General features: G+C 49.4%; 6 protein-coding genes across 6 annotated transcripts; all 6 read left to right on the top strand.

Moving 5' to 3' along the window:
- The first annotated feature begins 14963 nt into the window (after positions 1-14963).
- On the top strand, positions 14964-15938 carry LOC126159926 (uncharacterized). Its single transcript, XM_049916733.1, has one exon. The coding sequence runs from the start codon at positions 14964-14966 to the stop codon at positions 15936-15938; it is 975 nt and encodes a 324-aa protein (XP_049772690.1).
- LOC126159927 (ice-structuring glycoprotein-like) lies at positions 15935-18949 on the top strand. The gene is made up of 2 exons (XM_049916734.1): positions 15935-18080; positions 18423-18949. Exons 1-2 carry the CDS (start codon positions 15935-15937, stop codon positions 18947-18949), a joined length of 2673 nt encoding a protein of 890 aa, XP_049772691.1.
- A 1215-nt stretch (positions 18950-20164) lies between these two features.
- LOC126159928 (uncharacterized) lies at positions 20165-20833 on the top strand. The gene has a single exon (XM_049916735.1). It carries the CDS (start codon positions 20165-20167, stop codon positions 20831-20833), a length of 669 nt encoding a protein of 222 aa, XP_049772692.1.
- Positions 20830-22423, top strand: LOC126159929 (uncharacterized). The gene is made up of 2 exons (XM_049916736.1): positions 20830-21988; positions 22077-22423. Exons 1-2 carry the CDS (start codon positions 20830-20832, stop codon positions 22421-22423), a joined length of 1506 nt encoding a protein of 501 aa, XP_049772693.1.
- A 619-nt stretch (positions 22424-23042) lies between these two features.
- Positions 23043-23924, top strand: LOC126159930 (uncharacterized). The gene has a single exon (XM_049916737.1). It carries the CDS (start codon positions 23043-23045, stop codon positions 23922-23924), a length of 882 nt encoding a protein of 293 aa, XP_049772694.1.
- A 482-nt stretch (positions 23925-24406) lies between these two features.
- Positions 24407-26425, top strand: LOC126159932 (trophinin-like). Its single transcript, XM_049916738.1, has 2 exons — positions 24407-25490; positions 26349-26425. The coding sequence occupies exons 1-2, from the start codon at positions 24407-24409 to the stop codon at positions 26423-26425; spliced, it is 1161 nt and encodes a 386-aa protein (XP_049772695.1).
- The last annotated feature ends 42715 nt before the right edge of the window (positions 26426-69140 follow it).

Consider the following 69140-nt stretch of genomic DNA (forward strand, 5'->3'; position numbering starts at 1 on the left):
ATGCACGGAGTGCTGCCTTTGACAGAGTGCTGCCTTCGCAAGGAGTGCTGCCTTCGCAAGAAGTGCTGCCTTCGCAGGGAGTGCTGCCTTCGCATGGGGTGGCGCCTTCGCAAGGAGTGCTGCCTTCGCAGGGAGTGCTGCCTTTGCAAGGAGTGTTGCCTTCGCAAGGAGTGCTGCGTTCACAAGGAGTGCTGATTTCGCAAAGAGTGCTGCCTTCGCAAGGAGTGTTGCCTTCACAAGTAGTACTGCCTTCGCAAGGAGTGTTGCCTTCACAAGTAGTACTGCCTTCGCAAGGAGTGCTGCCTTGGCAAGGAGTGCTGCCTTTCAAGGAGTGCTGCCTTCGCTAGAAGTGCTGCCTTCGCACGGAGGGTTGCCTTCGCAAGGAATAATGCCTTCGCAAGTACTGCTGCCTTCGCAGGGAGTACTGCCTTTGCAACGAGTGCAGCCTTCCAATGAGTGCTGCCTTTGCAAGGAGTGCTGCCTTCGCAAGGAGTGCTGCCTTTGCAGATAGTGCTGCCTTCGCACAGAGAGCTGCCTTCGCACGGAGTGCTGCCTTCGCAGGGAGTGCTGCCCTTGCTCAGAGTGCAGCCTTCCAATGAGTGCTGCCTTTGCAAGGAGTCCTGCCTTCGCAAGGAGTGCTGCCTTCGCTAGGAGTGCTGCCTTCACACAGAGTGCTGCCTTTGCACGGAGTGCTGCCTTTGCACGGAGTGCTGCCTTTGCACGGAGTGCTGCCTTTGCACGGAGTGCTGCCTTTGCACGGAGTGCTGCCTTTGCACGGAGTGCTGCCTTTGCACGGAGTGCTGCCTTTGCACGGAGTGCTGCCTTTGCACGGAGTGCTGCCTTTGCACGGAGTGCTGCCTTTGCACGGAGTGCTGCCTTTGCACGGAGTGCTGCCTTCGCACGGGATCTGCCTTTACACAGAGTGCTGCCTTCACAAGGAATGCTGCTTTCGCATGGAGTGCTGCCTTTGGACAGAGTGCTGCCTTCGCGAGGAGTGCTGCCTTCACTAGGAGTGCTGCCTTCGCAGGGAGTTCTGCATCCTTAAGGGGTGGTGCCTACGCAAGTAGTGCTGCCTTCGATGGAGTGCTGTCTTCGCACGGAGTTCGGCTTTCGCACGTAGTGCGTCCTTCATACGGAGTGTTGCTTTTCACAGAGTGCTGCCTTCGCAAGGAGTGCAGTCTTCGCAAGGGGTGCTGCCTAAGCACGTAGTGCTGCCTTCGCGCTGAGTGCTTCCTTCAAACGGAGTGCAGCCGTCGCACGCAGTGCTGCCTTCGCAAGGAGTGCTGCCTTCGCACAGAATGCTGCCTTCGCACAGAGTGCTGGTTCGCACAGAATGCACCCTTTGCACGTAGTGCTGCCTTCGCAGGGAGAGCTGACTTCGCATGGAGTGCTGCCTTCGCGAGGAGTGGTGCCTTCGCAAGGAGTGGTGCCTTCGCAAGGAGTGGTGCCTTCGCAAGGAGTGGTGCCTTCGCAAGGAGGGCTGCCTTCCCAAGGAATGCTGCCTTCCCAAGGAATGCTGCCTTCGCAAGGAGTGCTGCCTTCGCAAGGAGTGCTGCCTTCGCAAGGAGTGCTGCCTTCGCATGGAGTGCTGGTTCATACGGAATGCAGCCTTTGCACGTAGTGCTGCCTTCACAGGGAGAGCTGTCTTCGCAAGGAGTGGTGCCTTCTCAAGGAGTGCTGCCATCGCACAGAGTGCTGCCTTCGCACGGAGTGCTGCCTTTGCATGGAGTGCTGCCTTCGCCCGGAGTGCTGCCTTCGCGCGGAGTGCAGGCTCCGCACAGAGTGCTGCCTTTGCAGGGACTGCTGCCTTCGAAAGGAGGGAGTGCTGCCTTCGCAAGGAGTGCTGCCTTCGCCAGGAGTACTGCCTTCGCTAGGAGTGCTGCCTTCGCAAGGAGTGCTGCCTTCACAAGGAGTGCTGCCTTCGCAAAGAGGGCTGCCTTCGCAGGGAGTGCTGCCTTCGCAAGGGGTAATGCCTTCGCAAGTAGTTCTGCTTTCGCAGGGAGTACTGCCTTTGCAAGGAGTGCTGCCTTCCAAGGAGGGCTGCCTTCGCAAGGAGTGCTCCCTTCGCAAAGAGTGCTGCCTTCGCAAGGAGTGCTGCCTTCACAAGGAGTGCTGCCTTCGCACGGAGTGCAGCCTTCACACATAGTGCTGCCTTCACATGGAGTGCTTCCTTTGACAGAGTGCTGCCTCCGCAAGGAGTGCTGCCTTCGCAAGGAGTGCTGCCTTCGCAAGGAGTGCTGCCTTCGCAAGGAGTGCAGCCTTCGCAAGGAGTGCTGCCTTCGCAAGGAGTGCTGCCTTCCCAAGGAGTGCTGCCTTCGCAAGGAGTGCAGCCTTCGCAAGGAGTGCAGCCTTCGCAAGGAGTGCTGCCTTTGCAAGGAGTGCTGCCTTTGCACAGATTGCTGCCGCCGCACGGAGTGCAGCATACGCACAGAGTGCTGCCTTCGAAAGAGGTGCTGCCTTCGCAGGGAGTGTGCCTTCGCATGGGGTGGCGCCTTCGCAAGGAGTGCTGCCTTCGCAGGGAGTGCTGCCTTTGCAAGGAGTGTTGCCTTCGCAAGGAGTGCTGCTTTCACAACGAGTGCTACCTTCGCAAGGAGTGCTTCCTACGCAAGGAGTGTTGCCTTCGCAAGTAGTACTGCCTTCGCAAGGAGTGCTGCCTTCGCAAGGAGTGCTGCCTTCCAAGGAGTGCTGCCTTCGCTAGAAGTGCTGCCATCGCACGGAGGGCTAAATTCGCAAGGAGGGTTCCCTTCGCAGGGAGTGCTGCTTCGCAAGGGGTAATGCCTTCGCAAGTGCTGCTGCCTTCGCAGGGAGTACTGTCTTTGCAACGAGTGCTGCCTTCCAATGAGTGCTGCCTTTGCAAGGAGTGCTGCCTTCGCAAGGAGTGCTGCCTTCGCGAGGAGTGCTGCCTTCGCAACGAGGGCTGCCTTTGTAGGGAGTGCTGTCTTCGCAAGGGGTTTTGTTTTCGCCAGGAGTGCTGCCTTTGCAAGGAGTGCTGCCTTCGCAAGGAGAAATGCCATCGCAAGGAGTGCTGCCTTCGCAAGGAGTGCTGCCTTTGCACAGAGTGCTGCCTTTGCAGGGAGTGCTGCCTTTGCACTGAGTGCTGCCTCCGCAAGGAGTGCTCCCTTTGCATGAACTGTTGCCTTCGCAAGGAGTGCTGCCTTTGCAAGGAGTGCTGCCTTCGCAAGGAGTGCTGCCTTCGCTAGGACTGCTGCCTTCGAAGTTAGTGCTGCCTTCGCAGGGAGTGCTGCCTACGCAGGGAGTGCTGCCTTCGCAAGGAGAGCTGCCTTCGCAAGGAGTGCTGCTCTCGCAAGGAGTGCTGCCTTCCAAGGAGTGCTGCCTTCGCTAGAAGTGCTGCCTTCGCACGGAGGGCTGCCTTCGCAAGGAGGGCTCCGTTCGCAGGGAGTGCTGCCTTCGCAAGGGGTACTGCCTTCGAAAGGAGTGCTGCCTTCGCAAGGAGTGCTGCCTTCACTAGGAGTGTTGTCTTTGCAAGGAGGGCTGCCTTCGCAATGAGGGCTGCCTTTGCTAGGAGTGCTGCCTTTGCTAGGAGTGCTGCCTTCGCAAGGAGTGCTGCCTTCGCAAGGAGTGCTGCCTTCGCAAGGAGTGCTGCCTTCGCAAGGAGTGCTGCCTTCGCAAGGAGTGCTGCCTTCGCAAGGAGTGCTGCCTTCGCAAGGAGTGCTGCCTTCGCAAGGAGTGCTGCCTTCGCAAGGAGTGCTGCCTTCCCAAGAAGTGCTGCCTTGGGACAGAGTGCTGCCTTCCCTAGGAGTGCTGCCTTCGCAAGGAGTGCTGCCTTCGCAAGGAGTGCTGCCTTCGCAAGGAGTGCTGCCTTCGCAAGGAGTGCTGCCTTCGCAAGGAGTGCTGCCTTCGCAAGGAGTGCTGCCTTCGCAAGGAGTGCTGCCTTCGCAAAGAGTGCTGCCTTCGCAAAGAGTGCTGCCTTCGTTAGCAGTGTGCCTTCGCAAGGAGTGCTGCGTTCAGAAGGAGTGGTGCCTCCGCAAGGAGTACTGCCTTCGCAAGGAGTGCTGCCTTTGCAAGGAGTACTGCCTTCGCAAAGAGTGCTGCCTTCGCAAGAAGTTCTGCCTTCGCTAGGAGTGCTGCCCTCACAAGGAGGGCTGCCTCCGCAAGGAGGGCTGCCTTCGCAGGGAGTGCTGCCTTCGCAAGGAGTGCTGCCTTCGCAAGGAGTGCTGCCTTCGCAAGGAGTGCTGCCTTCGCAAGGAGTGCTGCCTTCGCACGGAGTGCAGCCTTCGCACAGATAGCTGCCTTCACACGGAGTGCAGCCTACGCACAGTGTGCTGCCTTCGCAATAAGTGCAGTCTTCGCAGGGAGTGCTGCCTTCGCATGGGGTGGTGCCTTCGCAAGGAGTGCTGCCTTTGCAGGGAGTACTGCCTTTGCAAGAGGTGTTGCCTTCGCAAGGAGTGCTGCGTTCACAAGGAGTGCTGCCTTCGCAAGGGGTGCTGCCTTCGCAAGTAGTGCTGCCTTCTCAGGGAGTACTGCCTTTGCAACCAGTGCTGCCTTCCAATCAGTGCTGCCTTCGCAAGGAGTGCTGCCTTAGCAAGGAGTGCTGCCTTCGCAAGGAGTGCTGCCTTCGCAATGAGGGCTGCCTTTGCAGCGTGTGCTGGCTTCGCAAGGGGTGGTGCCTTCGCAAGGAGTGCTGCCTCTGCAAGGAGAGCTGCCTTCGTAAGGAGATATGCCTTCGCAAGGAGTGCTTCCTTCGCTAGGAGTGCTGCCCTTCTAAGGAGAGCTGCCTTCGCAAGGAGTGCTGCCATCACTAGGAGTGCTGCTTCGCAAGGAGGGCTGCCTTCGCGCTGAGTGCTTCCTTCAAACGGAGTGCAGCCGTCGCACGCAGTGCTGCCTTCGCAAGGAGTGCTGCCTTCGCACAGAATGCTGCCTTCGCACAGAGTGCTGGTTCGCACAGAATGCACCCTTTGCACGTAGTGCTGCCTTCGCAGGGAGAGCTGACTTCGCATGGAGTGCTGCCTTCGCAAGGAGTGGTGCCTTCGCAAGGAGTGGTGCCTTCGCAAGGAGTGGTGCCTTCGCAAGGAGTGGTGCCTTCGCAAGGAGGGCTGCCTTCCCAAGGAATGCTGCCTTCCCAAGGAATGCTGCCCTCGCAAGGAGTGCTGCCTTCGCAAGGAGTGCTGCCTTCGCAAGGAGTGCTGCCTTCGCATGGAGTGCTGGTTCATACGGAATGCAGCCTTTGCACGTAGTGCTGCCTTCACAGGGAGAGCTGTCTTCGCAAGGAGTGGTGCCTTCTCAAGGAGTGCTGCCATCGCACAGAGTGCTGCCTTCGCACGGAGTGCTGCCTTTGCATGGAGTGCTGCCTTCGCCCGGAGTGCTGCCTTCGCGCGGAGTGCAGGCTCCGCACAGAGTGCTGCCTTTGCAGGGACTGCTGCCTTCGAAAGGAGGGAGTGCTGCCTTCGCAAGGAGTGCTGCCTTCGCCAGGAGTACTGCCTTCGCTAGGAGTGCTGCCTTCGCAAGGAGTGCTGCCTTCACAAGGAGTGCTGCCTTCGCAAAGAGGGCTGCCTTCGCAGGGAGTGCTGCCTTCGCAAGGGGTAATGCCTTCGCAAGTAGTTCTGCTTTCGCAGGGAGTACTGCCTTTGCAAGGAGTGCTGCCTTCCAAGGAGGGCTGCCTTCGCAAGGAGTGCTCCCTTCGCAAAGAGTGCTGCCTTCGCAAGGAGTGCTGCCTTCACAAGGAGTGCTGCCTTCGCACGGAGTGCAGCCTTCACACATAGTGCTGCCTTCACATGGAGTGCTTCCTTTGACAGAGTGCTGCCTTCGCAAGGAGTGCTGCCTTCGCAAGGAGTGCTGCCTTCGCAAGGAGTGCTGCCTTCGCAAGGAGTGCAGCCTTCGCAAGGAGTGCTGCCTTCGCAAGGAGTGCTGCCTTCCCAAGGAGTGCTGCCTTCGCAAGGAGTGCAGCCTTCGCAAGGAGTGCAGCCTTCGCAAGGAGTGCTGCCTTTGCAAGGAGTGCTGCCTTTGCACAGATTGCTGCCGCCGCACGGAGTGCAGCATACGCACAGAGTGCTGCCTTCGAAAGAGGTGCTGCCTTCGCAGGGAGTGTGCCTTCGCATGGGGTGGCGCCTTCGCAAGGAGTGCTGCCTTCGCAGGGAGTGCTGCCTTTGCAAGGAGTGTTGCCTTCGCAAGGAGTGCTGCTTTCACAACGAGTGCTACCTTCGCAAGGAGTGCTTCCTACGCAAGGAGTGTTGCCTTCGCAAGTAGTACTGCCTTCGCAAGGAGTGCTGCCTTCGCAAGGAGTGCTGCCTTCCAAGGAGTGCTGCCTTCGCTAGAAGTGCTGCCATCGCACGGAGGGCTAAATTCGCAAGGAGGGCTCCCTTCGCAGGGAGTGCTGCTTCGCAAGGGGTAATGCCTTCGCAAGTGCTGCTGCCTTCGCAGGGAGTACTGTCTTTGCAACGAGTGCTGCCTTCCAATGAGTGCTGCCTTTGCAAGGAGTGCTGCCTTCGCAAGGAGTGCTGCCTTCGCGAGGAGTGCTGCCTTCGCAACGAGGGCTGCCTTTGTAGGGAGTGCTGTCTTCGCAAGGGGTTTTGTTTTCGCCAGGAGTGCTGCCTTTGCAAGGAGTGCTGCCTTCGCAAGGAGAAATGCCATCGCAAGGAGTGCTGCCTTCGCAAGGAGTGCTGCCTTTGCACAGAGTGCTGCCTTTGCAGGGAGTGCTGCCTTTGCACTGAGTGCTGCCTCCGCAAGGAGTGCTCCCTTTGCATGAACTGTTGCCTTCGCAAGGAGTGCTGCCTTTGCAAGGAGTGCTGCCTTCGCAAGGAGTGCTGCCTTCGCTAGGACTGCTGCCTTCGAAGTTAGTGCTGCCTTCGCAGGGAGTGCTGCCTACGCAGGGAGTGCTGCCTTCGCAAGGAGAGCTGCCTTCGCAAGGAGTGCTGCTCTCGCAAGGAGTGCTGCCTTCCAAGGAGTGCTGCCTTCGCTAGAAGTGCTGCCTTCGCACGGAGGGCTGCCTTCGCAAGGAGGGCTCCGTTCGCAGGGAGTGCTGCCTTCGCAAGGGGTACTGCCTTCGAAAGGAGTGCTGCCTTCGCAAGGAGTGCTGCCTTCGCTAGGAGTGTTGTCTTTGCAAGGAGGGCTGCCTTCGCAGGGAGTGCTACCTACGCAGGGAGTGTTGCCTTTGCAAGGAGTGCTGCCTTTGCAAGGATTGCTGCCTTCGCAAGGAGTGCTACCTACGCAGGGAGTGTTGCCTTTGCAAGGAGTGCTGCCTTTGCAAGGATTGCTGCCTTTGCAAGGATTGCTGCCTTCGCAAGGAGTGCTGCCTTCGCAAGGAGTGCTGCCTTCGCACGGAGTGCAGCCTTCGCACATAGTGCTGCCTTCACAAGGAGTGCTTCCTTTGACAGAGTGCTGCCTTCGCAAGGAGGGCTGCCTTCGCAAAGAGTACTGCCTTCGCAAGGAGTGCTGCCTTTGCACAGAGTGCTGCCTTTGCAGGGAGTGCTGCCTTTGCACAGAGTGCTGCCTCCGGAAGGAGTGCTGCCTTTGCATGGACTGTTGCCTTTGCAAGGAGTGCTGCCTTTGCAAAGAGTGCTGCCTTCGCAAGGAGTGCTGCCTTCGCAAGGAGTGCTGCCTTCGCAAGGAGTGCTGCCTTCGCAAGGAGTGCTGCCTTCGCAAGGAGTGCTGCCTTCGCACGGAGTGCAGCCTTCGCACGTAGTGCTGCCTTCGCACGGAGTGCTGCCTTTGCACAGAGATCTGCATTCGCAGGGAGTGGTGCCTTCGTAAGAAGTGCTGCCTTTGCAAGGTGTGCTGCCTTTGCAAGGTGTGCTGCCTTCGCTAGGAGTGCTGCCTTCAAAAGGAGTGCTGCCTTCGCAAGGAGTACTGCCTTCGAAAGGAGTGCTGCCTTCGCAAGGAGTGCTGCCTTTGCAAGGAGTGCTGCCTTCGCTAGTTGTGTTGTCTTCGCAGGGAGGGCTGCCTTCGAGAGGAGGGCTACCTTTCGCAGGGAGTGCTGCCTTCGCAAGGGGTAATGCATACGCAAGTAGTGCAGGCTTCTCAGGGAGTACTACCTTTGCAACGAGTGCTGCCTCCCAATGAGTGCTGCCTTCGCAAGGAGTGCTGCCTTCGCAAGGAGTACTGCATTCGCAAGGAGTGCTGCCTTCGCAAGGGGTGGTGCCTTCGCAAGGAGTGCTGCCTTTGCAAGGAGTGCTACCTTCGCAAGGAGTGCTGCCTTTGCTAGGAGTGCTGCCCTTCTAAGGAGAGCTGGCTTCGCAAGGAGTGCTGCCATCGCTAAGAGTGCTGCTTTCGCAAGGAGGGCTGACTTCGCAGGGAGTGCTGCCTTTGCAAGGAGTGCTGCCTTCGCAAGGAGTGGTGCCTTCGCAAGGAGTGCTGCCTTCGCAGGGAGTGCTGCATCCGCAAGGAGTGCTGCCTTCGCAAGAAGTGCTGCCTTTGCAAGGAGCGCTGCCTTCGCAAAGAGGGCTGCCTTCGCAGGGAGTGCTGCCTTCGCAAGGGGTAATGCCTTCGCAAGTAGTTCTGCTTTCGCAGGGAGTACTGCCTTTGCAAGGAGTGCTGCCTTCCAAGGAGTGCTGCCTTCGCAAGAAGTGCTCCCTTCGCAAAGAGTGCTGCCTTCGCAAGGAGTGCTGCCTTCGCAATGAGGGCTGCCTTTGCTAGGAGTGCTGCCTTTGCTAGGAGTGCTGCCTTCGCAAGGAGTGCTGCCTTCGCAAGGAGTGCTGCCTTCGCAAGGAGTGCTGCCTTCGCAAGGAGTGCTGCCTTCGCAAGGAGTGCTGCCTTCGCAAGGAGTGCTGCCTTCGCAAGGAGTGCTGCCTTCGCAAGGAGTGCTGCCTTCGCAAGGAGTGCTGCCTTCGCAAGGAGTGCTGCCTTCCCAAGAAGTGCTGCCTTGGGACAGAGTGCTGCCTTCCCTAGGAGTGCTGCCTTCGCAAGGAGTGCTGCCTTCGCAAGGAGTGCTGCCTTCGCAAGGAGTGCTGCCTTCGCAAGGAGTGCTGCCTTCGCAAGGAGTGCTGCCTTCGCAAGGAGTGCTGCCTTCGCAAGGAGTGCTGCCTTCGCAAGGAGTGCTGCCTTCGCAAAGAGTGCTGCCTTCGTTAGCAGTGTGCCTTCGCAAGGAGTGCTGCGTTCAGAAGGAGTGGTGCCTCCGCAAGGAGTACTGCCTTCGCAAGGAGTGCTGCCTTTGCAAGGAGTACTGCCTTCGCAAAGAGTGCTGCCTTCGCAAGAAGTTCTGCCTTCGCTAGGAGTGCTGCCCTCACAAGGAGGGCTGCCTCCGCAAGGAGGGCTGCCTTCGCAGGGAGTGCTGCCTTCGCAAGGAGTGCTGCCTTCGCAAGGAGTGCTGCCTTCGCAAGGAGTGCTGCCTTCGCAAGGAGTGCTGCCTTCGCACGGAGTGCAGCCTTCGCACAGATAGCTGCCTTCACACGGAGTGCAGCCTACGCACAGTGTGCTGCCTTCGCAATAAGTGCAGTCTTCGCAGGGAGTGCTGCCTTCGCATGGGGTGGTGCCTTCGCAAGGAGTGCTGCCTTTGCAGGGAGTACTGCCTTTGCAAGAGGTGTTGCCTTCGCAAGGAGTGCTGCGTTCACAAGGAGTGCTGCCTTCGCAAGGGGTGCTGCCTTCGCAAGTAGTGCTGCCTTCTCAGGGAGTACTGCCTTTGCAACCAGTGCTGCCTTCCAATCAGTGCTGCCTTCGCAAGGAGTGCTGCCTTAGCAAGGAGTGCTGCCTTCGCAAGGAGTGCTGCCTTCGCAATGAGGGCTGCCTTTGCAGCGTGTGCTGGCTTCGCAAGGGGTGGTGCCTTCGCAAGGAGTGCTGCCTCTGCAAGGAGAGCTGCCTTCGTAAGGAGATATGCCTTCGCAAGGAGTGCTTCCTTCGCTAGGAGTGCTGCCCTTCTAAGGAGAGCTGCCTTCGCAAGGAGTGCTGCCATCACTAGGAGTGCTGCTTCGCAAGGAGGGCTGCCTTCACAGGGAGCGCTGCCTTTGCAGGGAGTGCTGCCTTCGCAATGAGTGCTGCCTTCGTGAGGAGTGCAGCCTTCGGACGTAGTGCTGCCTTTGCACGGAGTGCTGCCTTTGCACAAAGATCTGCATTCGCAGGGAGTGGTGCCTTCGCAAGAAGTGTTGCCTTCTTAAGGAGTGCTGCCTTCGCTAGGAGTGCTGCCTTCGCAAGGAGTGCTGCCTTCGCAAGGAGTGCAGCCTTCGCATGGAGTGCAGCATTCGCACGTAGTGCTGCCTTCCCACGGAGTGCTGCCTTTGCACAGAGATCTGCATTCGCAGGTTGTGGTGCCTTCGCAAGAAGTGCAGCCTTCGCAAGGTGTGCTGCCTTCGCTAGGTGTGCTGTCTTCAAAAGGAGTGCTGCCTTTGCAAGGAATACTGCCTTCGAAAGGAGTGCTGCCTTCGCAAGGATTGCTGCCTTCGCTAGGAGTGTTGCCTTCACAAGGAGGGCTGCATTCCAGAGGAGGGCTGCCTTCGCAGGGAGTGCTGCCTTCGCAAGGGGTAATGCATTCGCAAGTAGTGCTGCCTTCTCAGGGAGTACTGCCTTTGCAACGAGTGCTGCCTCCCAATGAGTGCTGCCTTCGCAAGGAGTGATGCCTTTGCAAGGAGTGCTGCCTTCGCAAGGAGTGCTGCCTTCGCAATGAGGGCTGCCTTTGCAGGGAGTGCTGCCTTCGCAAGGGGTGGTGCCTTCGCAAGGAGTGCTGCCTTTGCAAGGAGTGCTGCCTTCGCAAGGAGTGCTGCCTTCGCTAGGAGTGCTGCCCTTCTAAGGAGAGCTGGCTTCGCAAGGAGTGCTGCCATCGCTAGGAGTGCTGCTTTCGCAAGGAGTGCTGCCTTTGCAGGGAGTGCTGCTTTTGCAGGGAGTGCTGCCTTCGCAAGGAGTGGTGCCTTCGCAAGGAGTGCTGCCTTCGCAGGGAGTGCTGCATCCGCAAGGACTGCTGCCTTCGCAAGGAGTGCTGCCTTCGCAAGGAGTGCTGTCTTTGCAAGGAGCACTGCCATCGCAAGGAGTGCTTCCTTCGCTAGGAGTGCTGCCTTCGCAAGGTGGGCTGCCTTCGCAAAGAGGGCTGCCTTCTCAGGGAGTGCTGCCTTCGCAAGGGGTAATGCCTTCGCAAAGAGTGCTGCCTTCGCAAGGAGTGTTGCCTTCGCAAGGAGTGCTCCCTTCGCAAAGAGTGCTGCCTTCGAAAGGAGTGTTGCCTTCGCAATGAGGGCTGCTTCGCTAGGAGTGCTGCCTTCGCTAGGAGTGCTGCCTTCGCAAGGAGTGCTGCCTTCGCAAGGAGTGCTGCCTTCGCACAAGGTGCAGCCTTCGCACATAGTGCTGCCTGCACACGGAGTGCTTCCTTTGACAGAGTGCATCCTTCGCAAGGAGTGCTGCCTTCGCAAGTAGTGCAGCCATCGCAAGGAGTGCTGCCTTTGCAAGGAGTTCTGCCTTTGCACAGATTGCTGCCTTCGCACGGAGTGCAGCCTACGCACAGAGTGCTGCCTTTGCAAGAAGTGCTGCCTTCGCAGGGAGTGCTGCCTTCGCATGGGGTGGCGCCTTCGCAAGGAGTGCTGCCTTCGCAGGGAGTGCTACCTTTGCAAGGAGTGTTGCCTTCGCAAGGAGTGCTTCATTCACAAGGAGTGCTGCCTTCGCAAGGGGTGCTGCCTTTGCAAGTAGTGTTGCCTTCGCAGGTATTACTGCCTTCACATGGAGTGCTGCCCTCGCAATGAATGCTGCCTTCCAAGGAGTGCTGCCTTTGCTAGAAGTGCTGCCTTCGCACGGAGGGCTGCCTTCGCAAGGAGGGCTCCCTTCGCAGGGAGTGCTGCCTTCGCAAGGGCTAATGCCTTCGCAAGTACTACTGCCTTTGCAGGGAGTACTGCCTTTGCAACGAGTGCTGCCTTCCAATGAGTGCTGCCTTTGCAAGGAGTGCTGCCTTTGCAAGGAGTGCTGCCTTCGCAAGGAGTGCTGCCTTCGCAAGGAGTGCTGCCTTCGCAACGAGGGCTGCCTTTGTAGGGAGTGCTGTCTTCGCAAGGGGTTTTGCCTTCGCCAGGAGTGCTGCCTTTGCAAGGAGTACTGCCTTCGCAAGGAGAAATGCCTTCGCAAGGAGTGCTGCCTTCGCAAGGAGTGCTGCCTTTGCACAGAGTGCTGCCTTTGTGGGGAGTGCTGCCTTTGCACAGAGTGCTGCCTCCGCAAGCAATGCTGCCTTTGCATAGACTGTTGCCTTCGCAAGGAGTGCTGCCTTTGCAAGGAGTGCTGCCTTCACAAGGAGTTCTGCCTTCGCTAGGAGTGCTGCCTTCGCTAGGAGTGCTGCCATCGCAGGGAGTGCTGCCTACGCAGGGAGTGCTGCCTCCGCAAGGAGAGCTGCCTTCGCAAGGAGTGCTGCCTTCGCAAGGAGTGCTGCCTTCCAAGGAGTGCTGCCTTCGCTAGAAGTGCTGCCTTCGCACGGAGGGCTGCTTCGCAAGGAGGGCTCCCTTCGCAGGGAGTGCTGCCTTCGCAAGGGGTAATGCCTTCGCAAGTACTAATGCCTTACCAGGGGGTACTGCCTTTGCAACGAGTGCTGCCTTCCAATGAGTGCTGCCTTCGCAAGGAGTCCTGCCTTCAAAAGGAGTGCTGCCTTCGCAAGGAGTACTGCCTTCGAAAGGAGAGCTGCCTTCGCAAGGAGCGCTGCCTTCGCAAGGAGTGCTGCCTTTGCACAGAGTGCTGCCTTTGCAGGGAGTGCTGCCTTTGCACAGAGTGCTGCCTCCGCAAGGAGTGCTGTTTTTGCATGGACTGTTGCCTTCGCAAGGAGTGCTGCCTTTGCAAGGATTGCTGCTTTCGCAAGGAGTGCTGCCTTCGCTAGGAGTCCTGCCTTCGCTAGGATTGCTGCCTTCGCAGGGAGTGCTGCCTTCGCAAAGAGTACTGCCTTCGCAAGGAGTGCTGCCTTCGCAATGAGGGTTGCCTTTGCAGGGAGTGCTGCCTTCACAAGGGGTGGTGCCTTCGCAAGGAGTGCTGCATTCGCAATGAGGGTTGCCTTTGCAGGGAGTGCTGCCTTCACAAGGGGTGGTGCCTTCGCAAGGAGTGCTGCCTTTGCAAGGAGTGATGCCTTCGCAAGGAGTGCTGCCTTCGCTAGGAGTGCTGCCCTTCTAAGGAGAGCTGGCTTCGCAAGGAGTGCTGCCATCGCTAGGAGTGTTGCTGTCGCAAGGGGGACTGACTTCGCAGGGAGTGCTGCCTTTGCAGGGAGTGCTGCCTTCGCAAGGACTGGTGCCTTCGCAAGGAGTGCTGCCTTCGCAGGGAGTGCTGCATCCGCAAGGAGTGCTGCCTTCGCAAGGAGTGCTGCCTTCGCAAGGAGTGCTGCCTTTGCAAGGAGCGCTGCCATCGCAAGGAGTGCTGCCTTCGCTAGGAGTGCTGCCTTCGCAAGGAGGGCTGCCTTCGCAAAGAGGGCTGCCTTCGCAGGGAGTGCTGCCTTTGCAAGGGTTAATACCTTCGCAAGTAGTTCTGCTTTTGCAGGGAGTACTGCCTTTGCAAGGAGTGCTGCCTTCCAAGGAGTGCTGCCTTCGCAAGAAGTTCTCCCTTCGCAAAGAGTGCTGCCTTCGCAAGGAGTGCTGCCTTCGCAATGAGCGCTGCCTTCGCTAGGAGTGCTGCCTTCGCAAGGAGTGCTGCCTTCGCAAGGACTGCTGCCTTCGCAAGGAGTGCTGCCTTCGCAAGGAGTGCTGCCTTCGCAAGGAGTGCTGCCTTCCCAAGGAGTGCTGCCTTGGGACAGAGCGCTGCCTTCGCTAGGAGTGTTGCCTTCGTACAGAGTGGAGCCTTCGCAAGGAGTGCTGCCTTCGCAAGGTGTGCTGCCTTTGAAAGGAGTACTGCCTTTGCAAGGAGTGCTGCATTTGCAAGGAGTGCTGCCTTCGCTAGCAGTGTTGCCTTCGCAAGGAGTGCTGCGTTCAGAAGGAGTGGTGCCTCCGCAAGGAGTGCTGCCTTCGCAAGGAGTGCTGCCTTTGCAAGGAGTGCTGCCTTTGCAAGGAGTACTGCCTTTGCAAGGAGTGCTGCCTTCGCAAGGAGTGCTGCCTTCGCTAGGAGTGCTGCCCTCACAAGGAGGGCTGCCTTTGCAAGGAGGGCTGCCTTCGCAGGGAGTGCTGCCTTCGCTAGGAGTGCTGTCTTTGCAAGGAGTGCTGCCTTTGCACAGCGTGCTGCCTTTGCAGGGAATGCTGCCTTTGCACAAAGTGCTGCCTCCGCAAGGAGTGCTGCCTTTGCATGGACTGTTGCCTTCGCAAGGAGTGCTGCCTTTGCAACGATTGCTGCCTTCGCAAGGAGTGCTGCCTTTGCTAGGAGTGCTGCCTTTGCTAGGAGTGCTGCCTTCGCAGGGAGTGCTGCCTACGCAGGCAGTGCTGCCATCGCAAGGAGAGCTGCCTTCACAAGGAGTGCTGCCTTCGCAAGGAGTGCTGCCTTCGCAAGGAGTGCTGCTTTCGCTCGGAGTGCAGCCTTCGCACATAGTGCTGTCTTCACACGGAGTGCTTCCTTTGACAGTATGCTGCCTTCGCAAGGAGGGCTGCCTTCGCGGGGAGTGCTGCCTTCGCAGGGAGTGCTGGCTTCGCAAGGAGTGCTGCCTTCGCGAGGAGTGCTGCCTTCGCAAGGAGTGCCACCTTCACAAGGAGTGCTGCCTTCGCAAGGAGTGCTGCCTTCGCAATGAGGGCTGCCTTTGCAGGGAGTGCTGCCTTCGCAAGGAGTGGTGCCTTCGCAAGGAGTGGTGCCTTCGCAGGGAGTGCTGCATCCGCAAGGAATGCTGCCTTCGCAAGGTGTGCTGCCTTCGCAAGGAGTGCTGCCTTTGCAAGGAGCGCTGCCATCGCAAGGAGTGCTGCCTTCGCTAGGAGTGCTGCCTTCGCAAGGAGGGCTGCCTTCGCAGGGAGTGCTGCCTTCGCAAGGAGCGCTGCCTTCGCAAGGAGTGCTGCCTTCGCAAGGAGTGCTGCCTTCGCTAGAAGTGCTGCCTTCGCACGGAGGGCTGCCTTCGCAAGGAGGGCTCCCTTCGCAGGGAGTGCTGCCTTCGCAAGGGGTAATGCCTTTGCAAGTACTGCTGCCTTCGCAGGGAGTACTGCCTTTGCAACGAGTGCTGCTTTCCAATGAGTGCTGCCTTTGCAAGGAGTGCTGCCTTCGCACGGAGTGCAGCCTTCGCATGGAGTGCTGCTTTTGCTCAGAGTGCTGCCTTCGCAAGGAGTGCAGCCATCACAAGGAGTGCTGCCTTCGCAAGGAGTGCAGCCATCACAAGGAGTGCTGCCTTCGCAAGGAGTGCTGCCTTCGCAAGGAGCGCTGCCTTTGCACAGAGTGCTGCCTTTGCAGGGAGTGCTGCCTTTGCACAAAGTGCTGCCTGCGCAAGGAGTGCTGCCTTTGCATGGACTGTTGCCTTCGCAAGGAGTGCTGCCTTTGCAACGATTGCTGCCTTCGCAAGGAGTGCTGCCTTTGCTAGGCGTGCTGCCTTCGCTAGGAGTGCTGCCTTCGCAGGGAGTGCTGCCTTCGCTAGGAGTGCTGCCCTCGCAAGGAGGGCTGCCTTCGCAAGGAGTGCTGCCTTCGCTAGCAGTGTTGCCTTCGCAAGGAGTGCTGCGTTCAGAAGGAGTGGTGCCTCCGCAAGGAGTGCTGCCTTCGCAAGGAGTGCAGCCTTTGCAAGGAGTACTGCCTTCGCAAGGAGTGCTGCCTTCTCTAGGAGTGCTCCCCTCGCAAGGAGGGCTACCTTCGAGAGGAGGGCTGCCTTCGCAGGGAATGCTGCCTTCGCAAGGGGTAATGCCTTCGCAAGTAGTGCTGCATTCTCAGGGAGTACTGCCTTTGCAACGAGAGCTGCCTTCGCAAGGAGTGCTGCTTTCGCAAGGAGTGCTGCTTTCGCTCGGAGTGCAGCCTTCGCACATAGTGCTGTCTTCACACGGAGTGCTTCCTTTGACAGTATGCTGCCTTCGCAAGGAGGGCTGCCTTCGCAGGGAGTGCTGCCTACGCAGGGAGTGCTGCCTTCGCAAGGAGTGCTGCCTTCGCGAGGAGTGCTGCCTTCGCAAGGAGTGCTGCCTTCACAAGGAGTGCTGCCTTCGCAAGGAGTGCTGCCTTCGCAATGAGGGCTGCCTTTGCAGGGAGTGCTGCCTTCGCAAGGGGTGGTGCCTTCGCATGGAGTGCTGCCTTCGCAAGGAGTGCTGCCTTCGCAAGGAGTGTTGCCTTCGCAAGGAGTGCTGCCTTCACAAGGAGTGCTGCCTTCGCAATGAGGGCTGCCTTTGCTGGGAGTGCTGCCTTCGCAAGGGGTGGTGCCTTCGCAAGGAGTGCTGCCTTTGCAAGGAGTGCTGCCTTTGCAAGGAGATATGCCTTCGCAAGGAGTGCTGCCTTCGCTAGGAGTGCTGCCCTTCTAAGGAGAGCTGCCTTCGCAAGGAGTGCTGCCTTCGCTAGGAGTGCTGCTTTCGCAAGAAGGGCTGCCTTCGCTGGGAGTGATGCCTTTGCAGGGAGTGCTGCCTTCGCAAGGAGTGCTGTCTCCGCAAGGAGTGCTGCCTTTGCATGGACTGTTGCATTCACAAGGAGTGCCGCCTTTGCCAGGAGTGTTACCTTCGTACAGAGTGCAGCCTTCGCAAGGAGTGCTGCCTTCGCAAGGTGTGCTGCGTTTGCAAGGAGTACTGCCTTTGCAAGGAGTGCTGCCTTCGCTAGCAGTGTTGCCTTCGCAAGGAGTGCTGCGTTCAGAAGGAGTGGTGCCTCCGCAAGGAGTGTTGCCTTCGCAAGGAGTGCAGCCTTTGCAAGGAGTACTGCCTTCGCAAGGAGTGCTGCCTTCGCAAGGAGTGCTGCCTTCGCTAGGAGTGCTGCCCTCGCAAGGAGGGCTGCCTTCGCAAGGAGTGCTGCCTTCGCTAGCAGTGTTGCCTTCGCAAGGAGTGCTGCGTTCAGAAGGAGTGGTGCCTCCGCAAGGAGTGCTGCCTTCGCAAGGAGTGCAGCCTTTGCAAGGAGTACTGCCTTCGCAAGGAGTGCTGCCTTCTCTAGGAGTGCTCCCCTCGCAAGGAGGGCTACCTTCGAGAGGAGGGCTGCCTTCGCAGGGAATGCTGCCTTCGCAAGGGGTAATGCCTTCGCAAGTAGTGCTGCATTCTCAGGGAGTACTGCCTTTGCAACGAGAGCTGCCTTCGCAAGGAGTGCTGCCTTCGCAAGGAGTGCTGCCTTCGCAAGGAGTGGTGCCTTCGCAAGGAGTGCTGCCTGCGCAGGGAGTGCTGCGTCCGCAAGGAGTGCTGCCTTCGCAAGGTGTGCTGCCTTCGCAAGGAGTGCTGACTTTGCAAGGAGCGCTGCCATCGCAAGGAGTGCTGCCTTCGCTAGGAGTGCTGCCTTCGCGAGGAGTGCTGCCTTCACAAGGAGTGCTACCTTCGCAATGAGGGCTGCCTTTGCAGGGAGTGCTGCCTTCGCAAGGGGTGGTGCCTTCGCAAGGAGTGCTGCCTTCGCGAGGAGTGCTGCCTTCGCGAGGAGTGCTGCCTTCGCGAGGGGTGCTGCCTTCGCGAGGAGTGCTGCCTTCGCAAGGAGTGCTGCCTTCACAAGGAGTACTGCCTTCGCAATGAGGGCTACCTTTGCAGGGAGTGCTTCCTTCGCAAGGGGTGGTGCCTTCGCAAGGAGTGCTGCCTTCGAAAGGAGTGCTGCCTTCGCAAGGAGTGCTGCCTTCACAAGGAGTGCTGCCTTCGCAATGAGGGCTGCCTTTGCTGGGAGTGCTGCCTTCGCAAGGGGTGGTGCCTTCGCAAGGAGTGCTGCCTTTGCAAGGAGTGCTGCCATCGCTAGGAGTGCTGCTTTCGCAATGAGGGCTGCCTTCGCAGGGAGTGATGCCTTTGCAGGGAGTGCTGCCTTCGCAAGGAGTGAAGCCTTCGTAAGGAGTGCTGCCTTCGCAGGGAGTGCTGCATCCGCAAGGAGTGCTGCCTTCGCAAGGTGTGCTGCCTTCGCAAGGAGTGCTGCCTTTGCAAGGAGCACTGCCATCGCAAGGAGTGCTGCCTTCGCTAGGAGTGCTGCCTTCGCAAGGAGGGCTGCCTTCGCAAAGAGGGAGTACTGCCTTTGCAACGAATGCTGCCTTCCAATGAGTGCTGCCTTTGCAAGGAGTGCTGCCTTCGCAAGGAGTGCTGCCTTCGCAAGTACTGCTGCCTTCGCAACGAGGGCTGCCTTTGTAGGGAGTGCTGTCTTCGCAAGGGGTTTTGCCTTAGCCAGGAGTGCTGCCTTTGCAAGGAGTGCTTCCTTCGCAAGGGGTAATGCCTTCGCAAGTACTGCTGCCTTCGCAGGGAGTACTGCCTTTGCAACGAGTGCTGCTTTCCAATGAGTGCTGCCTTTGCAAGGAGTGCTGCCTTCGCACGGAGTGCAGCCTTCGCATGGAGTGCTGCTTTTGCTCAGAGTGCTGCCTTCGCAAGGAGTGCAGCCTTCACAAGGAGTGCTGCCTTCGCAAGGAAAGCAGCCTTCGCAAGGAGTGCTGCCTTTGAACAGAGTGCTGCCTTTGCAGGGAGTGCTGCCTTTGCACAAAGTGCTGTCTCCGCAAGGAGTGCTGCCTTTTCATGGACTGTAGCCTTCGCAAGGAGTGCTGCCTTTGCAACGATTGCTGCCTTCGCAAGGAGTGCTGCCTTTGCTAGGAGTGCTGCCTTCGCCTGGAGTGCAGCCTTCGCAGGGAGTGCTGCCTACGCAGGGAGTGCTGCCATCGCAAGGAGAGCTGCCTTCACAAGGAGTGCTGCCTTCGCAAGGAGTGCTGCTTTCGCTCGGAGTGCAGCCTTCGCACATAGTGCTGCCTTCACACGGAGAGCTTCCTTTGACAGTGTGCTGCCTTCGCAAGGAGGGCTGCCTTCGCAGGGAGTGCTGCCTACGCAGGGAGTGCTGCCTTCGCAAGGAGTACTGCCTTCGTGAGGAGTGCTGCCTTCGCAAGGAGTGCTGCCTTCGCAAGGAGTGCTGCCTTCGCAAGGGGTGGTGCCTTCGCAAGGAGTGCTGCCTTCGCAAGGAGTGCTGCCTTCGCAAGGAGTGCTGCCTTCACAAGGAGTGCTGCCTTCGCAATGAGGGCTGCCTTCGCTGGGAGTGTTGTCTTCGCAAGGAGGGCTGCCTTCGAGAGAAGGGCTGCCTTCGCAGGGAGTGCTGCCTTCGCAAGGGGTAATGCATACGCAAGTAGTGCAGCCTTCTCAGGGAGTACTGCCTTTGCAACGAGTGCAGCCTCCCAATGAGTGCTGCCTTCGCAAGGAGTGCTGCCTTCGCAAGGAGTGCTGCATTCGCAAGGAGTGCTGCCTTTGCAAGGAGTGCTGCCTTCGCAAGGAGTGCTGCCTTCGCTAGGAGTGCTGCCCTTCTAAGGAGAGCTGGCTTCGCAAGGAGTGCTGCCATCGCTAGGAGTGCTGCTTTCGCAATGAGGGCTGACTTCGCAGGGAGTGCTGCCTTTGCAAGGAGTGCTGCCTTTGCAAGGAGTACTGCCTTCCAAGGAGTGCTGCCTTCGCAAGGAGTGCTGCCTTTGCAAGGAGTGCTGCCTTCGCAAGGAGTGCTGCCTTCGCAAGGAGTGCTGCCTTCGCTAGGAGTGCTGCCCTTCTAAGGAGAGCTGGCTTCGCAAGGAGTGCTGCCATCGCTAGGAGTGCTGCTTTCGCAATGAGGGCTGACTTCGCAGGGAGTGCTGCCTTTGCAAGGAGTGCTGCCTTTGCAAGGAGTACTGCCTTCCAAGGAGTGCTGCCTTCGCAAGGAGTGCTCCCTTCGCAAAGAGTGCTGCCTTCGCAAGGAGTGCTACCTTCCCAATGAGGGCTGCCTTCGCAAGGAGTGCTGCCTTCGCAAGGAGTGCTGCCTTTGCAAGGAGTGCTGCCTTCGCAAGGAGTGCTGCCTTCGCAAGGAGTGCTGCCTTCACAAGGAGTGCTGCCTTCACAAGGAGTGCTGCCTTCGCAAGGAGTGGTGCCTTCGCAAGGAGTGCTGCCTTCGCAAGGTGTGCTGCCTTCGCAAGGAGTACTGCCTTTGCAAGGAGCGCTGCCATCGCAAGGAGTGCTGCCTTCGCTAGGAGTGCTGCCTTCGCAAGGAGGGCTGCCTTCGCAAAGAGGGAGTACTGCCTTTGCAACGAGTGCTGCCTTCACTAGGAGTGCTGCCTTCGCAATGTGTGATGCCTATGCAGGGAGTGCTGCCTTCGCAAGGAGAGCTGCCTTCGCAAGGAGTGCTGCCTTCGCAAGGAGTGCTGCCTTCCAAGGAGTGCTGCCTTCGCTAGAAGTGCTGCCTTCGCACGGAGGGCTGCCTTCGCAAGGAGGACTCCCTTTGCAAGGAGTGCTGCCTTCGCAAGGGGTAATGCCTTCGCAAGTACTGCTGCCTTCGCAGGGAGTACTGCCTTTGCAACGAGTGCTGCTTTCCAATGAGTGCTGCCTTTGCAAGGAGTGCTGCCTTCGCACGGAGTGCAGCCTTGGCATGGAGTGCTGCTTATGCTCAGAGTGCTGCCTTCGCAAGGAGTGCAGTCTTCACAAGGAGTGCTGCCTTCGCAAGGAGTGCTGCCTTCGCAAGGAGTGCTGCCTTTGCACAGAGTGCTGCTATTGCAGGTAGTGCTGCCTTTGCACAAAGTGCTGCCTCCGCAAGAAGTGCTGATTTTGCATGGACTGTTGCCTTCGCAAGGAGTGCTGCCTTTGCAACGATTGCTGCCATCGCAAGGAGTGCTGCCTTTGCTAGGAGTGCTGCCTTCGCTAGGAGTGCTGCCTTCGCAGGGAGTGCTGCCTACGCAGGGAGTGCTGCCATCGCAAGGAGAGCTGCCTTCACAAGGAGTGCTGCCTTCGCAAGGAGTGCTGCCTTCCCAAGGAGTGCTGCTTTCGCTCGGAGTGCAGCCTTCGCACATAGTGCTGCCTTCACACGGAGTGCTTCCTTCGACAGTGTGCTGCCTTCGCAAGGAGGGCTGCCTTCGCAGGGAGTGCTGCCTACGCAGGGAGTGCTGCCTTCGCAAGGAGTGCTGCCTTCGCGAGGAGTGCTGCCTTCGCAAGGAGTGCTGCCTTCGCAAGGAGTGCTGCCTTCACAAGGAGTGCTGCCTTCGCAATGAGGGCTGCCTTTGCAGGGAGTGCTGCCTTCGCAAGGGGTGGTGCCTTCGCAAGGAGTGCTACCTTCGCGAGGAGTGCTGCCTTCGCGAGGAGTGCTGCCTTCGCAAGGAGTGCTGCCTTCGCAAGGAGTGCTGCCTTCACAAGGAGTGCTGCCTTCGCAATGAGGGCTACCTTTGCAGGGAGTGCTGCCTTCGCAAGGGGTGGTGCCTTCGCAAGGAGTGCTGCCTTCGCAAGGAGTGGTGCCTTCGCAAGGAGTGCTGCCTTCACAAGGAGTGTTGCCTTCGCAATGAGGGCTGCCTTTGCTGGGAGTGCTGCCTTCGCAAGGGGTGGTGCCTTCGCAAGGAGTGCTGCCTTTGCAAGGAGTGCTGCCATCGCTAGGAGTGCTGCTTTCGCAATGAGGGCTGCCTTCGCAGGGAGTGATGCCTTTGCAGGGAGTGCTGCCTTCGCAAGGAGTGAAGCCTTCGTAAGGAGTGCTGCCTTCGCAGGGAGTGCTGCATCCGCAAGGAGTGCTGCCTTCGCAAGGTGTGCTGCCTACGCAAGGAGTGCTGCCTTTGCAAGGAGCACTGCCATCGCAAGGAGTGCTGCCTTCGCTAGGAGTGCTACCTTCGCAAGGAGGGCTGCCTTCGCAAAGAGGGAGTACTGCCTTTGCAACGAGTGCTGCCTTCCAATGAGTGCTGCCTTTGCAAGGAGTGCTGCCTTCGCAAGGAGTGCTGCCTTCGCAAGGAGTGCTGCCTTCGCAAGTAGTGCTGCCTTCGCAACGAGGGCTGCCTTTGTAGGGAGTGCTGTCTTCGCAAGGGGTTTTGCCTTAGCCAGGAGTGCTGCCTTTGCAAGGAGTGCTGCCTTCGCAAGGAGTGCAGCCTTCACAAGGAGTGCTGCCTTCGCAAGGAGTGCAGCCTTCGCAAGGAGTGCTGCCTTTGAACAGAGTGCTGCCTTTGCAGGGAGTGCTGCCTTTGCACAAAGTGCTGCCTCCGCAAGGAGTGCTGCCTTTTCATGGACTGTAGCCTTCGCAAGGAGTGCTGCCTTTGCAACGATTGCTGCCTTCGCAAGGAGTGCTGCCTTTGCTAGGAGTGCTGCCTTCGCCTGGAGTGCTGCCTTCGCAGGGAGTGCTGCCTACGCAGGGAGTGCTGCCATCGCAAGGAGAGCTGCTTTCACAAGGAGTGCTGCCTTCGCAAGGAGTGCTGCTTTCGCTCGGAGTGCAGCCTTCGCACATAGTGCTGCCTTCACACGGAGAGCTTCCTTTGACAGTGTGCTGCCTTCGCAAGGAGGGCTGCCTTCGCAGGGAGTGCTGCCTACGCGGGGAGTGCTGCCTTCGCAAGGAGTACTGCCTTCGTGAGGAGTGCTGCCTTCGCAAGGAGTGCTGCCTTCGCAAGGAGTGCTGCCTTCGCAAGGGGTGGTGCCTTCGCAAGGAGTGCTGCCTTCGCAAGGAGTGCTGCCTTCGCAAGGAGTGCTGCCTTCGCAAGGAGTGCTGCCTTCACAAGGAGTGCTGCCTTCGCAATGAGGGCTGCCTTCGCTGGGAGTGTTGTCTTCGCAAGGAGGGCTGCCTTCGAGAGGAGGGCTGCCTTCGCAGGGAGTGCTGCCTTCGCAAGGGGTAATGCATTCGCAAGTAGTGCAGCCTTCTCAGGGAGTACTGCCTTTGCAACGAGTGCAGCCTCCCAATGAGTGCTGCCTTCGCAAGGAGTGCTGCCTTCGCAAGGAGTGCTGCATTCGCAAGGAGTGCTGTCTTTGCAAGGAGTGCTGCCTTCGCAAGGAGTGCTGCCTTCGCTAGGAGTGCTGCCCTTCTAAGGAGAGCTGGCTTCGCAAGGAGTGCTGCCATCGCTAGGAGTGTTGCTTTCGCAATGAGGGCTGACTTCGCAGGGAGTGCTGCCTTTGCAAGGAGTGCTGCCTTTGCAAGGAGTACTGCCTTCCAAGGAGTGCTGCCTTTGCAAGGAGTGCTGCCTTTGCAAGGAGTGCTGCCTTCGCAAGGAGTGCTGCCTTCGCAAGGAGTGCTGCCTTCGCTAGGAGTGCTGCCCTTCTAAGGAGAGCTGGCTTCGCAAGGAGTGCTGCCATCGCTAGGAGTGCTGCTTTCGCAATGAGGGCTGACTTCGCAGGGAGTGCTGCCTTTGCAAGGAGTGCTGCCTTTGCAAGGAGTACTGCCTTCCAAGGAGTGCTGCCTTCGCAAGGAGTGCTCCCTTCGCAAAGAGTGCTGCCTTCGCAAGGAGTGCTACCTTCGCAATGAGGGCTGCCTTCGCAAGGAGTGCTGCCTTCGCAAGGAGTGCTGCCTTTGCAAGGAGTGCTGCCTTAGCAAGGAGTGCTGCCTTCGCAAGGAGTGCTGCCTTCACAAGGAGTGCTGCCTTCCCAAGGAGTGCTGCCTTGGGACAGAGTGCTGCCGTCCCTAGGAGTGTTGCCTTCGTACAGAGTGCAGCCTTCGCAAGGAGTGCTGCCTTCGCAAGGTGTGCTGCCTTCGCAAGGAGTGCTGCCTTTGCAAGGAGTACTGCCTTCACAAGAAGTGCTGCCTTCGCAAGGAGTGCTGCCTTCGCTAGGAGTGCTGCCCTCGCAAGGAGGGGTGCCTTCGCAAGGAGGGCTGCCTTCGCAGGGAGTGCTACCTTCGCAAGGGGTAATGCCTTCGCAGGGAGTGCTACCTTCGCAAGGGGTGGTGCCTTCGCAAGGAGTGTTGCCTTCACAAGGAGTGCTGCGTTCACAAGGAGTGCTGCCTTCGCAAGGAGTGCTGCCTTCACAAGGAGTGCTGCCTTTGCTAGCAGTGCTGTCTTCGCAAGGAGGATTGCCTTCAAGAGGAGGGCTGCCTTCACAGGGAGTGCTGCCTTCGCAAGGGGTAATGCCTTCGCAAGTAGCGCTGCCTTCTCAGGGGGTATTGCCTTTGAACGAGTGCTGCCTTCCAATGAGTGCTGCCTTCGCAAGGAGTGCTGCCTTCGCAAGGAGTGCTGCCTTCGCAAGGAGTGCTGCCTTTGCAAGGAGTGCTGCCTTCGCAATGAGGGCTGCCTTTGCTGGGAGTGCTGCCTTCGCAAGGGGTGGTGCCTTCGCAAGGAGTGCTGCCTTTGCAAGGTGTGCTGCCTTCGCAAGGAGATATGCCTTTGCAAGGAGTGCAGCCTTCGCTAGGAGTGCTGCCCTTCTAAGGAGAGCTGCCTTCCTAAGGAGTGCTGCCTTCGCTAGGAGTGCTGCTTTCGCAAGGAGGGCTGCCTTCGCAGGGAGTGCTGCCTTTGCAGGGAGTGCTGCCTTCGCAAGGAGTGGTGCCTTCGCAAGGAGTGCTGCCTTCGCAGGGAGTGCTGAATCCGCAAGGAGTGCTGCCTTCGCAAGGTGTGCTGCCTTCGCAAGGAGTGCTGCCTTTGCAAGGAGCGCTGTCATCGCAAGGAGTGCTGCCTTCGCTAGGAGTGCTGCCTTCGCAAGGAGGGCTGCCTTCGCAAGGAGGGCTGCCTTCGCAGGGAGTGCTGCCTTCGCAAGGAGTAATGCCTTCGCAAGTAGTTCTGCTTTCGCAGGGAATACTGCCTTTGCAAGGAGTGCTGCCTTCCAAGGAGTGCTGCCTTCCAAGGAGTGCTGCCTACGCAAGGAGTGCTGCCTTCGCAAGGAGTGCTGCCTTCGCAATGAGGGCTGCCTTCGCAGGGAGTGCTGCCTTCGCATGGGGTGGTGCCTTTGCAAGGTATGCTGCCTTCGCAGGGAGTGCTGCCTTTGCACAGAGTGCTGCCTTCACAAGGAGTGATGCCTTCGCAAGGAGTGCTGCGTTCTCTAGGAATGCTGCCTTCACAGGGAGTGCTGCCTTCACAAGGGATGGTGCCTACGCATGTGGTGCTGCCTTCGCACGGAGTGCTGCCTTCGCAAGTAGTGGTGGATTCGCAAGGGGTGCTGCCTTCGCACGGAGTGCTGTCTTTGCACAGAGTGCTGCCTTTGCACGGAGTGCTGTCTCCGCACGGAAAGCAACCTTCGCAAGTAGTGCTTCCTTTGCACGGTATGCTGCCTTTGCAAGTAGTTCAGCCTTCGCAAGGAGTGCTGCCTTCTCAAGGAGTGCTGCCTTCTCAAGGAGTGCTGCCTTCGCAAGGAGTGCTTCCTTCACAAAGAGGGCTGCCTCAGCAGGGATGGCTGCCTTCGCATGTAGTGCTGCCTTTGCACGGAGTGCTGCCTTTGCACAGGGTGCTGCCGTCGCAAGGAGTGTTGCCTTCGCTAGGAGTGCTGCCTTCGCTAGGAGTGATGCCTTCACAGGGGGTGCTGCGTTTGCTAGGATTGCTGCCTTCGCACGGAGTGCTGCTTTCACTAGGAGTGCTCCCTTCGCAGGGAGTGCTGCCCTCGCACGGAGTGCTGCCTTCGCAGGGAGTGCTGCCTTCACAAGGGGTGGTGCCTTCGCAAGGAGTGCTGCCTTCGCAGTGAGTGCTGCCTTGCTAGGAGTGTTGCCTTCGCAAGGAGTGCTGCCTTTGCAAGGAGTGCTGCCTTCCAAGGAGTGCTGCCTTCGCAGGGAGTGCTGCCTTCCAAGGAGTGCTGCCTTCGCAACGAGTGTTGCCTTCACAAGGAGTGCTGCCTTTGGAAGGAGTGCTGCCTTCGCAATTAGGGCTGCCTTCGCAGGGAGTGCTGCCTTAGCAAGGGGTGGTGCCTTCGCAAGGAGTGCTGCATTCGCAAGGATTGCTGCCTTTGCACAGACTGCTGCCTTCGCAAGGAGTGCTGCCTTCGCAAGGAGTGGTGCGTTCGCTAGGAGTGCTGGCAAAAAACTAACATGCAACGAACAAATCGATAAAAGTTACGGGTTGGGCAGAGCAGAAAAATAAACAGGAAAACAAAAGTAAATTGGACTGCTTTACTGTAAACACGATATAGGCTTTCCAAAACTAAACTTCCTGCTTGTTTCGAAAGGAGGAAGACGCAATTTGCAGCTGTAATGAAGATGTGTTGGAAGTAGGATATATGTGTGTGTGGATATACCGCGAATCGCAGATCGATCGAGGAAGTTCGTGGCTGCAGTTGAAGGCATGGAAAATTATGGGTACAGCAATTCTACTACTATTTCCAACGATTTGGTTAAATGTATCGCATGTGTTTTTACGTAATTACTGTCTACTGAACTTCAAAGTTATAAGTCGCTCGTAACGCATTCCGTCATTTTGCCGTATTTAGCACTTTCTACCGTAGACAAAGTGTATTGGATGGCTCAGCACTCGACCATTACTGTCGCGTCACTTCTAGAACAAACAGGGTGGGGAAAAACAATTTGACCGAAGTGCAGAGCAGGAAGTCAGCATCAAATGAAGGAATTTCGGTATTGCAAGTGTCAGTTGAATATTTCGGGCGCTATGCCAACATGGCAACTGTGGTCACTTTGAACATTTGCTATGACATACATAATAGCAATAAGTGGCGGCTCCCTTCTTACTCACCTTTTTAAGACATATTGAAACATGAGACATGGACATCTGATTCTCTTCATCTCTAAAAACGTGCTGTGTCCTAAGTCAGCTAAGAGTTTGCAAATCGTGCCATCTCTGCAAATTCTGCTGTCTCTGCAATGCATGCTATCTTTGAAACGTGTGCTGTCTTTGCAAGGTGTGCTGTCTTTGCAAGATGTGCTGCCTTCGCAAGCAGTGCTGCCTTCACATGGCATGCTGCCCTACAAGGCATGATGCCTTCGCAAGGCGTGCTGTCTTTAAAAGGCGTCCTGCCTTCGCAAGGCATGCTGTCTTCGTGAGTCGTACTGTCTTGACAAGCCGTGGTGTCTTTGCAAGCCTTCTGTCTGTGCAAGGGGTGCAGTCTTTGCAAGGTGTGCTGTCTTGGCAAGGTGTGCTGTCTTTGCAAGGAGTGCTGATTTATTAAGGCCAGCTGTCTCAGCAAGGCATGCTTTCTCAGCAAGGCGTGCTGTCTTGGCAAGGCATGCTTTCTTGGCTATGTGTGCTCTCTGGGCAAAGTGTGCTGTCTTGGCAATGCATACTATCTTCGCTACGCATACTGTCTTATCAAGGCGTGCTGTCTACACATTGTGTGCTTTCTACAGATGGCGTGCTATCTACACATGGCATGCTGTCTGCAGATTTCGTTCAGTCTACACATGACATGCTGTCTACACATGGCATACTGTCTAAATATGTCTTTGGAAGACATTCTACCTACACAATGTGTTCTGTCTACACAAGGCGTGCTGTCTACATAAGACATGCTGCCTACACAAGGCGAGCTGTCTACTTAAGGATGGCTGTCTGCAAAAGGCGTGCTGTCTACACAAGGTGTGCTGTCTTCACAAGGCATGCTGCTTTCGCATGCCATGGCATCTTTTGAGGGCGTGCTGTCTTCGCTAGCCATCCTGTTTTCGCAAGGCATGCTGCTTTAGGAAGTTGTGCTGTCTTGGCAAGGCATGCTGTCTTGGCAAGGCATGCTGTCTTGGCAAGGTGTGCTGTCTTGGCAATGCATGCTGTCTTGGCAAGGCATGCTTTCTTGGCAAGGTGTGCTGTCTTGGCAATGCGTGCTGTCTTCTCAAGGCATGCTGTCTTGTCAAGGTGTCCTGCCTTGTCAAGGCATGCTGTTCTGGCTATGCAAGGTGTTTTGTCTGGGAATTGTGTTCCATCTTGGCAAGGTGTGCCATCTTTCAAATGTGTGCCATCTTTGCAAGGTGTGAATTCTTTGCAAGCTGCGAATTCTTTGCAAGGCATGCTGTATTTGCATGGTTTGCTGTCTTTGCAAGTTGTTCTGTCTTTGCAAGTCGTGCCATCTCTGCAAATTCTGCTGTCTCTACAATGCATGCTATCTTTGAAACGTGTGCTGTCTTTGCAAGGCATGCTGTCTTTGCAAGGTGTGCTGTTTTTGCAAGATGTGCTGTCTTCGCAAGCAGTGCTGCCTTCACATGGCATGCTGCCCTACAAGGCATGATGCCTTCGCAAGGCGTGCTGTCTTTAAAAGGCGTCCTGCCTTCGCAAGGAATGCCGCCTTCGCAAGGCATGCTGCCTTCTTGAGGTTGGCTGCCTCGACACGGAGTCCTGCTTTTGCTAAGCGTTCCTCCATCACAAGGCGTGCTGTCTTTCCAAGCCGCGCTGCCTTTGTAAGGCTATTTGTCTTCGCAAGGCGAGCTTTGTCACTACGAGTTCTGCATTTGCAAGGTGTGCTGTCCTCACAATGTGAGCTGATTTTGTAAGTCATTCTGCCTTTACGAGTTGTGCTGCCAATGCAAGTCGTGCTGTGTTGCCATGACATGCTGTCTTGGCAAGACATGCTGTCTTCGCAAGGTGTGCCATCTTTGCAAATCGTGCTGTCTACACAAGGTGTGCTATCTTCACACGGTGTACTGCCTTTGGAAATCGTACTGTCTTCGCTGTCTTGGAAAGGCAGCATGCACTATAAAGGAAATATGCACTATAAAACAAGCACACAATGGAATGGCAGCACAAGCTGCAAAGGCAGCACATGCTGCAATGGCTGCATATGCTAAAAAGGCTGCATATGCTACAAAGGTTGCACACCATGCAAAGGATGCAAATGCTGCAACAGCAGCACATGATGCAATGGTAGCACACACTACGAAGGCAGCACATGCTACAAAGGCGGCGCACAATACTAGGCAACACACACTGCAAAGGCAGCCCATGCTGAGAAAGGCAGCACAAACTGAAAAGTCAGCACATATTGGAAAGGCGTCACACAATGGCAAGGTACTGCACACTGAAACCCAGCATGCACTGGGAAGCAAGCATACAATGAAATAACAACACACTGTAAAGTGTCACAATGTGGATAGGCAGCACACACTGAAAGGCTGCAAACACTAGAAAAGCAGAAGACAATGGACGGGCGCCTTTGAAATCTTCTGCCAAAATGATATTACCTTAATGAAATCTGAAGAGAGGGACAATTTCGTATTTAAAGAAACTCTGCTCGTTTACGTCGTTTACTGCTACCAGGTGGAACATATACACTCCTGGAAATTGAAATAAGAACACCGTGAAATCATTGTCCCAGGAAGGGGAAACTTTATTGACACATTCCTGGGGTCAGATACATCACATGATCACACTGACAGAACCACAGGCCCATAGACACAGGCAACAGAGCATGCACAATGTCGGCACTAGTACAGTGTATATCCACCTTTCGCAGCAATGCAGGCTGCTATTCTCCCATGGAGACGATCGTAGAGATGCTGGATGTAGTCCTGTGGAACGGCTTGCCATGCCATTTCCACCTGGCGCCTCAGTTGGACCAGCGTTCGTGCTGGATGTGCAGACCGCGTGAGACGACGCTTCATCCAGTCCCAAACATGCTCAATGGGGGACAGATCCGGAGATCTTGCTGGCCAGGGTAGTTGACTTACACCTTCTAGAGCACGTTGGGTGGCACGGGATACATGCGGACGTGCATTGTCCTGGTGGAACAGCAAGTTCCCTTGCCGGTCTAGGAATGGTAGAACGATGGGTTCGATGACGGTTTGGATGTACCGTGCACTATTCAGTGTCCCCTCGACGATCACCAGTGGTGTACGGCCAGTGTAGGAGATCGCTCCCCACACCATGATGCCGGGTGTTGGCCCTGTGTGCCTCGGTCGTATGCAGTCCTGATTGTTGCGCTCACCTGTACGGCGCAAACACGCATACGACCATCATTGGCACCAAGGCAGAAGCGACTCTCATCGCTGAGTACGACACGTCTCCATTCGTCCCCCCATTCACGCCTGTCGCGACACCACTGGAGGCGGGCTGCACGATATTGGGGCGTGAGCGGAAGACGGCCTAACGGTGTGAGGGACCGTAGCCCAGCTTCATGGAGACGGTTGCGAATGGTCCTCGCCGATACCCCAGGAGCAACAGTGTCCCTAATTTGCTGGGAAGTGGCGGTGCGGTCCCCTACGGCACTGCGTAGGATCCTACGGTCTTGGCGTGCATCCGTGCGTCGCTGCGGTCCGGTCCCAGGTCGACGGGCACGTGCACCTTCCGCCGACCACTGGCGACAACATCGATGTACTGTGGAGACCTCACGCCCCACGTGTTGAGCAATTCGGCGGTACGTCCACCCGGCCTCCCGCATGCCCACTATACGCCCTCGCTCAAAGTCCATCAACTGCAGATACGGTTCACGTCCACGCTGTCGCGGCATGCTACCAGTGTTAAAGACTGCGATGGAGCTCCGTATGCCACGGCAAACTGGCTGACACTGACGGCGGCGGTGCACAAATGCTGCGCAGCTAGCGCCATTCGACGGCCAACACCGCGGTTCCTGGTGTGTCCGCTGTGCCGTGCGTATGATCATTGCTTGTACAGCCCTCTCGCAGTGTCCGGAGCAAGTATGGTGGGTCTGACACACCGGTGTCAATGTGTTCTTTTTTCCATTTCCAGGAGTGTATATTAAATAGCCAGGTGTTGTAAACAGTACAAGCTACAACTGTATTACATGTGAGTTTTCAACGTGATCCACTATTATGCCCTCTTTCGCGAGTATCACGGTCTCTAATTCATCTCCAGTTCCAGCATTAATTACAGCACTATATCCCAATACATCGTGTAGTGCAGTATCCTTTACTTCTGTAACTAGAATAATATCAGTGTTTGCCTCATACATAAAGTCTTTCAACCTACTTGCTTTTAGGGAGCTCCCTATGCTGTTTATGGATTCATAATGTATCACATTTTATAAACTCAACTCTTTCATCGCATGCAGTCAGTATGAAAGCTATGGATAAGTGTCACATACGTATCCACCTCTGTCGCTTAGTTTGGATGAGGTAACCATTCCCGCCCCCCCTTGCAATCTTAGTAAGCATCCAGCGAAAATCGTGCACAGACACACATGTGAAACTCTTAAATTGACCGAATTAGTTCGATAGCTGTGATTCAGGGCCTAGTGTAATGCCACCATGTGTTTGAAACCTCCGCAAAGAATTCTGTTGCATGGTTCATACCGATGTCTCGATATCGCCATCGTGTAACTTACAGCAAGTATTTTATTCTTGTCGCTCACCTACATTAAGGAAAATGGGAAACATTTACCACCTTCCGATATTGTTGTCATTGTTAGTAAGTAGAATGAAAGTAGTCTCTGGTCAGGAGAAACTAAAAGCGATTATTTGTTTCCACAGACAGAGCTTAACAATTCGTATCAGTACACTGTCCCATCCAAGGGGCAGATTCGTTACTCTGTCGTATGCATATAACGAGATAACATAAAGACTTTACGTCACAGCTACTCAGTTTATGGGGCCAGGTAACCTACACACATCGACATGATTCACTTCTTGTTTGCTGAGATAATATAAATTTCGTAAGTAAAATGACATTGCAAGTTGTTGTTGTAGTGAACATCTTCCAAAAGCTTAATGCAAAGACACACATGGTCATCCTGACTGACGACGCGAGGAAGTAAATTGACTGGCTCGGTTAAGAGGTGTATATAATTTTGATTCGTTTCACAATAGATTGACGTAGAATGGTCATTTTTGAAAGTTTCGGCGAACAATACAGTTAAGACTTTGATTACGACACATGCATTACATTCTTGTAAAGCTATTGTATTAATCGTGTGCTACTTTCGATATTAATCGCAATTGCAGAAAGCAGCAATGAATATGTCTCGTCTCGTTTCTCCGATCGTTTCCCGTACTGTGCGACCCACAGAGCTCTATCGCTGCATCAGCGGTCGATTGTTGCTGTTGCCGCCACGGAATGATGGCAGTTAAATTCAAATTTCCTCCAAGTATAAGGGATTCTACGATATAAATGAAAATGGAAAGAAGTAACGAAAGCGGCAACTAGCAGTCAAACTCAACGTTCCTGGTGGTTTAATGCTATGACAATTTTAAACAATAAACTACGCAGTGGAACTGAGAGCTATCACAGGAATCTGCAATATACCCTCGATGGACAAGCTGATTAAAGTTTTCGTCCTTGCCACTTCTCATTTTACAGACAACTGATTCTGACTACTTCTTATGAACTGCACTTAACTGAGGCCATAACTCTTGTCCAAGTCGTCTTATTGTATTACTACTATCGTATCTTTCTTATGTAAAGAACGAGCAAAATAGCAGTTTTCATTTTCTGTTGCGGCATAGGAATGATTATGTGATTACTTCTATATGCAATTCATCTGTAACTTTATGAACTCAATATTTAGTAAGAGGGCCAACCGAATTACATACTGCACAGTGTGAATAATTGCTGCAATTTTGGTGGCAACAACAACAAACAACTAGTCAGTGCCGAGATTTGGCTGTAGAATAGTGGCAACACAGAGCTACCGTTGCAGCCGAGTGGTTCATGAAACCTTGGCCGTGACCACAGCGGCTGAGGCGCGTCTACAGCCGTAGCAACCGCACAGCAGCCCACACTGAGGTGTGACGTCACACGGCACCCCTGTCTCGGTTGACCACCCACAACGTGTTTCGCTACATTTGATCAATTCACTATTTGCTCATACCTGAAACGTTAGTAAGTTTTTTTTGTGATCGGTATGAACAAATGAAACGTGTTGTATAATACTCCCCTACGAGGGACATTACTATTAACAATTTTACATTCAATTTTTATCAATAGCTTATTTGCTAGTTACCCCATTTCCTCTTTCTACGCTCAGTTAGCGTCAAGCAAATCACGCGTACCTTCGAAACTTGGACCTTTTTACCAGGTACATCTCTAGAAGTATTAGGTACATAACATGTCTTTGTAATTTACACGCAGAACTTAATTATCTACGAAAAAGACAGACGTCAATCCTTATCTCTGTTTAAGATACGCGTCGGAATCTCTCCCTACTGGAAGCGGCGAACGTATGTCCGAAACCCCGCCCATAGCTGATCCCCGCATATACTGCCGATTGCAACGTGCGCGCCCAGTGGTCACTGATCAGTTACGCCATTGTAATCTGTCCAGAGTGAGTTGTTTCGCCGCCCACAGATTATTACAGAACGTGCACGGCCTTTATATCCAGTTTATGTATTTTAGACTTTCCGTTTCAAGGTTTGCCAAATAGCAGTCGCTCCCAGTCCATGTTTCACGACCGCTTTCTTTGCAGTCTGCCGCCGATTGTGAACTTTGCTCCTTTTCCAGTCACATAACGTATCTTCCAACGTTGGTTCTAATGACTGATGCCTCTTGTTACTCCGTGCCATGAATGGTTATCTGCATTCCGAATAGCTAAATGAAAATTAATGCAACGTAGACTATTATTTTAAACTGATGGAAGTAACAGTTCTTAGCGAGTAGCCTCGAACCCGATATTCAATTCAGAGTTTACCTCGGACGAGAAAAAACGTTCTGTGTAGTGTTGAAAGCTGTGACGAAAAAAGGAATCTATTTATTTCCATTCTCTACAAAGGCAGTACAAAAAAATCAACTTATCCCATATCTGTAATACAAATTTATTTGAAAGCGCTGGCCATCGCTACGGTCGTACGAAGGCAATCCAAAGTTTAATCCACACCGCCAGACTGCGTTATGCGATACTCTCTGGCGCTGTGTGCTGACGGATTTGAAATCGCAGCCGCCTGTCTCTGTGACGTGGCAGTCTTGTTCGCTCACAGTTATTTCATATTTCGTGTTACCTCCTTTCATGCTAAAAGACCGCAGCCTTCTTTCCACGCATACAAAAACAGATTTCTATTTTTTTTATTCATTTCACGAAAATGCGTGATTCGCGCCGAACCAGCGATATGGAAAGACACGTTCTATTGGCGCCTCGCGTGGCAGAAGACGTTGACTGCGAAAGGAGTTTCGGAGGACGCAGTGCAGCCGTCGGTCGACAGATGGCAGTAGGCGACTTGCAGTGTCCGGCAGTGATATAAACAATAAGAAGCTAAAAAGAAATAAAAAGCGCGGAAAAGAGTAACATGTCTACTGGGCATCTTGTGACACGCGGCGATCAAGACATTGTATATAATAGTGCACACGAAAATTCTGATAGCCTTTTGTTGAGAATTGTAAATATCGAAAGCGGGAGAAATGTTAAGCGTAAAAATAAAATCTTTGCTTCTCTGTGTTTCCGTTTTGTAGCAGGAATGGTATGTTAATATTCACTTTCATTGCGTGAAACAAAAAGTAAAACATTCCTTAGCAGTTCTACATATGTCTACCGAGTGTATTTTTCACAAACCGATCTTCCACCACCGCTTGTGGTTCGTCATGTAAACACTATCATATCGGTTTTCGAAATGCGGTTACCGGTTACGGATTTTTTGCTGTATTTTAAAGGTAAAACACACTACCACAACATTTCATCATTTTACCGTTTGTAGCAGAATCATTTCATCAGAGACCAAGTAAGTATCGAACTCCTGGGAATGCGGTCAGCGCTCTAGTCGGCTCATCTCTGGCATGAACGACGGTGCACGATGACAAAATCTCGCTTAAACAGCACTGCTTAAGTTATGCCTTTTTTCACATACGTGGCACACACGTCTCTGGATGACTTCCAAACGGGTCGTCCCCCCATGTTCCGCCACGTCACTCGAATACCAGCACTGGTTACACGAAATCGCCAAATAATGACATTGTATTGACTTTGAACGTATTTCATTATGCTTGCAGATCTTAGTAACTTTAGAAGCCGAATGTGTTTTTCTGTTGATTCTCCCTCTTCTGCAGCCCACAGAGCTTTGTCAGTGCCCCAGCCATTGATTATTGGTGCTAGCCTTCCGCAACGTCGATTTTATTAAGTAAATGAAAACGGAGGAAAATGATAATAATTGCACAACCACCAGTCAAACGTAACGTTTAGCGAAGTTATAGGCGAGCAAAGCCTTAAGCCATGAATTACGACAATGGGGCACACATAACCGTTATTGCATAAATGCACATTCAGAGTTGGGCCTTCCACGCACAGTGTCGCAAAAGTTACCGTTATGTCCAAACGAAATTACGCATCGTATTCTTCGATGAAAAATGCCACTGACTTCCACTAATCACTTGTGGCGTAATGTCTTCATAACACTTCCACCTCACTACAATAAACGGTTGTGAGCTCTATTACACATTCTGTCCGATGTAGAAGCACTTCAATATTTCCGCAATAGTAATTTAGGAGATACTCAAAGCTGTCACCTTTGGTCCTCTTAATTATAACGTCAGTATTCACATATGTTATGTGAGCGTCGACCACCGGTTTGCTCACACGGAGAGATGATGATTTATTGTCATCAAACAGCACATGTGGAAACCGAATCACCAAAATCGTCGTTCATCCGAACATGAGTTAACTATCGTATTCGGCTCTAGAAAACTGTACTTATTGATAAAAGCGACAGTAATTTCCGTAACCGTTCTATTTCCATAGCTAAATGTTTCGTCAACTGTTAATTGCATTCTTCTTAGTTCAAGGGTTTTCAGGTCTTCAGCAATACATAAAGCTACAGTTTCAAAGACGAGATATGCCGCCAAAACAGCACTGTGCCGAAAATTCCGTTACGACTGGGAACGGAGTGTGTCGCAGCGACATTCTTCCGACACACACTTCCGGCGTTCTTGGCCGGCTTAGACGTGAGTAACAAATCGAGGTTCGGATGAATGTCTCCACCGCCTCTTCCTGGACCAGCTGACACCAGCCGTGCTGCCAAACGAGGTGTCGACGTCTGCGACGCTGCTTCCCCCGTGCTTAAAACGTAAACGAGTCTTGAGACTCCTCTGTCATCTGTCGATGCTACGGCAACAGCCGCCGTGCGGCTACAAGTTGCTGCTGTACATTCTCCTCTCTGCGGCCTGTCTTTTCACACAAGTGATGGGGCTCGGTTTTACGTGAATATAAGTAACGTAACTATTTTTGCGTACAACACCACAGCCAATATTTACAGTTACTAGTAACTGCTTTTTCGCATTACTCATCTTAAATGTATACAGGTTTCGTAATACCTTAACTGTTTTCGTATGTGCTTGTGGTCGTCGGCAAGCAAGTGCATCATTACCAGCGCAGAAAACTCATCGTTGTCAAACCGGCATCGGAGACGAATTTCCGTACCTGGAAAGGTAGCTACTTACGAGAGTTTACATGTATTCTGGAACTTACACAGCTTACTCTGTTATTGGCCACACTAAGAAAATAAAATTAGCACTCGAAAAATTCCGTCTGTTTAGGAACTTAGGGAATGTCAAGGGCGCACTTTTTGTTTGGCTCTAGCTTTAAAACGCCATAAAAACATTTAGTCGTGTATGTGTAACCGTTTGCATCTCTGCACCTTACATATTATTTTTCTCGCCTTACCCGTGTTTCTATTAGCTGACTGGTGACATGTTTTCCTTATTACAGCATTTTCCATTGCGAAGTGGGGCTGTGGCCCTTTACATATTCCGGCCACATATTAAGAGAGTGTTATGATTGTCCTGATGACAATGATGATGGAAAAGAGAAAGTTGTTGTTATTGTGTCTCGTACTATCAAGAGCTTAGTGAGTACCTATGCAGTTTCTTTGCGACAGTACTTTATTATCTAAAGATCAGGGCAGGCGCCTCTTGCTGATACACTATGGTGACATCATGACAGCCACACTCGCGACTCATTCATTACGAATGGCTCTGCACTGTCACATATGCTAGCTCTGTAATGCAGTGTGGCTGGCCTCACATTCTCCTCACTAAAATAATACAGTGAGTGCTCTGACACATTATGGTTTTTTGAAAAAAGTGAATTCTTCGCTATTTCAAAGCGTCTCAATTTTGTTCTACTGTAAGTGTAAAACAGTTTGAAAACGTGGAAATGGCGGATATCTGTTCGACTGTGTTTCACTCTCTGGGCGATAAGCGCAAAATTACTTTTTTAAGGCATTGTCTTCGCCTCGACAAACGAATCTCCTGTCCTCTGTTGACAACATGCTGACATTGTTCCCGTCACGTCTTCCACCTCAAAATTCTACAGTAGTCTGTTTCACATTTTTGCTATACGTTAAAAAAATACCGCAATTTTTTTTGTACTACGAAACACGACATTATCATTTTTATTTTTTCTTGTGAAGTGTGCTATCCGTCGCGTTTAAATGACCGACATTGCACAGTTGTACCACAGATTGGCACGATTTGTGTATCTACATTCTCTTCAGAAATCATTGCCCATTCTAATCAGGAAACGTACTTAAATCTTGCTTCGTAACGATTTGGTTAAATGTATCGCATGTGCTTTTACGTAGTTACTGTGTACTGAACTTCAAAGTTATAAATCGCTCGTAACGCATTCCGTCATTTTGCCGTATTTAGCACTTTCTACCATATACGAAGTGTATTGGATGGCTGAGAATTCGACCATTACTGTCGCGTCACGTCTAGAGCAAACAGGGTGGGGGAAAACAATTTGACCGAAAGTGCAGAGCAGGAAGTCAGCATCAAATGAAGGAATTTCGGTATTGCAAGTGTCAGTTGAATATTTCGGGCGCTATGCCAACATGGCAACTGTGGTCACTTTGAACATTTGCTATGACATACTTATAGCAATAAGTGGCGGCTCCCTTCTTACTCATTTTCACCTTCCTAGGACATATTGAAACATGAGACATGCACATCTGATTCTGTTCATCTCTAAAAACGTGCTGTGTCCTAAGTCAGCCAAGTGCGATACACGTGTAAGTGGCGCTTTAAATTTATCTTGTTCTCATGGTGGCGGTTGGTTAGTTCACACAGCCTGTGTTTACGTATACATTTTCTGTAAAGTACCAATCATTTAGAGCCAAGACGCTCGTGTGTGGAATTTTAATTACGATCCGGTGCCGCCGAAAATATTCAGTCGCGAAGCCTAGTTGCTATACTCAAATTTTTGTGTTTCATGCTGCGTTTCCACGATACACTTTTGGTCAGATTGTTTCTATGCACCCTGTATGACGACGCCGGATGGCAAACTTCGCTGAATCACAACAGCTTAAATTTTTCTTTTTGTACGAACGCTGGGTGACTGCCACCCATATTCTGCCATGTCACTGGAACGCTAGCACGCGACACATAAAATCACGAAACCAGTATCAGATCTGCGTAATTACACTGTACCGATTATGTGCATATTTAAACGTTAATCACAAATGTAGATAGCAGTATTGTGTAAGATGAATTTCTTTTTCCGTTAGTCTTCCGCGTCCTGCAACCGACAGAGCTTTGTCGCTGCCTCAGCGACTGATTGTTGCCGCTACCACGCGGAACGATGTCAATTTCAAAGTCTGCCGCGAGTAATGGCGGTTTTCTGAAGCAAACGAAAACGGGAGAAAAATGTATGTGCATAATCTGATCGAGAGTGAATCCCTAATTGGCACAGCGGCTTAATTTTTAATATTTACGAGCATCAGAGGCTGGCGTAGCCGTCCAGTTGCGAGATGCGTGTCCATTCCGACACGTGAATCGCACCCCTAGTCGCTGGCAGTTGTAACATTGTAATGCATTCCAAGTGTGCTCTTTCGCACTCCGCACCTACATGGATGGACTTGTGTCTCAGCTGCGTCCAGCTGATGGTATCCTACACTCCTAAGAAGGAGACCATTCTGTGAGAAAATGTTCAGGAAAACACGTATAAAAATTGTCAAAAAATACCTTCAGAACCTTTCTATCCAAGCCAGTTAACGCTTGTGCTACTTATATTATGCTCACTTTAATGACACACGTGGTGCAGAATATGCGTAGCGGTAAGGGATGGAACTTATTTACACTCCACGGCTTTGAAGACGTGTGATGGCTAGAAAAATTCCTGTCGACTATAGGCGAAACCTTAAACAAGTACAGAGGATTAGCAGATATGTTGTCACCACCCATCGATTGTGAAGGTTTAATAAACAAGTTGACAGCGTCGTCTGTTTCGCGTCGAGGCGGAACATAATCGCAGTGTGAGAACCTGTCTTACTTCGTGGCAATGTGTCCAGCTGTTGTCCTTCTGTATTTCTACAGACTGCATTCGTATCTGGTAACGGATAAGGAACAAGATGTATAATCGGCCCTAATACACTGCACATGTGAAGAGGAGTACCGTATGGAAACTAACAAGTTATTTACTGGAAAGTTGATAAAATAAAAAAATCTTGCGTCAGCGATATTATTCTGTCGTGTCTGGGCAGCTCCGAACGCGAGAACGAACGCCACCAAAGCTTTATTTTATTTTACGGCGCCTGTTTGCGTTGTACGGCGCTCGTTGGCGCACGTGGAACTTTGGACACACACAGCGTTTCATACCTTAGACCGTATACACACACATGTAGACGGCAAACGCATCTATCCTTGCCGTGTCGAGGTTCGAAACCAGGTGGATACGACAGTTGCAGTATTAAGCACTCATTTCAACGACGGATCTCCGTGTCGTATTACCGTCACACGTGTAGCAATTCCGTTAAGCTAATTTCCCCAAGACTCGCAGTGCTAATCCGGTATCTATCCCTGTTGCGTTTGGTCAGATGGGACGACAGCAAACGTTTCACACACTGTCCTGACAAGTCTTTATTTTCACGAACGACAGAATTCCCGTTCATGTTGGACTGTGGCTCATTTAGCTGTCCGCTTCTACAGAAGAGCAAATATCGGCCTTGCGGAAAGCAAACAGTTTTCTGGCCGTTTCATCGGGAGTACGTGTGATGTGTGTTGTTATGCTTTAAGAACTGACATCTGTGATGTCCGAATTTACTCAGAATAAGAGGCTATGGTCCCTGCATACTCCAGTACAGATAGCGACACAGTATCGAGATATGAAGCGTGAAGAACCGAATACGTTACTGATGGAGGACGCCCGTATACTGAGTTAGAGATTAACATCCCGTCGCCTCAAAATCTTCGCCATTCGTAGCGTTTTAGACCTGCCGACCGACACGCGTCCCTGCTTTCAACCCATGTAAGGATTCTGAAGCAGGTTTGGTGCGTAGCTTGTGGAGCCAGTTGGGTTAAAATCCTCCCTTTTGAAAGATGAGTGTCCAACCGTTACTCAGTGCTCCGTCACTGGTCAGACTGTAACGACCTTTGTTTCACGTGCGTTTGTGCCGGTCTGCAAGCACTTGCATAGTAAGCAGTGCTGATAATTCACTGCCGTCCACCCAGCCCGGGAAACGCACAATATGCAGATGTAGACACCTACTTTGGAATGTGGACGCACATTCTGTACCCATCGCGGCAGGCCCCGTTACGTGGTACACAACCGTGACGTCACAACACGGACACACTCGCCCTGTTTATTACGGCCGACCCTGCAGCGCCACACGTGCAGCCCCTGCCTTCCACAGAGCTCGGCCTTACAGTCTTCTCACTAAGACGATGCGTTTAGTATTGCGAAAGATTTCCCCTGTTATTAAGTTTTAGCGTTTAAATGGTGTACTGTTTGTTCTGCTACTGCTTTAATATGTTATGTAAACATATAAATGGCGTACATCTAATCGATCGTTGGGAAAACGGGGATTACATGTTCCAAACGCACAAATTGCCATCGCTTTATTTTCTGCATCGACAATCGGATCGCACAGACTTTGTTGCCAAAGAGTTTTCGTTGTGGTTTGCTTCCTCCTCTGCGAAGTAGTGCTGTGATTTCTTACACATTCCATCCACGTATCAAATCAGCATGAAAGTTGCCCTAATGAGAATGGAGAAGAAATTTGACATTACTAGGTGCTCGTACGAAGTGTGGTGTCCGCTCTCCGACGTGTCCGAAAAGTCCATACCAGGAAACCGCACTACAAAATGGCACGCATTGTGTATGTTGATAATCTTTAAAAACCGTGTCCCAATTACGGCAAGCACAGTTGCTAAGCTAAAACTAGTGTCTACCAATAAAATGTTTAATATGTCTCCAATACACTGACTTTACATAGCAAAGCGTCTCGCGTTGAATTGCTAGAACAATAATTATAAAAGGTGGCAATGTTATTTACGCACTATCTTTTAAATAGATATGATGGTATCTGATACTCAACTACTAATGCAAAGAAACGTACTCATGCTAAAATGCTTTAAATTCTTGCTATCATTTAATCTTTAAAATTTAATAATTCTCTTCCTGTTAATATTTAATTAATTAACTTACGTCGTTCAGATTTCGTAACGCTGACGGCCTTAAAATTTAAAGTTGTTCAGTCCCTGTTTTGTTTTCTTTCAATTGTTGCGAGCCAGCGACGGTGCAACATTGTTCGCTTTCAAGTCTACACATTTATAAAAATCAGGTCCAGGAAACACTTTTGTGATCACGGTTGCGATTCAGACGGTATTCGCGTAATTGTACTGATTAAGAGTTATCGTTTCCGAAAGATGCAGGTTCGATCAAAGCTGTGTGCACTTTTGCGCGTATAATGAAAATATTCCTAACACGTCGCGTAACAAAAACTAACATGCGAATCACAACCGTGGTCAAACGAAGAAAATATATGATGACATAAATGTTCTTCGCTGTTATTCAGGACAGGTTTAGATTAAACACCGCAATTATCAGTCTTTTTAAATCACAGTACGATACGCTTTAGAGATATTTGTTTTGAATAACTTGTATTTACCTTTTGTAATACAATATGGTCATTGTCCGCAAGGATTATCTCTCTCTCTCTCTCTCTCACCTTTTTATAGCCTTTATACATTCACATTACATACATCGATTAAGAAACTTTTCTTTCTCTACCGACCAGTGCGAGAACAAAACCCGCCCAGACAAAATGTCTTACATAGAATTAGTTCTCACTTAACAATCATATATAGTTTCGTAGTACAAACAATGCTAGTTTATTCCGTGCAATAGAAAGTCTTTGATTCACTGAGCACAAAATTTAAAATAATAAAATTGTAATTACATTTTTAATATCGTCAATTCTTCTTTATATAATGAAAATAAGGTTTGACATTGTCGTAATATTATTTTTCATCGTTGTAGCACTATAACGTACTCTGAATATTTCTGTGAATGACGCTTACTACTTTTCTTTCGTTCCGAACGACGCTTCGAAGTAAATATCGAAACTGCTTTGGAGTTTATCCACGTACGGTTCCAGAGGCTACGTGTGGCAGCTTTCAGTCTAATCAGGATTGGTGACAAATGAAGCTGTTTTGTCTTCTGGTCTTAAGAAACTGATAGCACCTCTTTGTTCCGACAGACTATGCTTGACCGTTCCTACACGTGGACCACAACGTCACACGCGTTTTGCTCAGGTTGTGCCGCAGGTGTATATTGAGACCAGAAAGGAAAAAAAAAATGATGAAATCATTATATACGAGTTCCTCTCTTTCACTTCTGCGCCTGTTATTCAGTTCTCGCCGTATGCGATGCTTTATTTGGGAAGTAAGGAGCGTCTCTAGTTAGTTTCGGTAGCAAACTTTTGCCCACAGCTGAAACTCACGTTTCCAAACCACATCTGCCATGAAATGAGGTCGCCTTTACTAGTGAGCCGATGAAGCGATTTCCCAACTCCGGGTAAATGTTTTTTTTTACTTTCATTGCCTAGGGGAATTCACTGAAAAACCGTAGTGTTGTGTCCCTTAACCAATAGAAAAGACGACAAGAAATATTACGGTCTTCCGATTAAACTACAGTTGAGAAAAGCCTTCACTTCATCATCGTAATCGCATTTCTTTCTCGTTCACCGCTCTATAGCTCTTCGATATGAGATAAACGGACAACTAAAATGACGAGTTGTTTATAAATTGCCACGAAACCTGCTGTGGGCCGAAAATTCCGTCACAACTGGGAACGGAGTTGCTCGCGACGGCATTTTTGCGTCAGACGCTGTCCGTGTTCTCGCCGAGTTAAACTTGAGTAGCGATTCAGGATTATCTTATAAAGTTCCATGGCTCTTCTTTCGGTGACCGTATCATTGTCATCGTGCTGCCAGGGAAGATGTCGACGTCTGCGACGCTGTTTCCCCACGTCGGGGCGTCAATGATTCGACGAATTACTCTGGAGTACAGCCTCTGTCCAGGATTAAACTACAGTTGCGAAATCTGATCTGTGCGGCCTCTCTGATGACAGAAGACGTAAAACCCTTGTATGAAATAAAAAAGTCTGTTTGTCTCGGTTTTGCGTCGTTAACAGTGCTGCCAATATTTTTGCTTAAAACCCAAGTGCGAAATATTATACATAGTTAAGCCGAACACATTTCTCCGTCAGTTCTCCGTCCCCTGCGGCCTACAGAGCTTTGCCAGTGATGGCGCTCCGAAAGGACAGCAGTTCGACTCTCTCGCGAGTGACGGCTGTTATCTGGCCTTTCTTAAAATCTACCCACAGCAGGATGTCGCGTCGCCCGCCATTCACGAGATGCGTGTCCGTTCCAACATGTGAATCACACGCCTAGTCGATGGCCAGTTGCACCATTTTAATGCATCCCGACAGTGCTGTTTCGCAGTCCGCACATTCATGGGCGGCCTTCTGTTCCAGCTGCCTCCAGCTGACGGTATCCTAAATTTCTGAGGAGGAGGAGGAGGAGGTTGTGTGAGAAAATCTTCCAGAAAACACGTATAGAAATCGTCATAAACCACCGTCAAAACATTTTTATCCGGATCAGTTAATGCATGAGATTCTGTTTCATTATGCTCACACGGATCACACGCTTTGTGTGGTAAGAGTTGTTACGTATTTACGCTTCAAAGGTATGAAGACTTGGAACGGTTAGAAAGACTCGTCTTGAGTCACGGCCAAGTCTTAATCATATACGCATTATCAGCGTCTATATCGTCAACAGACATCGATTGTGAAGATGTATAAAAAATTGTCGACAATGTCACCTGCTTTGTGCCGATGCGGAATTTAAATGCGGTGTGCATCGACAGATTCCATTCGTAACTGGAAACAGATTAAAATATATCTATCCAGAACCTTTACACACTGCACCTGTGAGGACAAAGGACACGTTCAAGTCAAGCAGTAATTCACTGACAAGGCGGTAGAAAATTAAAACAAAAAAACTTGTCTCATCCATAATCTTTTGTCCTGTTGCTGGGCAGAGCAGGTCGCGAGAACCAACGCCACAGGAGCTTTGTTCACGGTGCCTGAATGCGTTACACGCTGCACGTCCGCCTGTGCAAAATTTTGGACACAAACCGTGTTCCGTACCTTCGGCCAATCACGAAACTCTGCCGTAGTGTCCTTCATATTCTTGCCATATATTAAAACAATCTTGCAAATTTTTTTTGATTGTCACGTAAAACAAAAATTAGTATTTTGATTGTCTCTTATTAAACGTGCTATCACTCGTGTTTCAATAGTCGACATCGCAATGTTGTCCCACGAGCCAGTGGGATTTGTATGTCTACGTACTCTTTGTAAATGATTGCCCAGTGTGGGGCACTTATGCAGTTTAGCAGGTACGGAAAAAATTTTTCATTTTTTTTCAAAATTTGATCGATTATAGTCAAATTTGATACGCTGATTACGAATACGATATTTATTTTCGCCCCAGTCAATTATTTACATCAAAAAAATTGTTTTAAATTTTTTTAAAATTTTTTTATTTTTCAATATTTTGTCGATATAGTGAATTCTGATGCGCTGATTTCGAATATAACATGCATTTTCATTTTCCCTTGACCGTCGGCGATATCTTCTGCCCGATAAGCGCGGCGCTGCCGATGACGCAACATTGCGTAATACACTAACTAATCAGTATTTTCAAATAATAGGCGGCCGCTGCCGCGGCCGCATTCCAAAAAAAAAAACTCCCAACCTAACCTCAAGTGGGCTACGCTACAGATCAATTTATGCAGCTTAGCAGGTACGGAAAAAATTTTTTCATTCCAAATGTATCTGGCTTGGAGAGCTTTGTGGGTGAATATGTAAAGTTTGTTGGTTATTGTACTTTGTATTTTCATAAATAAAGTTATCTGTAGCGTAGCCCACTTGAGGTTAGGTTGGGAGTTTTTTTTTTGGAATGCGGCCGCGGCAGCGGCCGCCTATTATTTGAAAATACTGATTAGTTAGTGTATTACGCAATGTTGCGTCATCGGCAGCGCCGCGCTTATCGGGCAGAAGATATCGCCGACGGTCAAGGGAAAATGAAAATGGATGTTATATTCGAAATCAGCGCATCAGAATTCACTATATCGACAAAATATTGAAAAATAAAAAATTTTAAAAAAATTTAAAACAATTTTTTTGATGTAAATAATTGACTGGGGCGAAAATAAATATCGTATTCGTAATCAGCGTATCAAATTTGACTATAATCGATCAAATTTTGAAAAAAAAATGAAAAATTTTTTCCGTAGCTGCTAAACTGCATAAGTGCCCAGTGTGGGACAAGCACATCTGCGGGAAATTCGTTATGATACAATTATTATCTAGTATTCGAATCTCTGATTTGTCGGTTATATACATATTTCGGGAGGTGTATGCGGCCTTGAAACCGTTTTGTGACAGTAAAATAGTAGGACTGCTACTACATTACACATCTGCGATGTCGATGCTGGATGTGTCCCTACAACCGCAGCCGCCTCTCGCTTAGTGGCAAAGGCTCCGCCACACAACAGTGGATGGTGACACAAACGTCCCCTAGCCCTGCGTACAGCGGTGGGAATGTGAATTTACTCCAAGTCTCCTGCCCATATCTGAACGCCTAATCTTTTCAGGTGCAAAACGCTTCCGCCAGTGCCCGCCTCGTATTTCTTTCGACAACGGGCGTAATTCCGGTCTACTAATAAAGCAGCCACGAACGCTTTAATGTGCCTGGATAAGACTTTTGAACAACCCTTTACGTGTCATCTCCTCCTCACATTTCTCCACCTTATATTTTCACTGGCGTCCGTAAGGAATTCGTACTCTACATTACATACTGACGTCTTCCCTTCACAATACGAAAACACCGCCAAGTTTGTTTCATCGTCGACAGTTGCTCAGCGGAGACCATCGGTGTGAAACGTATGAAGCGTGGAACGTACCGCAGGCGTTCGTTCCGGCTAGTGGAATCTATTAAGGTCTCACATGTAACCAACACAACAGAAAATTGGTTTCCGAAATTTTGGTCATCTAAATGTTGTGTTCCGCGTAGTCGATGTCTCTGCCGCGCCTTTCATCTTGACTGCTCAGTACAAACATGGAAACTCGCGGCAGGTATCAGATTCTGTTAGCCCACCTTGATGGAGGGCTACAAGCAATATTCACCACATTTCAGTATTGTCAAGACAGTTAATAAGTAGAATAGTGTTTGCCTCTGGTCGGGAGAAGGAATAGGGACTACTTGGTTCCATAGTGTCGTAGATATTTATAGAAGAAAAAAAAATAGAGGAATTAATTTCACGGTATTCATCAGTCTCTGAATCCACACTTCCACATCATAGACACTATAAATTTATTTCGTCTTCATTCACGATGATAGTTCCAATGTCATACACCCAGTTAAGTGTTTTGTTTAATTTTGAACGCTTTGGCAACTGAGCAACGGTGCATGCTTTCACTAATACCGATTCTGTGGGGTCTCATACGTTGCTCGATAATAGCGTGACACACATACACTTGTCACGACATTTATGCGGTTACCGCTCCACTAGAGAACTTTTTGCAATCAGAAAACATATTGCACGTCTAATTCCGTAGTGCCTCGTTATACGTGTCACATTTCCTTTTACATAGTTACTGTCTACTCAACTTTAAAGTTACAAATCGCTACCAACGCATTCTGACATCTTGCCATTGTTAGAACATCCTGCGAACGATTAAGTGTACTGGACCCCTGAGAATTCGAACAACATTCTGTAACGCATCGTCTGGCATATACAGGGCGGAAAAACTATTTGACCAAAAGCGTAGGGCACAAAGATAGCGTCAAACGAAGGAATCTGAGTATAGAAAATACAGGTCGCAGTTAAACGTTTAAGGCGCTGCGGCAGCATGAAAACGGTGGTCAGTTACAACATTTTCCATACATACTCCTGTTAATTAAGTGGTGGCTCATTTTTCACCTTTTTTAAATATACTCAAACAAGAAACATGGGCATGTGATTGTCCTCATTTCTGAACAAGTACTGTCTCGTTCGTCAGCTAAATGCGATACACGTGTTTGTGACGCTTGAAATTTATCTTGTTCTCGTCGTGACGACTGCTTAGTGCAAACATTCTGTCTATGTATACGTTTTCTGTAAAATACCTATCATTGCGAACAAGGGCCTCAGTATGGCAGATTTCAATTACGTTCCCGTAGCGCTGAAAATATGCATTTACGACCCTTAGTTGCCATACACGCATTCCTATGTTCCATGCTGTCCTTCCGCCCTGCACTTTTGGTCAAACTGTTTCTCCACGCCCTGTGTAACGGTGCTGGATGGCAAACCTCGCTCAAACAGCACTGTTTAAATTAGTCACTTCATACGTTCGTCACACATACGTCACTGAATGACACCCAGCCAGGTTGTCCGCCTATATTCCGCCACGCCACTGGAAAGCCAGCACGCGATCCACAAAATCACGAAACCAGCACCAGATTCGCATCGTGACAGTGTACTGGTCGTAACCACATTCGGACATTATTCGAAATTGCAGATCGTTGTAATGTAGAGGCCGAGTTTGTCTCTCCGTTAAATCCCCGTCTCCCGCAGACCACAGAGCTCTGTCGCTGCATCAGCGGTCGATTGTTGCTGCTGGCGCCACGGGGTGACGGCAGTTAACATTCAGACTTTCTCCGGAGTAACTGGGATTCTGTTAAAGGAATGAAAACAGAAAGAAGTAACGAATGAGGCAACTCGGAATCAAACAGTACGTTTCTGGTAGTTTAATGCGATGACAATTTTGAATGATAACTTTGGTGATGCGACTGCGTTACCAGCAATTACAGAAACCCAGGTTTTAAGTTGGGCCCTCCACAGACAAACTCACTACAGTTATCGTCCGTGCCAAGTTTCACTTTAAACACAACGAAATTGTACTATTTCGAATGAACTACACATAACTGAGCCTGTAATTCATGACGAAGTTGATTATTACTACTACTACTACTCTCGTATTTTTTTTTTTTTTTTAGGTAAAGAATTAGCACAATGCTCACACGAGAAAGCAGTCTTGCGTCCATCATGCAATCATCCTGGAAACAATTCCTCCAGCCAGAGCATTTCTTTTTCCGACACAGTAATGATTTTACAATTACCTTCGCATGTAATTCATACTTTACTGTACAAACGGAATATTTAGTAAAAGGGCGAACCGAGTTAAGTACTGCATAGTGTGAGTGAATGCTGCGATTTTCCAACAAAGAACAACGGGCACAAAGTACTCAGACTCGGCTACAGTGTGGGGTGACGTCACAAGGCACCCCTGTCTCCAAAAAACGCACGACGTGTGTTACTATATCTTATCACTTATGTCTCTTTATCGAGCATTTCCATATTTACTCACCTCTGAACTCCAGTATATTTTCTCGGTATCAATACAATCAATTTAAACGCTCTGTATAATACTTTTGTACGAGCGGCACGATTATTAACAATTTTACATTCAATTTTTGTCGGGAACTTGTTCGTTATTTACTGTATTTCCTCATTCTAAACCCAGCATCAAGCAAGTTGCGTGCACCTCTGAAACTTGGCCCGCCTTTACAAGGTTCATCTCTAGTAGTATTAGGTGCTTAACACGTCTGTATGATCTGCATCCAAAACCCGAACTTCTATGCAAAAGGCAGACGTCATTTCGCGTCTGCTGCCAGTTGTAAGATGCATTCCAGTAACGTGTCCCACTCACTGACCAGTTACGCCGATTTTAATCTGTCACACTGTGCCATAGCGCCGCCCACAGATTTCTGGATAGTCCTCCTACGTAACACAACTTTTCCGCTCTTTGCCTCCCGCTGCTGTCGATGTACTTCAGATTTTCCGTTTCAAGATCCGCCAGACAGTCGATCGCTCGTAACACGCGGTCCGCGACCGCTTTCTCTATAGACTGCCGCCGGTTCTGAATTTGGCTCTTTCTCCATTCAGATGATGTATCTTCCAGCGTCGCACCTAACTGACGTATTATTTTGAGTAGTTGAAAAGTACACTTCGTAGGCAATATACTTGCACCTCACATTGAAATCAATTTTTTTCCTCTCAGGAAAAAAGAAAAAATGTTCCGGGGAGTGTTGGAATGTGACGAAAAAAACAGGATTTATTTCCATTCTTTGCAAAAGAAATATAAACTTATTTTATGTTTTAATATGCTACTGCTTATTTGAAAGCGCTGAGCAACGCTTCGCTCGAGAACGATAACAGTCTGAAATTTATTCTACGGCTCCTGACTGCGTTATACGATATTCTCTGGTGCTGTCTGGAGGCGAATTTGGAACCGCAGCCGCCTGTTTCTCTGGTGTGGCGGTCTTGTCCGCTCACAGTTATCTCATTTCATCTTCTGTCATACATATAGGCTACAGCCCTCCCTCGTTGCCCACTACAAGAGATTTCGACGTACGGATGTTCTGTTTTTATTTCGTGGAAGTGCGTGATTCGCCCCCGAATCAGCGGTATACGGTGTGATGGCGCCCCGTGTTGCAGAAGAAGGTAACTGCGAAAGGAGTTACAAAGGACGCAGTGTCGTCGATGGCCGACAGATGGCAGCATGCGACTTCCCGTGTTAAGCTTTGATATAGGGAATATGCCAGTGAAACGGAATACACAGCGCGAAAAAGATGTATACGGGCTCCATTGTGTATAATATGGACACTGAAATTCTGATACCTTTTTATAGTAAATTATAAATGTCGAACGGAGGAGAAAGTTTAGCGTAAAAACAAAATTTTTGAATCTCTTGTGTTTCCGTTTCGAGAAAGTAACGGTATGTTAATAATCGCTTCCATTGTGTCTAACAAAATATAAACGTTATTTAACAGTTCTACACACGGCTAATGAATGTGCTTTCCATAAACCGATCTGTCGCTAGCGCTTCTGGTTCGTCATGGAAACGCTATCATATCGACTCCCGAAACCTGGTCACAGATGCCGGATTTCTTGCTGTATTTCGAAGGAAAAAAACACCACCACAACATTCCATCAATTTACCGTTTTAAGCACATTCATTTTATCGAAGAATTGAGACTGCGGTCAGCACCCTTGTCGTGTCATCTCTGATAATGTGTAACGGTGCAGGATGGCGGAACCCCCCCCCCCCCCCTCATGCTTACGTTTGCGTTTTCTCACACACGTCAGTGACTGACTACCAAAAGGGACGCCACTCGAACGCCAGCACGGGTTACACAAAATCGTAAAACCAGCGTCGCATTCGCATAATGACACGGTACTGGCGTTGGGCACTTTTAATCGCGTTGCACATCGATCGTAGCAAGACAGAAGCTGAGTTTATTTTTCCGTTAATTCTGCGTCTGCTGCAGCCCACAGAGCTTTGTCGCTGCCTCAGTGGCCTATTGTTGGTGCCGGCCCTCCAAAATGTCGGCAGTTTATAACTCGCGAACAATGGTGGTTTTAAGGAGGAAATGAAAACGGAAAAAAATGATAGTATATGCACAACCACCACACAAACTTTACATTTTTCGGCGTTAAAAATAAACCTTTAAACGATAAACAACGTCGGTGGGGCACACATAACTGTACTTAGTCCATATAAACCCTCATTTAGAGTTGGGCCTTCCACACACAAACTCGCAAAAGTTATCGTTCTGTCCAATCGAAATTACGCATCGTATTCTTCAATGAAAAATGGTACTCACTTCCACTGATCACTTGTGGCGTCGTGCTTGCGTGACAGTTCCACCTCCTTGTAGCAAACGATTGTCTGCTATATTAAACACTGTCCGCACATAAAAGCATTTCAATAATTTCGCAATAGTAATTGACGAGCTACAAAGATTTATCGTCTTGTTACTGCTTAATTATCATGTCGGCATTCACAAACGTTATGTGAGCTTCGAGCACCGGTTTGTTAACAAGGATTGATAATGTTTTATCGCTCTGCAACAGCGGCTGAAACTCGTATGCAGACGTAGAAGCCGAATCGCAAAAGTCGTCGTTCGTTCCAACAGAAACTACCTATATGATACTGGTCGCTAGAAATTGATATTAACTTATATAGGCGAGACTAATTTCCATAGCCGTTGTCTTTGGAAAGCTGAATGTTTCGTAAACTCATCATCATAATTAGTCCAGAGGCTTTCGTTTCTTCAGCAATACGTAAATGAACAATTACAGACTTGGAACCGTGCCGAAACTTTCGTCACAAATGGGAACGGAGTGTATCGCAGCGACATTGCTCAGACACTCGCTTTCGGCGTTCTTCGCCGGATTAGCCGCGAATAACAAACCGAGGTTCGCGCGAATCTTTCCGTCGCCTCTTTGTGGACCAGCCGACTACAGCCGTGCTGGCAAACAAGGTGTCGATGTCTGCGACGCTGCTTCCACCACGGGTTAAAAGTTATCAATTCTAGGAGAGCCTGTGCAGCTTCCCAGCAGCCGCCGTGTCGGTACAAGTTACTGCTGTACACCCTCGTCCCTGCGGCCTGTCTTCTCACGGAACACATGTTCCTTGGTTTTACCTGAATATAAATAACGTAAGTAATGTTGCCAAAACACTACGGCGAATATTTACATTTATTACTAACTGTTTTCTCGCATTATCGTCCTAAGCATATTCAGGTTTCCTAATACCCTTACTGTTTTCACATGTGTTTGTGGCCGCCGGCAATCAAACGCGCCATTAGCAGTGCAGGAAACAACGTCGTCAAACCAGCATCGGAGACAAATTTGCATACCGAGAAAGCAACTTGTGAAGGTTTACATCTATTCTATAGCCGACACAGCTTGGCCTGTTGTTGGCCACACTAAGAGAAGACATGTAGCAGTCGAAAAAGACCGTCGTTTTAGGAAGTTGAGGAATTTCAAGGGCATACGTTTTGTTTGGCTCTAGCTTCAATACACTCTAAAATCGTCTCAGAGGTGTTTATGTTACCGTCTGCAACTCTGTAGTTTACATATAATTAATCTGGCCTAAACCTGTGTTTTAGGAACTGACTGCTTGAGATGTTTTGCTTAATTTGGCACCTTCCATTGCGACGTTGTGCTGAGGCCCTTTACATATTCGGCCACACACTAAAAGAGTGTTACAATTGTCGTGATGGTAATGGATAGAGAATGAGTTGTTGTTATTATCGTGCGTGGCTGTGCAGGCTCTTTGCGACAGGACTTCATTAACTAGAGACCACGGCCGGAGTTACCTGCTCGTACGCCACAGTGACGTCATAACATCCACACTCGCGTCTCATTCATTACGGCTGCGCACTGCCACGTGTGCTAGCCCTGAAATCGGGCGAGCCCGGCCTCTTTGCTTCTCACCAGAATAACACGGCAACTACTCTGAAAAGAGCCACGCATTTCTGGACAGACGATTTTTTCCATTTAATACAACTTTTCTTTTACTACACACTTGGAAAGCGTGTAATCGGCGGATATCTGTCCGATCGTGTCTAACTCACGGGCTACAAGCGCAAAACTTGTACCCCTCACGGCTTTGTGTTCGCCTCGACAAACGGATTACGTGACGTCTGTTGCCAACATGCTGATTTTATTCCTGCAGCGTCTTCATATCTCGAAATTCTACCGTAGTCGGTTCCACATTCTTGGTATATATTAAAACAATCCGCGATTTATTTGAATGACCACGAATACAGATGTTGTCATTTTTATTTCCTCTTCTTAAACGTACCATTCGTCGCGGTTCAACAGCGACATCGCAAAGCTGTACCACAGATCGGCGCCATTTGTGTATGTACACACTCTCTCGAAGCGATTGCCCAATACGGGACAAACACAACTGCCTCGACATTTGCGATGATACAATTGTTCTCTACTATTCGAATCTCCGATTTCCCAGTAATATATTGCGTAGGGGAGCGTATCTGGTACTCAGTCCGTTTCTGTGATCGTCAAGTAGTGGGACAGGTACTATTTATTACATTGAGCAGGCTCTGCAAACGGATCTGCCAATAGCAGTTCCGTCTTTTCACGAAACCTTTGCGATATGGATCCTGGAAATGTGCTTATAGCCAGAGCCAGCCTCTCGCTTAGTGGCGAGGGCCACGGCAAACAGTGGCCGGAGACAAGACACCCCCTGACTCTGTGCACAGCCGTGTGGGTGGGTTTGTAGTCTTTGACAAGTTTTGTCGCCGTGCCTAAACGCCTAAAGCTTTTTGGTGAAATGTGTTTGCAACAGTGTCCATCTCGCACTTGTTTCCACAACGAGCGTAATCCTGATCGCTCAAGAAACCATCTGCGAACGCTTCAATGGCCGAGCACGTGACTTTTGAACGTTGCTCTACTTCCAATCTCCTCTTCACCCTCCACCACATCTCTGCCAGGAAGCCGTACTCTCCACTACTTGTTAATGTCTCCACCGCGTATTACGCAAAGACTGATAAGTCTGCTTCGTGAAGGACATCTGCATTGCAGAGACCACGCGTGTAATAATTAAGAAGCCCGGGACATCGACGTTTGCTCACTCTAGCAAAGTCGATTACTGTTTAACGTGTAACCACATGATTAAAACTGTTTCCGAAATTTTCCTCCCCTGAATGTTGTTTTCCGTGTAGTCGTCGTCTCTGTCGTACCGTTCATCCCGACTGCTCAGTGCAAACATGGAAACTTGCTGCAGTTGTCAGATACCTACATGGAGGACCTGAGGCAAATTTCACGACATTTCAGTACAGTGAAAACCGTAAATAGAATGTAGTTCGCCTCTGCCAGGAGAACAAATCAGGGCTATTTATCGGTCTCTGAGTCATCACTTCCACATCACAGAAACTATAAAATTAATTCGTCTCTATGATAGGAGCAATGCGACCAACGCCATTAAAAGTTGTTTCATTTTCAGTCCATAGGGAACTGACCAATGGTGCATTGTCTCTCTCGTTCCATTAATACCGACGCTGTAGGGGCTCATAATATGTTGCCCCATAATTATGTGCCAGACGCTTTTCTCACCACATTTATACATTTACTACTTGCTGAAACGTTTCGCATTTTCTTTCACGTACTTGCCGTCTACTAAATTTTATAGTTGTATATCGCTACCAACGCGTTCCGTCATTTTGCCGTTTCCAGCACTTTCTATGGAGTCGTAAGAGGTCGACTATTATTATGTCACTTGCTACGACTTGCTTACTTAATTAAGTGGTGACTCATCTTTCATTTACTTTGATCTTTTTAAGACATCTTCAAGTATTAAATATGGACATGTGATTGTCTCCATTTCTAAGGAAATATTGTGTGGTTCGTCGCCCAAGTATGATGGACGTGTATGTCATGTTTTAAAGTTTTCTTGTTCTCATCCTGAAGACTGGTTAGTCCAAAGACTGTGTTCACCCGTACATTTTCTATAAATTACCTTTCATTTTGGGTAAAGAGGTCCCCATGTCAGATTTTAATTACACTCGTGTAGCGCCGAAATTACGCATTTGCGGCTATCACTTGCGGCACTCAAATTCCTACGATTCGTACTGTCTTTCCGTCCTGCACTTTTGGTCAAATTGTTTTTCCGCACCCTGTACAACATTCCTGGATGGCAAACGTCGCTCAGCCAGCACCGCTTAAATTATTCACTTTTTACAGACGCTGCACGTATCTCACTGAATGACACCCAGCCAGGTTGACCGCCTATATTCCGCCACGTCACCGGAAAGCCAGCACGCGATCCACAAAATCACCAAACCAGCACCAGATTCGCACGGTGACACCGTACTTATTGCAAGCACACTCAGAGATTAATCGCAAACGCAGGTCGTAGTGTGCAGAAGCCGAGCTTGTCTCTCCGTTAATTCTGCGTCTCCTGCAGACCACAGAGCTCTGTCGCTGCATCAGCGGTCGATTGTTGCTGCTGGCGCCTCGGAATGATGGCAGTTAGATTCAGGCTTTCTCCGGAGTAACTGGTATTCTATTAAAGAAATCAAAACAGGAAGGAGTAACGAAAGCGGCAACTGGCAGTCAAACAGTACGTTTCTGTTAATTTAATGCGATGACAATTTTGAACGATAATGTTCGTGATGCGATTGAGTTACCAGCAATTACAGAAACCCAGGTTTTATGTTGCGTCCACCACAGACAAACTCACTAAATATGTCGTCCCTGCCACGTTCCTACGAACTACGCACAACTGAGCCTGTAATTCCTGACGAAGTTTACTATTAATTTTACTAGTCCCGATTTTTCATAGGTAAAGAATGAGCAAAATGCTCACACGTGATAGAAATGTTACGTCTATCATGCAACCGTGGAGGAGACAATTGCTCCAGCCAGAGCAGAAATGCCCTTCATGTCATTTATATTTTTCTTTATAAACTGAACATTTAGTAACAGGGTGAGCCCAATTACATTCTGCTTAGTGTGAATAAATGTTTCAGTTTTCTGAGCAACCGTGATAAACGAGAACAAAATACTAAGACTCGGCTACAGATGTCCGCCATCATAGGGCTGCAGTGGCAGCTGAGTCGTTCCCCAAGTCTTAATGGCGGCCACAGCGGCTGAGGCGCCACGTCGCTCCCCTGCCTCCGTAGAGCGCGCGCCACGTGTCTCGCTGCATCCAATCATTTATTTATCTTTAGCGAGCGTTCCGATAGTTTCTCACCCTTGTTGCCGACTTTCCTCATTCTACACTCAGTGAACGTCAATCATTTTTGCTTGTACATTTCAAAGGTGCCCCACTATTACCGGGTACATATTTAGTAGTATTAGGCGCATAACATATCTTTATAATTCATATGCAAATTCCGATCTTCCACGAAAAAGACACATGTCAATCCGTGTAGCTGGTTAAGAGAAACATTGGAGTCTCTCCCTACTCGAGCCAGCGAAATAATGTCCAAAACTGTGAGCACAGCATAATGCTGCGTCTGCCGCCAGTTGTCAGATGCATTCCAGTATCCTGTCCCACTCACTGACCAGTTACGCCGATTGTAATCTGTCACACGGTGCCATATCGCCGCCCACAGATTGCTGGATACTCTTCCTATCTACCAGAACTTGCCCGGCCTTTGCCTCCCGCTACTGTTGATGTTCAGATTTTCCGTTTCAAGATCCGCCAGGTAGTCCGTCGCACTCGACACCTGATTCGCGACCGCTTTCTCTGAAGACTGCCGCCGGTTGTTACTTCAGCTCTTTCTCCAGTCACATGATGTATCTTCCAGCGCCGCACCTAACTGCTTAGATGTCTTATTCTGCATGCCAGGAATTGTGCCCTGTCACTGAGGAACTAAATAAAAATTAAGGCCGCGTATTATATTAAGTAGTTGAAAAGTACGCTTCGCAGGGAATACACTTGCACCTGACATTCAAATCAATTTTTTTCCTCTCACGAAAAAAGAAAAGATGTTCCTGTTTGAGTTGGAACGTGACGAAAAAAAAAACTTTATTTATTTCCATTTTTTTCATAGGACATAGAAAATATAAACTTATTTTATGTTTTGATATGTTACCACTTATTTGAAAGCGCTGACCAACGCCTCGCTCGAGAACGAAAACCATCTAGAATTTATTCTACACCGCCTGATTGCGCTATACGATATTCTCTGGGGCTGTGTGGAGGCGGATTTTGAATCGCTGCCGCCTGTTTTTCCGATGTGGCAGTCTCGTCCGCTCACAGTCATCACATTTTACTTTCTGTCATACAAACACGCTACAGCCTTCCCTCGTTGCCCAGAAGAGATTTCGATGTACAGATGTTCTGTTTTTATTTCTTGAAAGTGCGTGAATCGCACCCCAACCAGCGGTATCGAAAGACACATTCTGATGGCGCCCCGTGTTGCAGAATAAGTCAACTGCGAAAGGAGTTACAGAGGACGCAGTGTAGTCGATAGCCGACAGATGGCAGCATGCGACTTGCCGTGTTTAGCTTTGATATACCGAATAAGAAGTTGGAAAGGAATAAACAGCGTGAAAAAGAGTATGTTTACGGGCGGCATTGTGTCACTCAACGATCAAGGACCTTGTACATAGTAATGGACACGGAAATTCTGATATCTTGTTGCAGAAAATTATAAATGTCGAACGAAGGCGAAATGTTAGGCGTAAAAATAAAATCTTTGTTTCTCTGTGTTTCCGCTTCGAAAACGAAATTGTATGTTAATGATCGCTTTCATTGTGTCAAACAAAATATAAAACGTTATTTAACAGTGCTAGAGACGGCTACCGAATGTGCTTTTCATAAACCGAATCTGCCACTACCGCTGCTGGTCCGACATGTAAACGCTATCACATCGATTCCCGAAACATGGTCACCGATGCCGGATTTCGTACTGTATTTTGAAGCGAGAAAAAATACCACAGTATTCCATCATTTTACGGTTTTAAGCACTTTAATTTTATCGAAAATTGAGACTGCGGTCAGCACCCTTGTCGTGTCATGTCTGATAATGTGTAACGGTGCAGGATGTCAAAACCCCGCCCAACCGCCACTCCTTCCGTTTGCATTTTTTCACACACGTCACTGACTACCAAAAGGGACGCAACCCGAACGCCAGTTCGGGTTACACAAAATCGTAAAACCAGCGTCGCATTCGCATAATGACACGGTAATGACGTTGGGCATTTTTAATCGCGCGTGCAGATCGTAGAAAGACGGAGGCTGGGTTTATTTTTCCGTTAATTCTCCGTCTCCCGCGGCCCACACAGCATTGTCGCTGTCTCAGCGACTGACTGTTGCTGCTGGCGCTCCACAATGTCGGCAGTTTAACTTTCGCGCGCATAATGGCGGTTTTATGGAGAAAATGAAAACGGAAAAGGGATAGTAAGTGCACAAGCGTCAGTCGAACTTTACATTTATGGAAGTTATAAGCGAGTAAACCTTTAAGCGATAAATAACGTCAATGGAACCCACATGACTGTATTTAATCTATATAAACCCACATTTAGAGTTAGGCCCTTCAGAGATAAACTCGCAAAGGTTATCGTTCTGTCCAATCGAAATTACGCATCGCATTCTTCAGTGAAAAATACCACTGACTTCCAGTAATCACTTGTGACGTCATGCTTGCATAACACTTCCACCTCCCTACAGCAAACTATTGTGTGCTATATTACACACTCTGTTCGCAGTTGAAAGCATTTCAATATTTTCGCAATAGTAATGGACGAGCTATAAAGATTCAGCGTCTTCTTCCTTCTTACTTATCTTGTTGGCATTCACATATATAATGTGAGTGCCGAGCAGCGATTCGTTCACATGGAGAGCCAATGATTTATTGCTCTGAAACAGCGGCTAAAACTCGTATGCAGACGTGGACAGTAACAATCTATCGTAATCGTCACCAGGAAATGATACGAACTGATGTAATCGACAATAATTTCCATAATCGTTCTCTTTCCAAAGCTAAATGTTTCGTACACTCATCATCGTAATTAGTTCGGAGGTTTTCGTTTCTTCAGCAGTACATAAACGAACAGTTACAAAGAGGTGAATTTTTGAAATGTCGCGAAAGCAGTACTGCGCCGAAAATTTCGTTACAACTGCGAACGGAGTGTCTCGCAGCGGCATTCTGAACACAAATGCTTTCGGCGTGTTTGGCGCGTTAGATTTGAATAAGAAATCAAGATTCGGACGAATCTCTCCATCGCCTCTCTCTGCACCAGCCGGCTGCAACCGTGCTGCCAAAGAAGGCGTCGATGTCTGCGGCGCTGCTTCCCCCCCATGCTCGAATCGCAACCAAGTCGGGGAAATCCTCTGCTGCCTCTAAAGGAAAGACGGTAGCCGCGGTGCCGGTGCAAGTTTCTGCTCTACGTTCCCATCTCTTGCGGCCTGCCTTTCCACGGAACTGATGTACCTTGGTTTTACCTCAATATAAATAACGCAACTAATTTTACCTAAAATACTACAGCGAATATTTACATTTATTGCTAACTGTTTTATCGCATTATCGTCCAAAGCATATTCAGGTTTCGTAATACCTTCTCTGTTTTCACACGTGTTTTTGGCCGTGGGCTAGCAAATTGCACCATTAGCAGTGCAGGAAACTCACCACCGTAAAACCAGAGCCGAATTTGCTTACCTGGAAAGCTGCCTATGACATCACGTATTCTGGAACCGACACAGCTTGGTCTGTTATTGGCCACGCTAAGAAAATACATTTGGCACTCGAAAAGTTCCGTCGTTTTAGGAAGTTAACGAATTTCAAGAGCATACTTTTTGTTTGTCTCTGGCTTTAGCACACTCTAGAAACATCTCAGTGATGTGTACGTAACCGTTTGCAGCTCTGTTGCTTACGTGTGTTTACTCAGGCCTTACTTGTGTTGTAAGGTCTGACTGCTTGACATGTTTTCCTTGAGGCATGATTTTCTGAACAGATGATCGTTTCCGTTTAGTACGACACTTTTTTTTCCTAGTGTAGATGTTAACCCTCCTTTAAAGCGTGCAAATGGCGGATATCTGGCCGATCGTTTTTAAGTCACCGGGCTACAAGTGCAAACCTTATACTCCTTATGCTTTCAAAATTCTAACGTAGTCTGTTTCACATTCTTGGTATATATTAAAACAATTCCGCAATGTTTTCTGAAAAACCACGAAAATAAAAGTTGTCATTATTTATACCCTCTCGTTAAACGTGCCATTCGTCGTGTTTCAACAGACGGCGTCGCAAAGCTGTACCACACATCTGTGCGATTTGTATACCTAGGTACTCTCTCGAAGTCATTGCCCAATATGGGACAAACACGTCTGCGGGACATTTGCGATGATAGAATCGTTCTCTAGTATTCGAATCTTCGATTTCTCCGTAATATACTTACATTAGGAAGCGTATCTGGTACCCAGTCCGCTTCTGTGAACGTCAAATAGTGGACATCTTCAACTTTTGTAGTCCTGTCTTCCTCAGTTGCGTGTAATATTACGGTATATTGATAATTTTTACTTATGGACCGTCTGACAGTCGGCAACAGAAGCCAAAACATTGCATTGAAACAAGCGTTCAGTTCATAGTGCTGTGGAATGTGGGAAAAAAACCGCAAATTCGCATTCGTAAGAAGAAGAACACCGAAAATGCAACACGAGCGTAATATGTAAGAAATCGTCCACGCAACCTGCCACTGATGATGCCTCGCAGAAAATAAAGGCGAAAGGCGTAAGGCACTAAAATTGTGTTTTATTCAGTTGCTGTCAGACGGTCGATAAGTAAAAATTATCAATATACCGTCAAATAGTAGGAGTGCTACTACATAGCACGTAGGGCAGTATTTGCAAACTGATCTGCCAATAGCAGTTCTGTCTTATCACGCAAACACTGCGATATGGATCCTGGAAATGTGCCAACAGCCACAGCCAGCCTCTCGCTCAGTGGCGAGGGCTGCGGCAAACAGTGGCCGGAGGCAAGACACCCCCTGACTCGGCGCACAGCGGTCTGAATGGGTGTTCAGTCTTTGAGAAGTTTTGCCGCCGTGCGTAAACGCCAAACGCTTTTTGGTGAGATGTGTTTGTAGCAGAGCCCATCTCGCGCTTCTTTCCGCAACGAGCGTAATCCTGATCGTTTAATAAATCAGCTACGTACGCTCCAGTGGCCGAGCACGAGGCTTTTGGACATCCCTTTACGTGCAATCTGCTCCTCACCTTCCCCCATATCACGACTCCACTGGCGTCCGCCAGCATTCCGTACTCTCCACTGCTTGTTAATGTTTCCTCTTCATATTACACAAAATGACAAGTTCGCTTCGTCAAGGGCAGCTCCATTGCAGAGAGATGTGTGTAAAAATTATGAAGCTCTGGACATCGACGTTTGTTCATCCTATCAAAGCCGATTAATGTTTAACATGCAACCTCATCATTAGAGAGAAATGGTTTCCCAAATTTTCCTCACCTGAATGTTGTTTCCCGTGTAGTCGTCGTCTCTGTCGTACCGTTCATCTTAACTGCCGAATACAAACATGGAAAATCGCAGCAGGTGTCAGATACCTTGACGGAGGACTAGAGGCAAAATTCACCACGTTTGAGTACAGTCAAAAACGTAAATAAATTGAATGTGGTTTGCCTCTGATCAGAAGAAGAAATGAGGGCTACTTGGTTCCATAGGTTAACGTGTGGGGGGAGTTGATATGACGGTATTCATCGGTCTCTGTCATCACTTCCACGTCACAGAAGCTGTAAAAATACTTTACTTACGATGATAGGAGCAATGGGAACAACACAGTTAAAAATCGTGTTTTATTTTCAGTGCTTTGGGAACCGTCCACCGGTGCACTGTCCCTCGTGTCGTGAATACCGATGCTGCAGGGGCTCATATGTTGCTCCATAGTAACGTCACGGAGGCTATTGCCACGACATTTATACATTCACCGCTTCAGTTGAGGACTTTTTGTGATCAAGAAACGTACTTTACATCTTACATTCTAGCTACACGGTTAAACGTATCGCATTTTTTCTATTAAATTTTAAGGTTATGTATCGGTACCAGCGCATTCCGTCATTTTGCCTTTTCCAGCACTTTCTATGGACTCCTGAGAAGTTGACCATCATTCTGCCTCGTCTTGTCTCACATATACAGTGTGTGAGAAAACAGTCTGACCCAAAGTGTAGGGCAGGAAGACAGCATTAAAAAAACCAATCCGAGTATAGGAACTAGAAATGGCTGTCGAATATTTACAGCGCTATGCCAGCATGAAAACGGTGGGCAGTCTGAACATTTGCTGCGACATACTTAACGCTAAGTAAGTGGTGGATCACGTTTCCTTTACTTTGTCCTCTTGAAGACATGTTGAAATATAAAACATGGACATGTGATTGTCTTTATTTCTAAAGAAATGTTGTCTAGAACGTCGGCTAAGTATTACACAGGTGTATGTGATGCTTTGAGTTTTTCTTGTTATCGTCCTGAGAGTGGTTAGTCCATAGACTGTGATTACACTTACATTTTGTGTGAATTATCTTTCATTTTGAGTAAAGACGTCCACATGTCAGATTTTAATTACGTTCCTGTAGCTCCCAAAATACGAATTTTCGACCCCGAGTTGTTGTACTCAAACTACTAAGTTTCAGACTGTCTTTCTGCCCTACACCTTTGGTCAAATCATTTCTCCGGACCCTGTATAACGATGCTGGATGGCGAAACCCTGCTCAACCAGCACTGCTTAAATTGTTCACTTTTAACGTACGCTACACTGAATGACTCCCACCCTGGTCGTCCGCCCATATTGCGTCGCGTCACTGGAAAGCCAGCGCGCGACACACAAAATCACGAAACCAGCATCAGATCTGCATAATTACTCTGTACTGATTGTCAGCACATTTAGACGTTAGTCACAAATACATATAGTAGTAATGTAGAAGCTGGATTTATTTTTCTGTTAATTTTCCGTCTCCTGCAACCGACAGAGCTTTGTCGCTGCGTCAGAGACCAATTGTTGCTGCCAGCACCGCGGAATGTTGGCAGTTTTAACTCTCCCGCGAGTAATGGCGCTTTTCTGAAATAAGCGAAAACGGGAGAAAAATTCAGATGCAAGTGTTCATCACCGAAATGAGAGTGAATCCCTACTTGACGCATGTCTACCCACAGCCAGAACTCGCGTAGGTGTGTGTCCTTCCCCACATGTGAATCACACTCCTAGTCGCTGGCCAGTTGTACCACTGTAACGCAGCCGGACTGTGATGTTTCGTACTCGGCACATTCGTGGATGGCCTTCTGTCACAGCTGCCTCCAGCTGATGTTACGCTACACCCCGGAGAAGGAGGCGATCGAGTCAAAAAATCTCCCGGTAAACATGTAAGGAAATCCTAAAGAAGCACCGTCAAAACGTTTTTATCCAAGCCAAATAACTCAATGATGCTGTCTTATTATGCTGACGTGGATGACATGCGTTGTGCGGAATATGCGAAGCGGTTAGAGCTGGAACGTATTTGCACTCCACCGTTTTGATGACGTATAATGGGTAGAAAAATTGCTCTAGAGTCAAGGCCAAGTCTTAGTCGGGTACGTAGAATTAGCGAATATGTTCACACCAGACATCGTTTATGATGATGTAATTAGGAAGTGGACAGCATCGTCGGCTTTGTATCGATGTGAAATTAAAACTCAGTGTGAGAGCCTGTATTACTTCCTGCCTACGTGCCTAGCCGTTCGCCTTGTGTTTCTACGAATTGCATTCGTTAAATGGTAACAGATAGAAAAGCATTTGTCGAGGGCCTTTACACACTGCACACGAGAGGAAGACGACCACATTCAAATCAACAATTAATTCACTGGAAAGGCAAAGAAAAGGAAAAAGGTTGCGCCAGCGGTATTATTTTGTCGTGTAGCTGGGTGGCGGCTACCGCGAGAACGAAGGCCGCCACAACTTTGGTTTACGGTGCCCGAATGCGTTGTATGCTCCTCGCCGGCGTATGTGAAACTGTGAACACACACCACGTTTCATAGGTTCGACCATAGAAATACTCACATACACGGAGCATTCGTCCATCCTTGCCGTGTTCAAGTTGGAAGCCAAATGGATTAGACGGTTACATTATTTGTAACTGGAATCAAGTACTGACTTCAACAGCTGATCTTTTTGTATTAATGGCACACATCTACCAATTCAGTTAACCTACTTTTCCAAACATTCGCGACGTTAATGCGATAACTATCCTTGTTACGTTTGGCCACGTGGAACGACAGCAAACGTTTCAAACAATGTCCTGTCATCTCCTTATTTTCACAAATGGCACACTTACAGTAATGCGAGCAATTCCTGTTATTGTTGCACTGTGGCTCATTTAGCTGGCCGCTTCCACAGAATCGGTTGGCGGGATGCATATAGTTTTGTGGCCATTCCTGACGACTACGTCTCATGTGTGGCATTATGCTATAAGAAGTGACATCCGTAACGCCCTATTTTTAGACGGAATAAAAAGCTACGACTTGTGCTTGATCTAGTACAGATGCAGACACAATATCGAGATAAGAAGCGTGTTGTACCAGAAAACGTTGCTTGTAGAGTAAATTCATAACACTGGGTTAGAGATTAACATTCTGTCGTGTCAAAAATTCTGGCCATTCGTAGAGTTTGTCATTTGGGTTGAAAGTCTCCGTTATGAAAGAGTGTCCAAACATTCCTCAGTGATCTGTCAGTGGGCAAACTGTAACGACTTTTGTTTCACGTGTCTTTATGATGGTCGGCAAGCGCGGGAACTCATCGCTGTCAGCCCAGCCCTAGAAACGCATATGCAGATGTGTAGACATACTGTGGAAAATTTACATATGTTCCATACACATGGCGTTCCATGATACACAACCATGACGTTATAACATCCACACTCCCGTCCTGTTTATTACGGGAGATTGTCACAACCCACATATGCAGCCCCTACCTTATCCTCTGTTCACCAAGACGATATGTTCAGTGTTCCAAAAGATTTCTCCGTGTTAACGTTATAGTTGCATCTTCCTCCGCAAAGTAGTTCTGCGACATCTCACACATTCCGGCCACGTGTCAAATCAATATCAGAGTTGCCTTGATGACGACAAAGAGTAAATTACTCATTAATATCTGCTTCTACATAATGCGTCGTGCACTCTCCGTCGTGTTTAAACGGTCCTTACTAGAAGACTGTAGTAGAAACTGGCGCCAGTCATACATGTACGTAATCTTTGAAAACTGTGACCCAATTACGGGAAACACAGTTGCCGTACTAGAACCACTGTCTACTACTAGAAGTTTTAATTTGTCATTGATACACTGACTTTGGCGTAACAAAGCGTCTGTTGTACTCAGGAGATTTGCATGAATAATGCATAGTACGGCACTTCTGTTTCTTTGAGACCGATGCCTCGACGTAAACATCGAAACTTCCAGTTGCTATTAAAGTTTTGGAGCCAGTGAAGATGTGCTTCTGGAGGAAGTATTTTGCTGCTTTCAGTTTAGTCAGTATTGGTAACATCTGAAGCTACTTTCTCTTCTGGTCAGAAGAAACTGATAGCACCTCTTACTTCCGGCAGATTATACTTTACCGTTCCTGCACGTACAACCAACACGTCACACAGCGTGTGTTACTCTTGTGCCGTAGCTTTATAGTGAGAGCAGAAAGGAAAAAAAAGACAGCTGATATCAGTATATTTAACGAAGTCATTCATTTCTGTGTACGTTATTCACCTCTCGCTGTGTGCCCAGCTCTGTTTGGGAAAGAAGGAAGCGTCGGTAGCAAACTTTTGTCAACGGATGAATGTGGAGGTCGTCCGTACTAGCGAGGCGATGAAGGCATTTGCGAACTAGGGGTAAATCTGTTTAATTTTTTTTATATCATCTCATAGGTGAATATACCGAATCAGCATAGTGTGGTCTCCCCTAATCCACAGAAGATACGATAAGAAATGTTACGTTCTTCCGATTAATCTACAGCTAAGAAAAACCTTCAACTTCTCGTCGTAATCGCAGTTCCTTCCAGTTCACCGCCCTGTAATTCGTCAGAATCAGATAAACGGACAATTCAAATGACGCAGCGTTTACAATGAAATGTTGCCAAAACAGCTGTGCGCATAAAATTCCGTTACAACGGGGAACGGAGTCGCTCGAGACGGCATTCTTGCGTCAGACGCTGCCCGTGCTGTTGCCGAGTTAAACTTTTGTATCTGTTCAGGATTACTTTAGAAAGATTCATCTCCTTTACTTCGGTTGCCAGACGAGATGTCGACGTCTGCGACGCTGCTCCCCCACGTCCGGACGCAAATGATTCGACCAACTGCTCCGTAGAGTAGCCGCTGCACAAATTGAATTCTCTGACGACGGAAAAATGTGAAGCCGTTTTCTTATACAAAAGATTGTCTGTATTCCTATATTTTTTGTTAGTAACAGTACTCTAAGTATTTTTACGTAAAACTCTAGGCAAAGTATTACACTTAGATGATGCAAGTGGTAAACGAGGGAAAATTTAAGAAATATGGCGCGCTTCCCAGAATTGACTGTTCCCTTCGCTTCAGTTGCGTTACACATGTTCAGGTCTGGGGAGGGCGTCTCTTGCAGGTACACTACGGATACGTCGCAACATCGACACTCGCGAGTCATGCATTAGCAACGGTCCTGCACTGGCAAACACGCCACGCCTGTAATCTAGTGACCCTGGCCTCACATTCTCATTACTAAAGTACTGAAGAAACAATTTTTTTTTCCATTTCAGTGTGTCTCATTTTTGCTCTACTATACGCTTAATACACCTTGAAAACCTAAACGGCGGACATCTTTCCGACTGGTTTCAACTCTGCTAGCTACAGCTGCCAACTAATATAATTATTAATCTCTCTGTCTGGTGATTGTGCAAAAGGATCGCGCGAGTCGAGTAGACGCCATGTTTACATCGCTGTGACGTCTTCTTTCCGGAAGTGGTGCTGTGGTCTCCTGTACATTCCGGTCGTGTATAAAAACAGGCCAGTACCCGTCTTCTTGACAATGTGGAAACACGTAAAGTTATCCTTTTTGTCACCTGTTGTCAAGTATGCTGTCCATTCTCTATCCTGTTTGAATAGTGGGTACCACAAAGCCGTAAAAAAAATAAGTGCGCAACCTGTATCTACACTTAGTTCACAGCCGTGCACCAGTAAACGTAACTTTTGTCGCTCAATACGGCACCTTCCAGCGCTTTAACGGACGTGGATACTTCTGAACACCCGTTTACGTGCAACGTCCTGCTGCTCCCCATGTTTTCACCGGCGTCCGTAACAAGTCCGTACCCTCCACCATTTGTTAGTGTCTCCTCTCGATATTAGGGAAACACCGAAAAGTTCGCTGTGCCGAGGATAGTTGCACTGCAGACGCTACGAGCGTAAATGTTATGAAGCTCGCAAAATAGAGGCTTCTTCGGACTAACGTTTCATACGCAGACGTGACTAGAGAAAACCAGTTGCCCAAAGTTTCGTCCTGTGAATGTTGTCCACATGTTTCAGATGTTTACTGAAATACAAAGAGAAGTTAATATCGCCGTATTCAACAGCCTCTGAGTCATCAATACCGAATCACAGACGATAAAAAAGAGTACCGCCATTACTCACGTTGATGGTAACAATGTGACCAACGCAGTTAAAATTTTTGCCTCGTCTTCAACGCTTTGGCAATTGACCGACGGTGCATAGTCTTTACTTTCATTAATATTGACTCTGTGCGGTCTCACGTGTTGCCCCATAATAGCGTGACTGATACGCTTGTCACGACACTTGTACATTTACTACTTTACCTGAGGACATTTTGTAATCAAGAAACGTATTTCACATCTATCTCCTTAGCGCCTTTGTTAAACTTATCATAGTTATCATCCACTGAATTTTAAAGTTACAAATTGCTACCAACGCATTCCGTCATTTTGCCGTTTTTCACACTTTCCATCAAAGATTAAGTGTACTGGACTCTAGAGAATTCGACCAACCCTCTGTCACGCCTCGTCTGGCATATGCAGGGTGCGGAAACACAATTTGACCAAAAGTGTAGGGCACATGGGCCAAAAGTGTAGGGCACATGGGCGGCATCAAATGAAAGAATCTCAATATAGAAGCCAGAGGCCGCACGTGAATATTTAAGGCGCTATGTCAGCATGACAACGGTGGTCGGTTTGAACATTTGCTACAGATAATTATGTTAATTAAGTGGATGCTTATCCGTCATTCATTTTGGCTCTTTTATGGGATATTGAAAAACGAAACATGGTGCGTCAGCCAAGTCCGATACACGTGTGATACTTTAAATTTATCCTGTTCTTCAAATATTCCGTTTAGGTATACACGTTTTGCAAATGCAGATCGTAGTAATATAGAAGCCGAGTTTATCTCTCCGTTAATTCTTCATCTCTTGCAGACGACAGAGCTCTGTCGGTGCATCAGCGGTCGATTGTTGCTGTAGGCGCCACGGAAAGATGGCAGTTAGATTCTGACTTTCTCCGGAGTAACTGGGATTCTATTAAAGAAATGAAAACAGAAAGAAGTAACGAACGCGGCAGCTAGCAGTCAGACAGCACTTTTCTTTTAGTTAATGCGACGACAATTTTAAAAGATAAAGAGTTTTATCTATTAAAAAAATCAAAGTTTAAAGTTACGCTCGCAACGGACAAACTCACTAAAAGTTATCGTCCTTGCCACATTTCATTTTACACACAACTGAATCAGACTATTTCTTATGAGCTACACATAATTAAGCCTGTAATTCATGACGAAGTTGACTGTTACTATTCCTACTGTTGTACCTTCCTTACGTAACGAACGAGCAAAACGCTCACATGAGATAGTAGTCTTGAGTCTAGCACGCTATCGCCCAGGAAACAATACCCCCAGGCAGAGCATTTCCTGTTCCGACACATGAATGATTTTTTGTAATTCATATGTGACCTTCCAAACTGAATTACGTAGGCCTACTACATTGCGTGAATGAATGCGGCAGTTTTCTCGGCAACAACGATAAACAAGCAAAAAAATAGAAAGACTTGGCTATAGATGTCTGCCATCACAGGGCTGTCGTGACAGCCGAGTCTTCCGTGACGTCTTAGTGGTGACGACAGCGGCTGAGGGGCGTTTAGAGACGGCAGCAGACCACACTGACGTGTGACGTCACTTGGCAACCAAGTCTTCTTGTATCCGCTGCAATTAATCATTTATTTTTATCGATCATCTCATAGGTATACATTTTCGGTAAATTAACCATCATTTGGTGCCAAGATGCCCGTGTGTGAGATTTTAATTACGTTCCGGTACCGCTGAAAATGTGCAATTGCGACGCCTAAATGCTATTCTCAAATTTCTGTTTCATGCAGCCTTTCCAGGCTACACTTTTCATCATATATTTTCTATGTACCCTGTACAACGATACGGGATGGCAATCTTGGCTGAATCAGCACTGCTTAAATTTTTAATTTTTTACGTACACTGCACATGTGTCATTCAATGACCTCCTCATAACTACACTGTACAGAGTGTGAGCAAATTTAAAAGTTAATCACAAATGTAGACAGTAGTAATGTAGAAGCTGAATTTCTTTCTCTGCTAGTCTTCCGTCTCCTGCAGCCGACAGAGCTTTGTCGCTGCCTCAGTGACTGACTGTTGCTGCTACCACGAGGATCGGTGTAAATTTTAGCTCTCCCGCGAGTAATGGCGATTTTCTGAGATAAACGAAAACGGGAGGAAAATATATATGCAAGTGTTCGTCATCGAAACGATAGTGAATCCCTAATTGGCACAGCGACTTAATTTTTTAATATTTAGGAACAGCAGAATCTTGCGTTGACCGCCAATTGCGAGATGCGTGTCCATTCCCACACGTGAATCACACTCCTAGTCGCTGGCAGTTGTAGCATTGTAATGCATTCGGAGTGTGCTGCTTCGCACTCCGCACCTACATGGATAGCCTTCTGTCTCAGCTGATCTTACCCTACACTCCTGAGGAGATACTGTGAGTAAATCTTCCGGAAAACACGTATTACTAATCGTCAAAAAATACCGTCAAAACGTTTTTATCCAAGCCAATTACCGCATGTGTTACTTTTATTATGCTCACTTGCATGACATGCGTTGTGCGGAGTATGCGTAGCGATAAGGGATGGAGCTCCACGGTTTTGAAGACGTATGATGGCTAGAAAAATTCCTCTCGA

This window comes from Schistocerca cancellata, unplaced genomic scaffold, assembly GCF_023864275.1.
Source record: "Schistocerca cancellata isolate TAMUIC-IGC-003103 unplaced genomic scaffold, iqSchCanc2.1 HiC_scaffold_1150, whole genome shotgun sequence".
Taxonomy (NCBI): domain Eukaryota; kingdom Metazoa; phylum Arthropoda; class Insecta; order Orthoptera; family Acrididae; genus Schistocerca; species Schistocerca cancellata.

Excerpts from the sequence above, each read along its gene's own strand:
- LOC126159926 (XM_049916733.1), top strand. The coding sequence starts at position 14,964 with ATGAGTGCTGCCTTTGCAAGGAGTGCTGCCTTCGCACGGAGTGCAGCC.
- LOC126159927 (XM_049916734.1), top strand. The coding sequence starts at position 15,935 with ATGAGGGCTGCCTTTGCAGGGAGTGCTGCCTTCGCAAGGGGTGGTGCC. Across the intron at positions 18,081-18,422 it reads AAGGGGTAATGCCTTCGCAA|GAGTGCTGCCTTTGCTAGGA; the intron begins GTACTGCTGCCT and ends TGCCTTCGCAAG.
- LOC126159928 (XM_049916735.1), top strand. The coding sequence starts at position 20,165 with ATGAGTGCTGCCTTTGCAAGGAGTGCTGCCTTCGCACGGAGTGCAGCC.
- LOC126159929 (XM_049916736.1), top strand. The coding sequence starts at position 20,830 with ATGAGGGCTGCCTTTGCAGGGAGTGCTGCCTTCGCAAGGGGTGGTGCC. Across the intron at positions 21,989-22,076 it reads GAGAGCTGCTTTCACAAGGA|TGTGCTGCCTTCGCAAGGAG; the intron begins GTGCTGCCTTCG and ends TTCCTTTGACAG.
- LOC126159930 (XM_049916737.1), top strand. The coding sequence starts at position 23,043 with ATGAGGGCTGCCTTCGCAAGGAGTGCTGCCTTCGCAAGGAGTGCTGCC.
- LOC126159932 (XM_049916738.1), top strand. The coding sequence starts at position 24,407 with ATGAGGGCTGCCTTCGCAGGGAGTGCTGCCTTCGCATGGGGTGGTGCC. Across the intron at positions 25,491-26,348 it reads TGCTGCCTTCGCAAGGAGTG|GTGTGCTGTCTTTGCAAGAT; the intron begins GTGCGTTCGCTA and ends TGTCTTTGCAAG.